Here is a 72089-nt window from a genome sequence, read left to right as displayed (position 1 = left end):
TAGTATAGATTGATCAATTTTGAGTTATAAGTCTGTAGAAAAACAGCAAGAAGCATCTTTCTAACTCTCAAAGAATTATTTTTTTTTCTCAAAAACATGAAATATTTGCAATACCAAAGCTATAATTAAATAATGACAAGGTTAGGATATTTTATTTTGACACAGCAGCAGGCAAGGGAGTCGTCTGCGACAAGGCTTGTGAAAATGTCTGGTGCCTCTAGCACAAAGCCTGATGCTGTCTACTTCTGTTGTGGTCACAATACATAAATTCCACTTTGCTTCGATATAAAACCCACAATATCTGGTTTATACCATAGCCAGCCAGAAACGTGCTCTCCCCACTATTGTGAAAGCAAAAAGACCCACGTTTTTCTGCTAGCACATAGCTAACAAAAGTCCTCCAACCTGTTCTGTACTGCAACTCCCATAATGGTCAGCCAGCCGATTAATTATCATGGCAATCTGGATAGTTGTAGTTCAGCTGTATGTATTTCTGTGATACTCATTGTAATCTGTTCTTTTGCTTTGGAAAATTAAAGACTTTTAAAACAATGACACATTATCCCCCTCTCAATATAATGTTTAACCTAACCTTATGTTAAAAATGGTAAAATGTTGTCTGTCAGTACAGCCAGATGTAATGGACATTTATCTGAAATGACTAAACATCTACTACTTTTAGTAAGGTCTGATTAAGTGTTTCAATTGATAGAAAAGATATTTATTGTCTTATCTTTTAAGGACCAGATGTATTTTTTAAGCATGGGTGCCGAGACCCTTGTGCTTACAACCTAAATTATTAAGTGTCTGGGCTCCGCACTCTGCTACCATGCAATAACAAGAGGTCACTTCAAGACAATACTTTTCAATAAAAGGTGTAAATCTGGGAGGGAAATTGGAAATTATTTTTGGACCAGGAATTTAACATCTGGAAATTCCTACAGACTTACTTTATACACACTGGTAATTATATGTTTCTAGGTTTTCTTCCTTGTTTTTGCAACCTGTTTTTGTACCTATATTTTGACTCATTAGTCATCTGGTCTCAGTGCATCAGTATTCTAGAAAGGTATATCGCGGCAGTACAATATATTAGGATTATGGGAGCCCTACGGCCCCTTTAGAAGGCTGGGCTTTGTACAGCTGTGCAGACTGGAACTCCCTGATGGAAGCCACGCAAACTATGTTACATACCACATGCATGGCATGTAAGTAGTTACACTTTATATAAATGGTTTCATTATCTATAGATAAAGGGACAGGTTCCCCTTTAGTAACTGCACTCTCCAATACTTCCCTCCATTGGTCACAGTGTAGGCGACTTCCCCCAGTGGCAGTAACTGCAAAAGGAATGCATGGAAAATACACCAAGCCGGAAAGGGCTCAGTGATTCAATTAATGGATGAAGCTTTTAAAATAAATACTTTAAAGACCCTGGTATCCAGTGGCATAACTACAGGGGTTGGCACATGTCTCTAGGGGGCCCGGTGCAACCCCTGCGAGCCCTTGTTCCTGTGTCCTCGTACTGGTTCAAAATTTTGACCTGAACCGCACCAGTCACAGGTTGGAAGGACCCTTTCTAAACTATTTTGGACCGGCACAGGGAGACAGGAGCGTATCGTGTATCATGTATGTGTAAATGGGGTGACATGGAGTGTGTGTTAGAATGAATGTGTACATGTGTGTGTAGTGAGTACGAGTAAGTGTGTCTAGTTTGTGTGTTTAAATATGTGTGCCAGAGTGTATGTTGGAAGGGGGGCAAGGGGCCAAGAAGGTCCAGACAAGTTGTTTGGGGGCAATGAAGGCACAGACCAGCTGTTGAAGTTGGGAGGCCCCGTATTTGTGTATGCATCTCCCATACACAAATTCAAAGTTAAGGCAGAAAGGGGAAGAAGATAGGGAGAAAGGATATACAGGCCCTGGAGGATGAAAAGAAGACTATGCTAGTAGCGTCCAATAGAAACTGCTCTCTCGTAGGAATAAGGGGCCGTGGAGGAGTGACTTGGTGGCTGTGAGGGCTGGAAATTTGGTGTCTGTGGAGTTTTTAATTCTCTTTATATTTATTCAAATGATATCACAAATTTAGGAGAACGTTGGCCAGGGTACGCAGGAAGAGATGGGTTTTTCACAATTTTGTTTTAAAAAAAAAACGTCAGTACCGGCAAATAGATACTTTAATTATGTACATTTTTTAACATTTTGAAACACACACACAGATTAATGACCTGTTTTTCTCTCACTTGATACATCTTGAATATGGTATCACCTTCCTACTGCCTTCTGCTTGTCCACATCGTGTAGCTATGGAGACAGAGCAGGGTGGCAGATTCTGTTTACTTGGAGCTCCAGCACGATCTTGTTTGCTGGCATCTGTCCAGACTCAGAATGCAAGCTGGTATTCTGTAGCTATGTGCTGCCTTCGTCAACAAGAGTAGTGTCTAAAATTACCAGTACTCCAGCATTAACCTCAAAACAGCACACGGTATCCCCGATCTATTGTATTATAATGTAATTCTTTGCTATTGTCACCAATAGATTGGAATTTCATAACAAAATGTTTGTTATTATAGGTAAAATATTTTATTTCTACTTGCACCAACCTTTAAACTGCCTTCAATTCTGTTAACATAAACAGGCCACTAAATTATCTGTGAGTGATGTCGAACATGTCAATAACTTGGTAATTCCTGAAAATTAATAGTCATGCTAAAACATTTATGCTCACATAACATTTGTGTTTGGTGATCACCTAATTAAAACTATACTTCCTGTTTTCTGCACTAAATATAGAATTTTGCAAATATGAAAACATCAGAACATGACACATTTAGCAACAAAGTTCTGATTAGAGATCCACTATTGTATGTGTATTCTACCCTACCACTGTTTCCTAACTTGTTTTGTGTTTTATGTTCACCATCAGACTTACTTAAATGACAAGCACTTTTTGTGCTTCTGGCACTTATTTGTATTGGGTTTGTCCTTGGTCACAAACTGTGATAACACTGTGGCTATCACCTTTTGAGTTGGCAGACAGCCAAGAAAGCATCAGAATCGGCTAACACAATATAGCTCTTTTTTGCTACAGTATTGAAAAGATAAAGTTCTACTTTCAATGATATTGAAACTTGGACAAATGGTTGAGAACACCTGCAGGGTTTAGAAATGCACTTGTAGAAATGTGTCCGTTTTCTAAAACATCAAAACCAGGGTTTAAATGTCGTTGTTCAATACCCTCATTTGACGTTATGTTAACATTTATGTCTGAAATAATGTTTTTGCCAAAAGCATGATGTGATCTATAGCACGTGTTCCATTCATGTTTGTCCTTACAAATCTCCATGGATCAAAAGGAATTTTTACTTCTAAGAAAGGACCAAAGATTGGTCCGGTGCAGTCCATGCCACAGCCCAGTCCAGAATCACAAATAGTTCAATAACCACCCTAGCACAATTTTCTACGTAAGCCATCAATACACCCTACAGTTTAAATAACTAGTTGTTATCATATTTATCTAAACCTTACTGCAATTTTAGGATTGTGTTGCAGAGCCAGCCCTAGGGTTTCTAGTGCCCAAGGGGAACAATGTCCCCAACCCTCTGCATTGACTTCCTAACATAAGGCAGAACCACAAAGCAGTGCCACTTAGTAACTTGGCTCCCTCGGCACCTGCTGTGTTTGCTTGTTATCAATAACCACTAAAATATGCATTGAGTAATTGGGGGTAAAGTGTAAGGAGGAGTCCAAATGTGTCTTGAACCGACATTCCTGGACCATTTACATTATAGTAATATGATTATCGTGGCTCAATCTTTAACTTGTCCCAGTTAAATAATTGAACTACTTCTTGTAAGTGCATCAATTGCACACTCCTTAAGTACAGGAATCATTCACTTTCCACTTCTGTGCTGTTCTACATGATTGTGTTTAGACAGATACCCACAGACAGGAAAGTGCCGCCTCAGCATATAGAAATATAAAACGTTCCACATACACAAGCATATTATTAGAACATTTCATTCTGTTTCCTTGTAAGGATTTCAAAATAGGTCAATCTGTATATTACAAAGTGCGCTATGAGGGAGTTAAGTCTGCATTGACTTTACTTTCCCCAGTGGTCAGGTGTAGGAGTAGTTTATTGACATGGTGCTTTCTATGTGGGTTTTTTGGGGGTTTCATGCAGTTTCCTGTTTTTCACAGTGTTTATAATTCCAGCACTGTGATCGCCATTGTCAAAATCAGGGCCGATTCAAGAGTCTGGTAGGCCCTGTGCAAAAATTATAATAGCGGGCCCCCTCTCACCTATATAGATAGAGATTTCTTTAGGGGTTTTACGTATGCTAGTGAAGTCGCAATGACATCACTGAGCTAACTGTATTGTTTGTTTATTATTCATTTATATTTGTTTGCATATATTTTTCCCTTTCTTGGAAGAGGAAGATACATTGTTTTTTACTTTGTTCCCTCTGATGCTCCCTGCATTGATCAACCTACTGGTAGACGTCATTAATGATGTTTCCCTGAAGGGAATGCCCGATCATGCAATTGGGCATTCTTTATGTAACTGTTTACCAGTGCTCACACCACCAGCTAACAAAGGGGAGAACACAGGCAGTCAAAACAGTGGAAACTGTATAAAAGAACCCATAACTACTCAAACAAATATCCCCCCAGAGTGGGCCCCCTGTTGCCGGTTATCAAAATGTATGTGAAAGTTTCCTTTGATTTAAAATTAAAATTACTGTTGCCATTGACCATTATTTGAGAGACATACAGTATATACATTTCATGTGTTGGTGACCAGCACCATTTTGGCAATACTTATGCCTTAGATGCATAGGTGTTTTTTTAACGGGATTTGCTTCTTGCTTTGTTTTGTGTACCTATTAGTCATTATTATTCAAGCAGAAACCCCATAATCTGAATGTGTATGTCTTTTATGTTTTCTATTTCTTTTCGGTATATTTTTTGCACTGTGTATATTTGTAGGTTCAGACCAAACCTTAGGGTTGAGCACCCCACCTACCACACAGGTGACTGTTTAATGGATAGCATGAGTGTCTCATTGGGTTCAAAATGCAATGCAGTCCCACGGATTTTGTTCCTTTTTAAGCAATATTGCCATGAAAGTTAGACTCGCCAATATTTATGCCTTAGGTGTTTTGTAAATGGTATCCACTGAGTATGCGCTCAGTTCTTGCTTTGTTTTATTTATACATTTCACGTTGGTGACCAGCACACATAAAGTGATGCCCTGAATTATTTGGGATATTTAACTGTAGGTAATCTACAGGTATTGGTCTGAGAAAATGGTCAATGTAGTCACGTTAGGCTAGCGTGCATCTCCCCATTATGTAATCTAGCACATTAGCGTAAGGAGACACGGCAGGCTACAAGGAAAAAAGGTGAGAAAACTATTCCTTTGTCTGGCACATTCCACACCATGTCCAAGTGGTTAAAGTAAAGTGAATGTATGTGCCATGGCACATTGGATAGTACTTAATCAGGGTACTAAATGTCAGACGGGATTCTGCGTGAACAATGTGTTTGTGTCAGAGCAGGATGTATAGGGTGACTATTGTGTGACTAGTGTATGAGTGAGGTCTGTATCGTGCTTGCACGCCTTGTGTTTGTGGTTTATAGGATATATTTGCATGATAAGCCAAATATTATGAGCATACTTAGTTGGTTAACCATGTGTTAAATGTAGCGAAGCCACCAGGCTTTTATGTTGTGCATTCATAGCTTTCTGATGTGCCCAATCGGGAGGCCATATCCACAAACATCCTATACTGACCAGTTATGGACAACTACAGTCTGGAGCTCTTGCCAAGGTTTTTGTTACATTGTACTGCGTGAAACCAGTATACTTTATATAATTTGTTGATCACAATATGTGACACTAATCATGATCATACTACTTTTTTGGAATGTTCTTCTTTTTTCTTTACATCCATTCCTTCATACTCTTACTACTTTGCAGACATACAGTTTTATTATTGTTATTATTTATTGTTTTATTGTAAGCTCCTATGAGCAGGGCCCTCATCACCTGTTCTTTCTGTAAGTCAAATTGTTATGTTATATACTTCTTGTCCTGTCTACCTATTGTACAGCGCTACGGAATTTGATGGTGCTATATAAAATGCAAATGCTAGCTGATTACTTATTTATTGCTTGGTTTATTTATTTATTTGTAGTAAAATATGTTGAGAAAAAGACACCCGGAGAGACCTGTTTGAAATGTGTAAATACTTTAGTAAGATTATTAACACAAATGTCCCAAGTGTTACACAGCGGTATAAACACAGAGGCACTCTTCATTACTCAGAGCCTGACTGGTATAGATGACATTTCTCGGTTGCTATTTTTAGAGGAGATAGCTTGTCATGTATTCTGCACAACAAGCGTATTGAAGCTAAGGCATTCAGATACCAAGTCTATGAGGGTAAATTCTAGGGACAATGAAGGATGCTGGGAGTGACAGTGCAGGAGAACAAGGAGATGGTGGGAGAGATGTTGGGAGAGATGTTGGGAGAGATGTTGGGGGAGAAGGGAAAACACTAAATGAGAAATGTCAGGCAGTATTGTTAGAATAGGATGCTAACAGCCTGTTTATAATCAAGATTCATGCGATTCTAAATAATGAGGACATAGGTGACCATTTAGCTCCGGTCAGTTTTAGTAGTAATGAAACAGCACAAAATTAAGTGAGAAGAAAGTTAATGTGTGGCACGAAGAGTACAGCCAAGAATGGCTTTTGAGTAAGGGTTGGTAGAGCTGGTGGGTCTGGATTTGTACAGTGCCGTTAAGTTGGGGAAAATATGGAGCATTATGAAGTGTCCTTGTTTTCCATGAAAACAGCCAAGTGCCCCCAAACCTTTGAATGGTTGCGTAATATTACCAGGTTATTTATACAAATCTTGAAATCGCCAGGAATCAGTAAGCACTAATAAAACATAATTAAGTTAATAGATATTTTCAGACACTGCATGTAGTTGTAAGGGGAATATCAACACTTAAACACACAACACACACATATATATATATATATATATATATATATATATAAATATACCTATGAATAAATAAAGAAACAAACAACTTTCATTGTATCAACCAAACAAACTTACTATAAAAATCCAATACTTTGTTACCATATCATAACACTCTTGGCACAAACCCAGAGTGCTACCATACTTAAAATATATAGTTACAGGACATCCGCCCTAAAGCCAGAAGGCCCACTAAACCACCAGTTCACCCTTTCTCATTCTTATTTATTTATTGTAAATAAAAAAGGGCAATCTTAACCCAATAAAAGCCACGACAATTAAAATAAAAAATTTGACCTAACCTGCTCGACCTGACTGACCTTTGCATGACCCCTTATCCCCACAACCACATGCCGCCCTGATTGCTCAATTGAGCCAGGGCTATCCAGGCATTGACTTTTAACGTCCATTTCAACTTTTTAAAGTTTAAAGTATAGGAGCACTGCTGCCATCTCGTGGCCATTACTTTTATTAACCTGCACGTGACATTGCGAAAATAAAGTGCAGAATGATAAATGGGCATGGTGCTGTGCTGGCTCTGTAACTTCAATAGCAGTCATAGAAAGCAAATCTAACCTACGACTGTAAGCAGGCAATGCAATAAGTTCACAACATCCCCATGGCACAATGATGCAGCCAAAAGCAGAATATGTGTTTTCAGAGATTGCTTTACTGGCCCATGCCCCATGTGGGGCAGTTTAGCAATCCCCACCAATTATAATTTGAGCTACCCTGGGGCCACGTCAGGAATGTGCATCTTATTTAAATATTCCATTGCCGACATTGTTATAAAATTGAAAGTTTAATTTAAGTTAGATGATCTTTTATGGGTGAATCCGTGTATCCGACATTGTATGGAATCCTATATGGAAAATCAGATATATTCCTGCTAAAGAGTCAATAAAAGTGCCATAAAAAGTGCCAACTGAGTTCTAAATCTCAAAGTATAACAATTTCTTATTTAATTATAGGTTGACTAGTACTCCCGGGGTCATTGAAAAGCTAATCTATACGTATAAGAGGATTAGTAGGATAAACAAAGCTGTACAGTTATTTTGAGTCTGTGTGGACAGGTTGAGCCATATATACAGCACTTCAGGCAGAAAGACACTTGCTTATGATAACCATGGAACCTATAATACTAAATAAAATACATAACCATTCAAATCACTTAGAAGCGATCACAGTGCATGGACATGAAAAATATTACTACCAGGAATCAGTTTACTGTCAATATTCTTACAGATTTCTCCAGCGGTGGATTAGTCACCAGAGACATTTGGTTGTTTGATAAGGACCAAAGATGTAAACAACAAATGGACTCCTGGCCTTACCATGTCTAAAAATGAAGGACCCTCTACAAAGTCTCCATATCCTTTTCTCACATATGGCACAGCTTCAGAAAGCATGTTTTGGCAGACGAATATTGGTCAGACCACCGATGACTAGCCAGGGGGGCAATTCCTAACACATGTTTATTATTATTATTTATTGTTTTATATGGCACCATCAAATTCTGTAGCGCTGTACAATGGGTAGACAGGACATAACAAGTAGTATGTAACATAACAAATTGACTTACAGAGACAACAGGTGAGGAGGGCCCTGCTCAGACGAGCTTCATCAGATTGTGTGATATTTGTATGAACCCTGTTACCCCTGGGCTCTTTATATATTTTTTAGTGTTTTTGAAGCATTGGTTGAACTTCTTTTCCTGTGGTTTGAGCTCTTGGATTGGCTTTGTTCTTATTTTTTGTATTTTTATTTTGGAATATTTGTCCATTCTCTGTTGTTTGCGTCTGACAAATCATAGCTATGTAAATATTAGCCTTAGTCTATTTGCTACAATTGTATAACCACTGAAAACTTTTTTTTTAACCCAAGCAATGAAAAACAGTATTGCAAAAAGCTTCCTACATCAGAACAAGTCGTTCTGTACACAGAATGCACGGAGCTTATCCACTTACATGGTAACACCGCCACCGACGGCAGTCCTCGAACATATCCTGCCCAACAATAGATATAGCATTGGATGGAGTATAAACATCCAGTCCTGACTCATTTTGATGCTGTAATAAATTGACACTTTGTTTTTTTTTATTTTATTATTATCTAAATTGTGACACTTTGTAATTGTAGCTTTCAAAGTAGCTTTGTCCTTCTGAATTTTTACTATTTACACCAAGGTCTTGACAGATAAATGCTTGCTCCTATAGTACGTCATGTCAGTATTTTCCCTTCAGTATTTTTATGATTATTTTATGTTTTGGAGAGGTATATGCACACGTTTAGAATAATCAGTTGTTCATAAAAACATAGACCACACTGAAGGCAGATAGGAAAGGTTCCTATTTCTTCCAGCTGTAGAAACCTCAACGTTTATCCGACCCTTGGTCTTGCCTTAAATTCCAGATAGCCTTATGCCTATATCATGCACGTTTAAATTCCTTTAATTTAATGCTTTAACCACTACCACTTATATATATATGCAGATATTTACAACAGACATGGTAATACATTTCTCTGATGTGAGCCTATGGTTATTGGTGCTTAGGTGCAGTGTTTCTCAAGCATGCCCCAGGCACCAGACCCACTGTAACTAACACGGAGACTAACTTGTTCTAACACATACAAACCATACACTTACTCCGACACCATACACTTACACATACTCTCTCTAACCCATACACTAACACACACAAACATTTTAACATGTGACCCTGCTGAGAGTCTCAGTTACGGGGATACCTGGGTCCTGAGCCCCTGATGCACCAGCATTAGCATGCCCCAATATAACTATATTATATATATATATATATGGTATATATATATATATATACCGTATATATATATATATATATATATATATATATATATACACTGGTAGAAATACAAAAATGGATAGCAATTTTTGAAATAAGGAGAACAAAATAGATATCCTTCAGCTGCATTTATGTTGTTTCCATTACAGTTACTAGGCCTATTTATCTTGTGCCACACCATAATATCATGCCAAATTAATTCCTCTCCATGCAGTGAAATGGATTATACAGTAAAGAAACTTAGTTCAGAATAACAAATGATTGATTTATTTTGATTGCTTTTATAAGGATAGAATGAGAAGGAGATATGGGCATGAATAATATAGAATAATTTTGCCAAAACATGCCACACCTTCCAGATAGTAGCGTTCCTAAGGAGGGGTGGTCCGCCCCAGGTGCCATTCATGGGGGGTGCCCGGTGGGCATGCCAAGCAGATGTCTATGAGGTTCGACAGTGGGCCCGCAGCTTACCACTGTGGAGCTCATAAACTCTTTTCCTGCCCAGGTTCCTGCTGCTCCATGGCGGGAAAAGAGAGTTTCCACACACCGCGTGCGGCTGCCACAGACGTAAGCTGCTTCCCCGCATTAGGGCCCAAAAGACATCTGCTTGGCCGGCCCACCAGCCACCTCCCTGACAAGTGGCAAACATTTTAGGGGCAGATGCCTACCACGTCAATGTCTGGTTTAGTGTATAGTGATGGGAGTTACACTGTACCACCATCAATGTGCTGTACCATATCTGTTCAGTAAATGTTATTGGACATCTAGCAGGACCTGCCCCTGAGCTGAATGTTGCCAGCCAACCATGGTGAAAGCAATTCTGGGCATGTTTTAATACAGCTTTCCCTAATTTATTTTAGAATTGATGTATTAAGGTATACAAAGAAAACAACATGGTATGCGTACAAATCCAGGTAACGGAGTGGACGGATTTATGATTTGATGATGGTGCAGGTACATGTGAGTGAGTAAGTGATATTGTGTTAGGGAGGTCATTGCAGTACAGAGAGAAAAAGTGCATTGGGTGTGAGGGTGTAGCAGACGTTAGCTCATCAGATTCCACAATGGTGATTTTCTGCTTTCTAGGCGTTTGTCCAAAGAGGGTTCATAACGGCCAATTCAAATAATTTGATTACTTTTATATGACATTGCTACTGTGCAAAAAACTTACTTATGCACAATATTTCCTCATAGCATGTTATATATATATATATATATATATATATATATATATATACATACATACACACAATTTTATATCTAAAACAAATGTATATGTCTGTTGTTTTATACTGATTTGTATGTGTACCTTACCCTTTTTTAAGCTATCCTCAGGGTTTACTCATGATAAAGGAATAATTGAATACCATGATTCTTACCTATACGTTCTATTGAAAACACAACACACATTATGTGGCCCTTTATGGCAATGACAAATCTGGTTAGGCATGTCCAATGCTAACATAATTATATTAACTGCCATGAAGCTGATCTGCAGAAAATACTTTTAAACCAATGGAGACCAAAGAACATATTTAACACTGGAGTATAATATGTCCAAGCAAAACCAGTAGTCAGCTTTTAGGTTTTAATGCAGGGGAATGCACCCCTGGAGGAATTCCTGAACGTGAGATTGTTATAGAGTCTATAAAATGTGTCCTAATGACCCTTTGGACGTAGTTAGTACTTTCTGTGGGGTCTGTATCTATGGACAATTAATATCACCAGCTCTGGCCTAACAGTGTTTGGGTACTGATAGCACTGACCAGGGTTGTAGAGAACATGAATGGTATAAAAAAAAAAGACGCACTCGTAGGAATTGATTCCACAAAAAAAAGTGCCAGATGGACAGTCAGGGCCTGCATTGAAGTAAACAAAACACAGGCAACTGTGCAAATTGCCATATTACTTTGTGGTATCACAAAAAAAGTAGAACCAATCCTGCTTAGGCACCACCTATCAATCATCTGCTAATTATCTTCCTGGCTTTTTTAAGCATGTGGGTGTGATGGGGGGGGGTTCTAATAATAATAATAATAATAATAATAACACATAGAAAACGTAGATTTTGGATTTTATTATTTTTTTATTACAAAACAACTTGCAATAAAATTTACTCTTATTCACAATCCTTTATGGTTGCAATATTTACCAGTACATAATAACACAGTTACACATATTTACATTATAATTCTATGTATAATAAAAAATACTGTAGCCATGTTGTATTACTGACTAACATTTCTAAGTAACAGCCATAAAATGGTTTCATTTTCCCAATCCGAGACTATATCTTAGGGGAACAGTATGATAAAAAAAAATCAAGAAAATTAGTGCTTTTAATCAGCTTAATCCCTTTAATAACAACATAAATGCATTTCTCATCCTTCTACTTTATGAAGAGATATAAAGTGCATTAGGGTACACGGTGGGAAAATATATGTATAAAACAGATGAATGACAATATGATATTAACATTTGGCATATTTATGCAACACTACACAGACAAATAATGTGCTGATTATAATAAAAATGTTAAATTCACCAACCGAATGTGAAGAAGATGTAAAAGTGTAAAGAATGTATGAAAATTACAAGATTACAACATAAAGCAAGTTTATTTGTGAATCATTCAGAATTAAAGAGACCAGACAGACACTGCTTGTCTGGTACAGTGATTTAAAGAGCATCTGAACATTTAAAAGACTAACAGTTTCCAGTAATAGCGCTTTAAAAGCTACTAGCTAGCCCTGATCAATGAATAGAAACATGTCTCTAAAATAACACACTACACGCCCATAATGTGAATTGACTAAAGAACACTACAAAGTGATGGGTTTTTGTTCATGTTTTTTTGTGAAATACAAACAAGCTAATGTATAAAAAAGGGTTTAAAATGTATTTTCTCATCATTTCACATTATCATTGGTGTCTGCTGGTAATGACCTGTGATTACAAACTTCATGCAAGTGAAATACCTAAGCGTAGCAGTAGTTTTGTTTTTTAAGAAACAGTTGGAATGTATACAGTTCGTTTAGATACAAAATGATTCTAGCGATGGTTATTCAGTGTTGGTCTAGCACTATAAAATGTAACAGGCCCTGATCAACACCACTGTACCTTGCTTAGTCACCGAAAATCAAGATGGGTAAGAAATAAATGAGCTATACTTACTAACAGTATGTGCATCTAGATTAAATGGGTTTTAAAGGACATTCCAGCTCCAACTCCCTTTCATGGACTCTAGGGCACTCTGGTAACATTTCTATGTGTCCTGGGACCACAAGGCCCTGACGGAATCTCTCTAGTAATATAAGCTTATCTTGGGGAAAATGAACATTGGCAAACTTTCCTTTCGCATCAGGGAACAGGGGGGGCAACTGTCTTTTGTAGTTTACTTTTAGTTTCACATATAGCCACCAGGATTAAAGGGGGTTTAGCATTTACACCCTGGTTAGATCCTTTCTTTGCTCCATTTCATGCCATCCATTTGTCAATTTTCTATTGTACAGGAATGTTTAGTGTGCACTGAGCCCTTGCTGTCATTAGCCAAATATTTCTGGACACTGTGTTATTAGGCCTCCTGCTTGGGCTTGTCCCCAGGGCTGAATAGTATCAGCAATCCATGATGTTCAGGAAGAGTTCTGGTGTATACTCCCTTCTACAGATGGTTCGGAAAGGGGGGGTGGGGACAAAATGAGTGCGACATTGTCTAAACTTAATGACACTGTTATAATGCATTTACTGGAGGAAAGCAAGGAGGACCTTGATATGCATTTAAAAGACGTCTTGGGACCAGCATGTGGCTTTGCCCTTGAGTTTAAAGGAATAAGAATGTATAAACATATAAAAAGGTTTGTAACAGAATGGTGACACTTCCTGGCAGTGGGATGCTTGGGGAATATTCCTCCTAGCAACCACATTCACTCGCTTCAGGAAAACTGACTGAAATGTTACCAACTCAGCCCTTTCCTAGTGGCCATTCTGGGCCTAGGAACACTGCCTCAGGCCCCCCAAATAGACCTGTTCTCTGGAAGAGTCAGAATTCAATCAATAACAGAAATATTTATCCATTGTGTTGCTTCCTTGACAATGGTTTTGGTGTTTCTATTTAGGGCTTCTTCCCAAATGGGAATTACACAACCTACAAACTGTTTTTCTACAAAAAATGAAAACACTACCGAAACCAATCAATTCATTTTTTAAAACATTAATATTCCTTTAAAAGCGTGCAAGCAAACCATCTTGTTGACATCCTAAAAAAAAAAAGCTATGAATAAATGTAAAATATCGAATGCCAGCTATAGTTTTCTTACATTAAAAAGTAATCAGGTCTGGCAACTGGGTGATTGAAAGTCATACTGATGATGAATGAACATCCAGTATTACCAGCTACAGTCCTTGCCAGATTTATAGGAATCCCAATAACATTTTATTATTTTGTGCCTGCCTTTTTTCAAACCGTGTATTAGATTTTATTACCTGTGATACATGTTATCACCAATTCTCCAAATGCTTCAGTTTCTGGGGATAGTTTTTCAAAGAGGGGCAAAGTTGGAGAGTTAAAGCTCCTGTTGCCTTTTCACATGCTAACAGATCATCTCTCAACCTACTGAATAATTTGGAGAAGGACCCAGAGATAAGAATACCACAAATAATAGTATCAACCATAGAAAATATACTATCGTTTTGTGTGTGATTGTGAATGAATGAAATTGTTGCCCGTGTGGTGGTCAACAGTTCATAAGGGTTTTTGTATGGCCTCTTTCTGTATGTGACCCTCCACAATACAAAAGTTAGACACCGAGATTGATTAAGTATATCTATACAAAAACATTTACAATGTGTCTGCAAAACAAAATAATCTCTTTGGCCTGTTGCTAAAGGACAAACACAATATTTGCAAACGTTAAAGTGTCCCTGATACACGCCATCAGGATAGGAAACATCTATTTACCTTCCTTTTATATCCATGCAATGGAAATAACCCAGATGGCTTCAGAGTTTAATGTTCCACTTGATAGATTGTTGTCCAGAGAAAACTGTCACCAGCTACACATTCACGGGATGTTTTATGCATGAATTTCTACAGCCTGGCAAACCGCCTTACTAAGAACCGTTTGGTGGCATGCATGATGACATTACTTTGTTGGCATGATTCTGGATATGAGTCTATTGGTTAAATAATAATGTTAGGCTCCAGGGGTCAGCAGCCACAGGTCGTATGGCAGACATTGCAATAAATACCTGCTAAGCACCAATGACTTCCACAAGCCTTGTCGCATATCAACTGGCGTCTGCATACCCTTAGCTCCAAACTGTGCAACTAGCCCTTTAACAAGTAGGAGAATGCAGGAAAAAAAAAGAGCAGGAACTGTTGTGTAAATAAAAATAAATTTGATAACTCCATAGGTTTATGAATGTGTACAAATCATCTAAGGTATCTGTTTTTACTATTTTGTAGATTATAAAAACTTTTTTAAATATTATTTTTAAATCAGGGCCTGCACTCCTTTCCACACAGGTCTCATCCTGCCCTGAGAACACACAACTTTCATGATCAGCATTTAAGGCACCCTTCCCCTTCCTTCCCCCTTCCCAAAACACAACTTGCAGATTTGTGCCATTTGAGTTGTTGATACAAGGTTGCTCACCGCTACAAGTCTCCAATGGTCTACAACCCTACCTTTTAGGCTACTCATGAGCTGGTAAAACTTTAAAAGCTCACTTGAATTAAATTCACATAAACAGCTAAAAATTCTTAGAGATACTTTTTAAACAGTTTTCATGGTTTGTGACCCCTAAAACCTGGTGTTAATTTGAAAGCACAATACAATACATTTTAGAATATATTTAAAAGTATTTTTTCCTGGTGTAGAATCATTAAAGCCTGAGGCAAGCCACAGGCCACAAGGGGGTGCATGCACACCACCAATACATGTAATAACCACACAATGATGGTTAACGCACTTAACTGCATGGAAAAAAAATAATAACCAGCCCTGAAAATCAGCATTAGCATCTTGGTCAGATCTCTATGGAAGTATTATTTTGTGCTGCAAAAAATGTTTGTATAAAATGATATTCCTATATTCCTTGGGAAAGTAATACGTGTGCGATGGGGGTATGTATATAAAGCGGTCCTACATATAGAGAGAAGAAAGCGCTAGGGGATCCTACCTGGGATTAAGCCCAACATGTGGCCCAGACCAATTCTATGAGCTTGACCTCAACTGGTTTAAATGCCCACTTCCCTTCCTTGTGAACATTTGGTAGATGATTCCAGCTTGGCTCATGCTTAGCTTCCTGGGCCTGGGCTCTGGTTTGGTTTCAGTATGACTGGTACCACTAGCTAGCTCACCCTAGCATGAGCTTAATTTACACCCAAAGTTTGAAAAGGTACATGTGTAAAAACACTCCCACTGTTCTGACAGAGTGGAAAAAAGTGTTAGACGCAAGATTTTTCAATAATAATTTTGGTGTCATTGTGAGATGAAGTGCCAAAATTTTAACAAATTTGCTAGTAAAAAAGTAATTCTAAAAAGTACACATTCATCAAGTTACATGCATTTGAAAACAAGCAGAGCAGCCTGTTACCCATTAAGAATAAATGAATGCAACCAGGGCTGGAGTGTCAGCTCTTGGCCAAGCAACTACGGGTGTGGCAGAAAATCTCTGTACTAATTGTGACCGCACAGCATACAGCCATCTCCTGCAAAGTTAGCATGACTAATTCATTTTTAGGGAAATTTGTGTTTTATGCTGCACCAACATAGACATACATTTGGAAACAATAATCATGGTTAAATAGGATAAATACTACAAAAGAAAAAATATGATGATAAAAAGCACTACCTTCCATTTTCCCACAAAGTAAAATATATTATTCCGTGTGAGCATGTTCCCGCAGACAGTACAGAGAGAACAGACAGAACGGTGACTGCCGGAAGTTCTCAATCACTGATGTGCTTCCAAGAATAGAACATGCTGTTTCTGGAGTGTCTTGCACTGGCTGAGCGAATCTCGGGTGATATCGGCTGCTCTGATTAAATATGTACCTGTTCTTCTTACTATTAGTCTGTGTTGCATCGCCTAGAAGCACTGCTAGACCACATTAAGGGTTGACTTTCCATGGGGCAAAACAGCAACTGTCCAAGCATATAAAGGGAGTCAAAGTAACCTTCGCATTTCACCCTCTGGAATGCAAAATAATGTGGACATGGCTGGGTTTGTCTGTATACAATTGGGGTAATGAGATAATATCGGAAGCCCCATACCAATATTCCTAATGGCCCCATACCAATATTCCTAATGGAAGTACTGCAATAGTATCCCTTGCTTTATTTAGTCTACTGGTCATCATCAGAATCCAAGCATGAATTTGAAGATTTCCTCCGAGACGCCATATTATTACATTTCTATGATAAAGCGCAAACTTTGGAACGTTTCCCATGGAATTGCACTAAATAGATGAGTTGCATTTCCCAGGGCCAACTCTGCCATACGCTCAAGAGAAACTCCAGGGCTGTGAGGTGGGAGGGATATTTCCATTCATCTTGTCTACACAAGTAAACAACCTTTCCTTATATAGTTTTTCCATATATAATATATATACATATATATAGTCCTATTATTACCAATGTAAATAAAATGTGACTATTCAATATTACCTACAATCTTTGGTTTTTACTAATGATTCTGAGGACTATGCATGAAAATTAAAATTTATCTATGAGGGCACCAATTTCTTTGCATTGTACAATTTGACATTCTCTATGGCAGGCATTTGTGTGTGTGTGTGCATATATTATATATATATATATATATATATATATATATATATATACATATACACATACACATATCTATACCATACCACTACTAAAATGTGATGCAAATGGTACACTAAGCAATAGCCAAAAGCTGATTGCTCGTACTTAGCATTTTAGGCTAATCATACTTTTATCTGATGGTGATGAGTTGTAGGGTCCAGCTTACCCACCCTTATTATAGAACATAATCCTAACAATCTTAACCACTTACTGCATTGCACTAGACTCCAGCATTGCTGTGCTAGAATTTATGCATTTATCTAGAATCTAGAAATGATATCAGCGAGATGTTACATGTTCTCTATCACACAGCTTCACAGTATGGCAAGCAACTTGTGGAAAAACACATGGAAAAAGGCCACATTTTCTATTAAAGGTAATCAGCCTTTAGCAGAATCATCATCACCAGCCCTCAGCACAATGTGATCACCCGCAGTCAGTTCCCTGATGGACGGGATGGCGAGACACAATTTTGCTTTTCTACCAGACCACAAAGAGAAGCAGGGCCTGCAATGCTGACACACGTAAACTTGGAGATCACTGATCTCGGTTAAATTCTTACTTTCTTTAATAGTAAAGTAGAGGTATAAATTTTTTGCTTTTCCAGAAATATCAAAAGTTTTTTGTAATGATGAATTTTGTGTAATCTTAGGCGCAGCCTGCCAGAAAAGCAATATATATTCTTTTTTACGGACAACATATATTTGCAACTCTTCACATGAAAAAGGCTGATAGCACATTTTGTTTCCCCAAAAGTTATCGTGCCTCGGTGGATTTTGGGGTATAACTGTCAACAAAGCCTTGAGTGTCTTTAAACACAACAACCCTGATCTTTGATCTTTCCGTGTATGACACCATCCTGTTTATTCTTGTTAACAGCAGCCTTTTAAGTCTGTAAACCCCTCTGACCAACAGTTTTTACCATTGGATAAGTGTCCCTGGCCCAAGATTTTTGTCTGTTCTATCCTATGTTAGTGACATCATTATAATGCTTACACCCCACCCGAGCACCTATTGTGGTCATCAGCACACATCCTTGGCTGTGTTCCATGCCACGAGCCAGGCTCATCAAAAGCTGTTCTCTCTAGTCTTTATATAGGAACTTAGTCTCTGGAGTACAATTAAACCTAGATAATGATCCTGCTTCTCTACTACTTTAAATTAACGCCGAAGAAAAACAAACAAACAAAAAATACACATATCTGGCAATAGTCTGGGCAGATATGATGTATGAACAAATTCTTAGAGATAGTATAATATCACTACACATGGACATTTCTTTTGAAGGCCGCTGTAAAACGGCAAAGGCCTTTACTAAGCTCACACCAACGTGCCGCTTCCTTCCTGAGACCTTTTCTCAGCTAATTAACAACAAAACATGGCACTCCCTTCTTTCCCAGGTGATCATATCAATCAAATGCTTATGAATGCTGGAGTTTGCCTTTGTCAAAGCAATATAGCAATATCTCCACCACAGGCTTACTGGTACAGATCACTGGTACACAGGGAATCACAGGAATATTGGTTAAAACAACAAAGAAAAAAAACAATTTGTCAGAATGATCAGAAGCAATATACATTAGTCTTCAAGCCAGAAGAGAAGATATCAATGAGGGAAGGAGGAAGTCCCTTTAATATACTGATGGCATGAGGGGTGAGAGGGGCGCAATCTTATGCAAGGGTTAAATCCTTCCTCCTCCACTATCCATGTCGCCACTTCAATGATGTCCCATTTCTGTAGAATTATGGGGCTTGCAAACTGTGCTGTACACGTCAATTAAAAGGTTATGAGTAGTGAATTTTGTATCTGTGATCCATACATATATCATCTAATTATTTTGACATTATACATGTGAAAATCCCATGTGACAAAGTCAGTGATGTACTGTGTTCAAAATGTGACACAAGAACTTGAAGCATTCCGCAGCACCCAAAACACCTCTGCTATTACCAACAAACTTAGTGGCTGAATTTTCTTATTTCTAGGAAAATATATTTATTTTTTTGTTCGGAGACCTTTCTAACATTGTAATGTTCTAACCACAAATGCTGCAGGAAGATTTCAAAGATGCTGCCAAGATACATTTCTCTAAATTATAGAACAAATGTGCTGTTCAACGCTTTAACCCGTTGAATGTATGAGAAGACAGCAGTGCTCAATCTATTGGAACTCACTTGGTTAAATGACACCATTGCTTATACCACAACCAAGATGGCTGGACCACACAATTAGGAGCCATGACCTGTCAGTAGTTTTCTTTTTCTGTTTCATGGTCCCCATTTGTTTTCTTCAACAAAATGAAATTTGTTATGCAATTGTTATGCAAGGCCATGAAGAATGTTAAATCACATGCAGACGGCAAAGGCCCCTTCATTTGCTTCTGGGTGCGTCTGGAATGTTGTCCTTCCTGTAACCACGGCTTTCTCATCAAATGCAAGCTGACCATCGACTCCCAAACGCCACGACACTGTCCTGTTTAGTTGGCAAAGCAGCCAAAGAAAACTCCCAAAATACCTGAGACAATGCTCTGTCCATCGTAAATATAAGTGTGACATACATGGATTAAAACTAGGTTAACAAATAAAAGAACCAATGCTTTTTAATCTCTATTTTTGTTTCGTATTCCTTTTTTATGAAACAGCATCAGATTTCAGTTTTAGTTTCCAGGTCCGCTATCCACAACAGGGGAAGCCTGCAGTTTGAAGCCTTGCACGTGAGAGGGAAGGAGGAAACCTCTGCTCCCAAAATCAACCCAACTGAAAATCCAACGGGAAGAAACTGTGCTGAACACAGCAGGCATCTGGCGCTATTGCTTTCCATGGTCATCCTGGAATGGAGAGCACTGGAGATTTTATGGTGGTGGAGATTTGTTTATGCTTTATTTTTTGGAACAGTCCAAACTCCAGGAGAGCCATCTCTTCCCATCTTCTATGACCATCCTTCTATTTGCAGCAATGTTCCTGCTCAGGATTTCACCTCCTCACAGTCCTGGTCAGTGGAGAGATCCACATCTGAAAGTCCCACTTCCACCGCCATAATGAGAGAAATATCAGAATCACTGCTGAGTGCTGGCTCCTGTTCACCTGAAACATTTAAAGACACAATGAGTAAGCCAATAGATACACACAGTATGTTGATAACATTTGCACATATGCACACTTGGCATGTAACAAAAAATGGTACTCATGAAACTGGTTGAGAGTCGCTTAATAAGGTGTAGCTTGTCATGATTTCACTACCACTAGTAAGAGTTCTCTAACCAAGTGATGCTTCCATCACCTTTTCCAATGAGTGAACAGAGCCATCATCAAGGAGGTATGCTTGGTACTGTTCCAGGCAGGGAGGCACTTGCTTATGCTGAGACGGCCGCCCGATAACTGAACCACCAAGCGGGGTCATGTAACATGAGTTACATGACTCCGTAGTAGTAGTACAAACTATGGTGTAAGGGAGGTGGCCGTGGTCCCCCAACACCAGCTGCACCCGTTCAGCATACCACTAGGCCGGTGCTTCGGGCTGTGTTTTGTTAGGTCGATGAGTAGACGATGAGTGAGTGCCAGGATATGACGTAATTTCCTAGAACTCAACGCGATGACCTGTGTGTGGTCGTAGGTTACTGCATGTATGTGCTAAAAAAAAGGAACTTTCTAAATGACCCTAAAGATATGAACAGTACTATTATATATATATATATATATACTATTTGAAGCATTTAAAGCGAGTTTGCGTGTTAGCAGCATGTATGCATGCTAGTTATGCTAGAAGAAGTACTGCACCCAGGTGCCACTAGCCTTAGGCTTGCCCCTTTCTCATAAGGTGTGCTTATGGGAGGATTTTAAGACTGGGTGACGGGAGGAGGAATGGGTGGGACAATGCGATGGACATGGGGCAAGGTGATGGAAGACGCATGGGGGCCCAGGCATTCGGCTTGTACTGGGCCCCAAGATGTTTGATAGGGGCCGTACGAGTGAATACAAGGAATATGGCTCACAGCACATTATTTAATGGAAATATACATTCACAGATATAGGATAAAAGGGACTATATATGCATCTCATGGCACAATGAAGAAACATACAAGTGTGGTGACAAAATAAAAGGGATTTTATAAGCACATATTGACAGCATTAAGAAGGAATATATAGAGGAATATTAATTTACAAACAAAATAAATAGGATTAAATATGCACCCCTCTTACACACACTGGTCAGCCTGTTTGCCAAAATCTCCTTACTTGTTGTTTGGATGAAACCTTATGAGATTAATGTTAAAATGTTTCCTTTAAGTACAATGAATTTCCCCATTTAGATCGGAAAACTTCTAAAGGTGCAAACTACTGTATCGTTGAACCACATCTGGAGCACATTAAGGCCATTAATTCCCACAAACTCCCAGACAAAATTCTCAGAAATATGTGAAAGCCTTTAACAACATGAAGTACGTCATGGAGGAAACATTTCCAGCTCGCTCCCTAACAAAGGGTCTTCTCAAAATAATTACACAACAGTAGTATTTTAGTTTTAAAATCCTCAGCAGGGGATGTTTGCGAGTTTCTTGTCGATTTCGAAGCCAATCAAAATGCAAAATTGACACTGATGGCCAAAACTTCAGAAACTCTGCTTTTCTGTGTAACCAGCTCAGAGCCTTCGATCATTCAGACTTGAGCCAGACGGGACTCCAGCGCATCGGTGATGTAATAAGGCATGTTTCTGGATTTTACAGTAACGATTGGCTGGACAAAAACTTTAGATTCTATTTATTTAATGACCGAATCCACTTTATTATTAAAGATGGCATAAAATGGAAAATTACTCAATAAGGAAATCACATGAAATCACAATAAATTTACACATCCCCCATAATGAAGGGAAGCAGCTTACAGGTGGTGGTCAGCAACACTTAAAAATTGAATGCATCTTGGAAAAAATGGCCAATAGGACAAACCTATGGTTGTCTGACAATGAATGTAGCAGGTATTGCGTGTTGAGAGAATCACATTTATAAAATAAGTAAGAGGTGAAAGCTATGATTAACAGCCACATTTTATTGAAGGCAGATGTGGGTAGGAGTGCACTGGAAAAAGCAACAATGACATGTTCAGGATAGGGAGACCCGACTGTGTGTAGACACTCGTAGCTGGCTGTCTGCTCATCTGGAAACTTAATAGGATCTCATATGCTGAGGCAAATCACGATTTCTATTTTCATTCTGGTATGCAAATCAAACTGGGACTTTCCATCTCCGCCTCCATTACCAGATCAAATGAATAATATAGGGAAGGAATGGGTTGGGTATCATCAGAGTTGTAATTCATCAACATAGTGTTGTATGGAGGTAGCCATGGAAAGAAGAGGAGTAAACTAACTGAAGCACAATAGATTTCAAGCTTTAGAGACTAGATAGGCATATTACATGCCACGTAGTAAATATTATTGTGCTTTAGTTCCATTACTTTTGATTAAAACACTGGGGAAAAAACAACCTCTAAAAATGGTAGAAATAATACTTAGTTTAATGGATGAAATGCCTACTTATTAAATCTATACCCTTATTATGGATTAGATTAGGGAATACATTTTTACGCAACGTGGAGGAGCCTTGCAGTAAAGTAGGAGATGACCAATGCTGCCAATGTGGCTGGGTTTTAAGCACTACTGACGCACAGTGAATAAATAAATAAAACCCCCACTTGTTAAATGGTGAATGAGCAGCTTTTCTTTAAAACCAATGTTTTTACTCTTTATATAGATTTAGTCCATTGATTCAATGCAGCCTTCAAAAATTGCAGAATGTCCCAGATATGTATTAAGAGCCAAATATCCAATCTCCATTCTTTTTCTGCATATATAACAATATACCCATATACACAGTCTCAATGTTTGGGTCCCACTTGGGGACTTTTATCATTGGACTTAACTTTGATGCCTGCATTTTTGCATTAAAACCTGCATGACTTTTCAACGTCCTCGGAGCGCTCCCATTTTTGTTTGTATGAAGTAAGATGAGCCAAGCTAATATATATATATACAGTACATTTGTAGTATATATGTATGAATCATGTTTGGTTTCCATGAAACGTCTTATCTTCCTTTACTTCTCGGCACACTGGTTATACGCACTATACAACCAGGCTAAACTTTGGGAAGCTAAACTAGGGGTCTGGCAACAGAATAACATTTTTAACATTTTCAAAGGAATGGTTTTGTAATCTGAAGTTATGTTGAGGGTTGAACAGAAGTTGACTGAATGGGTGGAGGGGGAGAGGGGTTCCAAGAGGAAGCTAGCACTTGTAATAAAGAAGGCAGGCAGAATGAATTTGTCTTACAAGTGAATACTTCAGTACAAATTCACACCGTTCATTCTTTCTAATAGATGGATATCAAAATCTAGTCCTCCAGTGTCTCATGGTCTGTAGAGACATCTTTTGATGATCTTCTGCACATGCAGTGAAATGCTCCTAATTCTATGTTTCCAGTAATAAGTAAACATTTATAGCTTTGATAAAGAGATTATCTGTACAGCACCAAAAAAATATGTAGAATCTAAACAAACACCAGCGCAAAATGTCTGTCTTTCCCTTTAAAGAGCATACTGTAAATAAACCCCCACCAGTATATTTATATATTAACGTTGTACATTTGTTGTAGGTAAAAGTGTTATTGAGACACACTGGTAAAAACTCTGAAAATGTTGCGTTAATAAACACGGACTTGAATGCTGTTCAGATATTATTATAAAGGTTTGACAAAGTTTCAATGTAATTATTATTACGTGTTATTATTTGGATACAGGTCACCTTGTACACTTCACTAGAAGCCTCATTCTGTTAATTCATTTTAACAGAAAGACCTGATGATGAGCGTAGGTAATATCTATAGCATTATTTCCAGTGCCTGTTATTTATATATTCTATTTTTGTATATTGTGTAAATACTGAATTTCACATTTTTCCTGTTACTTGTCACACTCTGCTTATCATGCTCAATTTATCAGACCGCATATGCTCGTAAGCCTCTTATTAGGAGAATGAACTACAATAATATTGCATTCAGTGAACAGCTTATCATTTTAAGTGTAAAATTATATTGTTTGGGAAGTTCTTAGTAAACCTGAAGCAATATGAGTATATGAGATTAGAGATAAAGTATAGAGATATTGGTTAATTTTTTTAATTAATAATAATTTTTTACTGAATATGATTGGTGGCGACATGCGTGTGTGTGTTAATGGGTTAATTTATTTTTTATACAATGGTTTTTTTTTCACTTCACTCAAACTGTGTATAGCATTCTTTCTTTTTTAAAACGTTTTTTAAACTGCATTGGGAAATGGTAAATGATCCCAAAGCTGGCTATGCAAAGCACTGAGCGGAGACATGTACCCATGCAGCTTGGGTATACACTCTTCTCTGTTACTAAGATAACGAAAGGATGTTTAATCCAAAAGAAGCTCGGTTTTCTATTTCTAAAGCCAGCGTAAGGTGACTTCGTGGAAAAACACCCAAATATGATGAAAAAAAAACATTGCCAGTAATTAAGTGTTGCCTAAATAATCTTCTTGATAATAATAATCTTTTTAATAACGCTGTGCGTATGCTGCATTGTTAATTTGTGCATATATCTCCTCTTTTATAATGGTGCCACTGAACCTGATGGTGCTCTATAAAAAAAATGTCATAGCTAGTGGGTCGGTTGAAGGCTGTCAATAGAAAGAAAAAAGGTCTCCGTGGAGACGTAGAATCAACACTCCTTACTACCAATGATTCGAATTGCTCTTTTTATTATAAACCAGCATTTTAATCAAATGGCAATACTGGATGGAGGCTTACTCCAAAGTCAATAGACAGGCTGATCTCCCATGCCGCAGCAGGAATATGTCCCTGCCGCTGTGAAGAACGCATGGCGTACAGGTACGTCCTAGGGGCAATCTTGCCACAACTTTTGTGGGCGTACCTATGCGTCTATAGCAGTGGTTCTCAACTCATGTTCCTAGTGGGAGCTGAATAAAGTTTTTCTCTGATTGCTCCTCCCCTCTTCCTGCTGCAGCCCGCGGACAGCCTTTCCACTCCCTCATCTTTTCTGAGGTTATTTTTGGGATGCGACTTAATGACCAAAGACAAATGTGGGTCCTGAGGATACACAGGTTGAGAACCACTGGTCTATAGCATAATAAAAGGGTTAACATGATTGGAGAACACCTGTCTGATTATTCATTCACACATCCCTGTGCATCTACAGAGTTGTTGTGCTCATGAAGAAAAAGCTATGTATGCAGCAATACTATATACTGCAAAAACCTAAGGCCCAAAATGTATGTCAAGATACGCAAACATGTTTCACTGATAGCTCTTTCTACAAAAGCTGGTATATGTGGGCTAAAATGCAATCATATTCATATTAGTCACTTCTTCACGCACCAATCAGGTTAACATTGCTGAACTACCACTTCCAAGCTGGAGGAGGATCATAGTTCAGTAAGCGGAAGAATTTGCTTTGCTTTTCCAACCTTTGCTGTACTACAAGTGAATACTATAAAACGCTATAAAATGTAATAAAACAAACAACTTACTGCTTGCAGTAAGGCTAATGTCCCCGACCTGCGGAAGTACTTCTGCATCTTGGATCACTTGTAATACACCCACTGTACGAACAGGAGGGTCAGCTCCTACAGAACTCTCGTTCACAGTTACATCGCTAGCTCCTGTTATTTGATTGGTGGGTGGCCCCACGGAACCTTCAAAGTCCGGAGGGATATCATCTAGGCAATCTGCATTTGGCTGTTGGAAAGAAGGGAGTCATTCTATTTTCACATTGTGCATGCTATTTGAGAATACAGCAATTTCCAAATAATCCTAGTAATGGTTGAGTTGCAGTCTTGTCACTTTCCAACATTATATATATACATACATACAGCATATATTATACATTTATAAACATACAGTATACATCACTTGCTGTTTTTTAACTTACTTATTAGTCAATAGGATTTATCACTTTTCTCCTGAGACTTGTAAATGGTCTATACATTTTGTGCACACACAGATATCCAGATGCTAATATGGCCCCGCTATACATTAAAAACAAAAATTCTAGCAGTTTCTAGGTGACTCAGAGACCGTTCAGATCTTTTGTTAGAAGTGCCGAAGTTGGTTCAATCTGCAAAATGCAATTTTTCAGATACGCCGCTGCTACTGTTGCACATCCAGCTTCCAGTTTATTATCTATAACCTCCGTGGGGTAGACCGCTGAGCCGAATGACCATGAGCAATAAAGGTTGTCTTTGGTTGAGCCGTGAACCTTATCTGTACTTACTATAGAAGCTGAAGTTATCAGTCTTCTGTAATAAGTATTTCCTTTGTGCCTTACTATTATTTTCGTTTTATTTTGCTTCTGATGATGTCATCACTTAGGATGAACTTGTCCAATGCTCATTCATGTGACCCATTACGCTAAATCTAAGAATCTGGGAAGAAATGAACAAGCCGCAGGCGATACCTGTACATGGTGTGTTAACCCGCTCCAACCTGCTAACCCTGTACACTCTTAAGCTGTGGTTATTCTCATTAATTAAAATGCATGAATGTGATGTTATGTGTGAATTTTCTATTCTTAAATATGTCACACTTGATACGCTTCAAATATAGATAATTAGGAGGATGCAGTTCCAGAAAATACTGTATTCTGTCACACCGCCATCTTGTAAACGGGAAGGCATTGCATGTAAGCATACGACTGTGTTGGATGTTCTATAGAGTGTTATATTGCAGGCCCCTGTAGGCTTGGCATGGCTTACAGCTCTGCCAGTATTTAATGCTGTCTGGATCATTCTCCATCTGGCACCATGCCCAGCTCTAATCTAATGGACTGAAGTAGGAGTGATGGACGTTTTTGTGGCAGCTGGTTCCTGCCGCCGCTTGGTGCCCAAATTCAATAATTCATGACTTGACTTATCTGCCAGATGAATTCTATATGACCTGCCTGATGCAAACACTGATAGAACAATGTCACATAACCTTTTTATATTGTGCTAGATGAAGCCACAGGCCTTTAATGTTGTTAAAAAAAGAAGATATTTCACGGGGCTTAAGCATGTGATTGTTCTCTTGGACACTGTACCACTGTAATAACCATTTCATAAGTAACATTTCTGTGAGAAGGTTACGCCAACACAATTTACCGTACATATGCATTGCACGAAAGGAGAAAAAGTAATTTTGGCTGCATTACTCCCAATTTAACCAATAATGCCCTACAAAAAATTACAATAGAAAATAAGCCCCATAAAAGTAATTTGCTGTAGTAGGCAGAGTGTCCTAATTCAGCTAATACCATCACTGCATTATAATACTTGCAATTATGTGATTCTTCCAAAATGTAGAGCATAATGTTCAAAAGGCACACCTTATAAGGGAACAAGAAAAAAAACAACTAATAAATAAGCTTTTGTTTTAGACGCCTTTCACAGCCTTTAACGCAGTGTAGCGAAAGACCTCTAAAATATTCTTTGCTTTAGAGAACATATTCAATAAATGTTATTTGAATAGCTGTCAACTCGGGCTCTTACCGGTATCCCCAGAGCTTTCAGAATATTCATTTTACACATTGGACATGTACGATGATCTAATAGCCAAGGATCCACACACGATTTGTGGAAAAGGTGCCTATATTGAGAGAGAAAAAAAGACAGTTCACATTGTAGCCCACTTTATTTTTTACGTCAAGCATTACGTCAGCCACCGCATAAAGGCAGGAATGGATATCAGCCTAGATCTAAGCTCTGACAAAGAAAGGGTTAACAGAGCAGTTCTGCTTTGGATGCCAATATTGGTATAATAGTTCTTAAGCCTTTTGAGCTTAATCTGAGTGTTCCAAAATGATTAATGTAATTAAACAGCTGAAATCTAGAAGTCAGAGACGCGGTTCTGGGAAGCTCTTAAGGCGTTTAAATCCATTCAGAAACTCGACTGGCCTAGAATAATGATACAAAAAAAGTATCCCTGGAGTTTCCACGTTTGCTGTACTAGAGTGAGAGATGAAATTTAAACAAGGGCAGGCAAAAATACTAATCATCGGCTTCATGCAAAGTTCAAAGGCAAAGACGTTTTATCGTACCTATTGCTGGCTTGGGTTATTTTGGAACGTAAAAGAAGGTGTGGCACTGATGGGAATACCGTAAATAGGTGGTATGGATGATATACTGTATATACTGCATTGGCCCGATTATAGGCCGCACCCGATTATAGGCCCCACCCTTATAGTTTGGTGCTATTTTAAAGAAAAAAACATTTTTAAAGAAAAAAATAGTAAAGAAAGAATGGTAAAACAGTATTTTATCAAATGAATACATGTATTTTAACATTTTAGGTATCTAATGCAGTTAGTCCTGCTTTTGACATCATATGATATATATAAACAGAAATTTGGAAAACCAATAGCCATTTTAAGGTGTCCCCTTAATTCATAATGCACCTTACTTATAGATATGCCACTCTGCCCCACTCCCAGACTAGTGGGGGCAGCCAGTGGACGTCTGATCCAGGTCCCCTGCAGCGCTGGAACTGCATATCCTGGGCATCGGGCAATACGAATTGGGTAAGGAAGATAAGCCTGGCAGCAGCATTCAATTAAAACAGCTCAAGACGACTTGAAGTAATACTGACTTGAAGCAGTCAAGGCAGGATATGATGAGTGAATAAACAAGAACTTTAGTTGCATCTTGTGATAGGAATGGACAACTATAAGCTATGTTTTTTAAGTTGAAGGTAGCAGTTTTTGGAAATAGACAAATGTCTATGTTGAATGAGAGAAGTCAATAATGATACCAATGAAGCGAGTATGGGGGGGGCTATGGCTGCATTACTGACACGGAGGGAGACTGTCAAAAGATGCCAGCATTGGAGGCCGGTTGAAGTTCAGTTGTGGAGACATTGAGTTTTAGGAATTGTGCAAATATCTAATTAGTAACATGATCAAAGAGGAAAGGTATATAAGTGTCATCACCCTACAGGTGGTACTGTAAGCCAAAGAATGAAATCAATTTGTCAAGAGGTAACAAAGTGAGAACAGAAGGGGCACTAGAACTGAACCTTTGGGTACACCAACTAAGAGGGGAAGGGAAGAGCAAGAGTTACTACAGAAGGAGTCCCTCAAAGTGTAGAAAGGATTTGAACCAGGAAAAAAAGTGACACACAGGCCAAGGGTCCAGAAAGACTATCAAAGACTAGCCTATCTGTGGATTTAACAGTGAATATGTAACTTTAGCAAAAGCGGTCTCAGTAGCGTGAAATCCAGGTTGATGAGGGCCAAGTAAAGAGCCGGAATCAAGAAGGTTAATTTTATCGCCTGGTTGGACTTTTGGGAGTTGTGCAGGCACGCTTGAAGGGCAATGGGAAATAACTAGAAGAGATAGAAACAGCGAAGATGTCAGGGTAGGAACAAGATTTGACAAGACAGACTGGGTAAGACGAGAGAGCATAGCATTAAGAAGATAGGTGGTTTGGTGAGAAGAAATAAGAAGAGAAAAGACGCCCTCTTTGGTGGCTTGAGAAAACTAGCTAATGGTAAAGCCAGTCAAAGATATAAAAAAAAAGAATTTCCTAAATCTGTAATAATATATATAGGAGACAGAAAAGGAGACAGCTTGCCGGCATCCAGGGTCCAAAATGATACATGTCTCAGAGTATCTTATTTAACATCTGACGTGAAACTGTAATGCAGCTCATATAATAAGGTTACATCACTGTAATATATTTTATTTCAGCCTAAACATGACCATATGTGTCGTGTTCCCTAATTTCTCCATAATCAAATTAATTGGTTGTGTCAGATTTATTCTCATATGGTAACTAACATCATAAGGCTTGGACACGGAGAGTTAAAAGAGCAGCAAAGCTGAAATGATGAGTAGGTAAGAGAAATGTATTTTTATAAATACAAATCGTTGCATTCCGTGCCAGTGCTGCGTCGTATCTTTCCATTTGGGCTGTGAATGCATGTGGAGGTGGTCCCGGCGCGTCCTCCATTTGGGATGTGTTTTTAATTTACAAACTACGTGGGACTGCAGTGGAAACGGAGGAAAGGAAATTATGACTTTGTTCGTATTCACTATTTAACAGCTGACTGTTGGCTTGTAGAAAACTACTAAAAACCCTGGCCAACATTTCGAGGCGCTTCCGTTTCTCACATCTTTTATTTGTCTGTGGTAAATAAAATCAAATTCAAACACTTCGCAGAATAACCCCATGCAAATCTACATACACTATAAGACTATATATATATATATATATATATATATATATATATATATATATATACACACACACACACACACACACACATTGAAATCAATAGGGCCTCTTTCTGTGCATGCACACAGCAATCTCATTAGACCCTCTGGAAATAGCGTGCGAGTCAGCATTGCAGATGGCTGAACGTCTCTTCTGCAATGCAAATAGCTGGGGGACAGAGTAAGAGAAATCCATAGAGGAAATTCATGTGAATCCCTATATGCATTTACTGGGGGGGGGGGCATTTAAAAGTGACTCTCTGCTTCCCTTTTTCTGAGAAATGATACTTCTAAAATGCTTGTTGTAAAAGCTCACTGTAAGTAGGTAATTACCCAATAAATGTAGGTAAGAACCCAAACAAGCTGTTTTCAATTTATAGATTGGGAAGGGAATGTGTTGGAAATCGGAGTAGATGCTCTGGATAATAATTTGGGTCACTGGTGTCAACCCTGATGATACTTCATTGACGCCATGTACTTAAACGGTGATGTGTACATGCTGGGGTGGATTTAAATTCAGAAGAGTACTTGGGAACCCCAGTGACATTTTCCTGCCACGGTGACTAAACAATGCATTATACATACTTAATATGGATAGAATTCTTAAACATCACCTGAACTATGCATTATAAGGGCCAGCTCAACTCTTCTTGGTAGGAAGCCCTCCATAATGCATAACGACATCAGGAACTTAAAATTCCAACTATTCTGCAATTCCAGTTTAGTAAATACATAAACATTATTATTTTGGGTTATATGCATGTGATTGCAGGAATTATTACACATGGCTTAGACAGATGCACACACACCTCAACTTTGACTCTGAATCTTAACTTTTCAATGTTTTAATTTCATATATCTTCCCTAATACATTCCTCGGAGCATTGTTTGTAATGGGAAATGATGAAATAACAGGAAACAATGAAAATAATGAAAATCTTTGCTTAGGTTCTGGGCAATTATTCCTTCCTGACAAACAGCCTGTTTAGTGAAGTCAGACACTCCAGGTCTTCTGCTTGTACATGCGTGTATCAGAGTGCAAGCGTGTGCAAAGGCGTGACATGGTGCATACAGAATACGAAAGGTGGGCCACAGAGACACCCCCAGTGTATTCATAGACTATTCAGGAACGGTCAAAAAGGAAAACAAGATGAGATGACTGTCCATCTTTGCTGGCGGACAGTTTGTTTTGGCAGGGTGAGAATAGGGAGATATTAGGACAGGAAATTAATTAGTGTGCTATTTCTGCCACCTTTTGCCCCAAATATGTGCATGTATTATGTAATTTTGCGATTCGTTAATTTAGTTCAGCTAAAAGCTGTTTCCGTGGCAGTTTCCCTAAAGCATTTTAGGACTGATCTGTTCTTGTGATCATGCATCTATTAACGGCAGCAAATGGTGCTTAAATTAGAGGTGCTACTGGAAGTAATTTACAGAACAAACCCAAATAGTATATAAACAGTAAATGGCCCTATGATTTTCATGTCACTTCAAAGCAATCATTTAGTTAGCCATTTTTTACTGATGATGAACAGAAGCTCCTACAGTTAAGTGCAAGATCCCAGTAAACAGACTATAGCCTAAATACAATCAAATGTATTTAAAGGGATTCTGTCTGTTAAAAATGTTAACATGATAAATGGACAGATTTTTTAGGGTCTGAGGACTAATGACTAGTTGTTTTAGGTGACAAAGCCATTGTTGCATCTCAGATCTAGTTAGTGAAGTAGTAGTGAAGTTTACGGCTGAGTAGAGTACGTAAATGAACATTTGTTCCATCTGGGGTTCCTGTTTTCCCAAAAAGTCTTTTACCACAATTGTTGACTTTTACCAACATTCTCCTGGAACTCGAAGGACTATGTAACATGTTACCCGTTACAGATACCTGACCTGGAAAACCAGCATGATTGGCGATGGCCTGTTCTGCATGGATGAATTTGAAGTTTCTAGTCCTAACGCAGGAAATTCTGTGATCACAATTAAATATCCGCACTGTGGTTCTGCAGTTCCGGCAAGCAATGCACATACCAATGATCTGTCCTTCCCTGAAACGCGCACAGAGTGCCACAAACTCTGCCAACATTTTATTTAACTTACCGGCACGGCAAGATTCGGACAACATCATTAGGTTTATATCCTTCAATACAAACAGCACAGTTATCAAAATCTGGTTCTGTTTCCTGTAAAAGAAAGAAACATTTTCTAAATAAGCCGTTTGTTATGTGGAGGTGCGACAATGATAATGATTCGCTGTCTTTCATGTGTAATGCCGTGACTTACAGTCTTAAATCTTTGACATGCTTATCATTGCTGCGCACATGCAAACAACGTATTTCAAATGAAATCAGTGTTAAGACTTATATTTGTATACTTTCAGATTTCTAGTTTGTAATTATTTTTTTATATGGGAAAATTTGGGATTTGCAGAAAAATAACTATTAAAATGCATATGCTAACCAGAGAGGCACATAACAGTGAGCTTGCTGCCACGGGTTTACTTGAATAACCCCTGGAGCAAGTCAACACATTGGTTTGAGTCCTAAACTGTAGGAGATGTTATATTACGATCACTCCATTCCTGGAAGTCACAGACAGAAATATGCACAGGTGTTAATTATTCCTCAGGTTACTTTGAAATACCTACTTCACAAAAATAACGTATTCCTAAAAGCACGTAAACTCTTTGAGACAAAATGATCAGTTTCAAAATGTCTACTTTGTTCCAAAATGCTGCTTCTCCAAACCACGGACTAGTATGCAAGGCTTTCTTCACCAAAGACAAGACTCAATACAACATAAGTAAAAATAAACTAAAAAGACCAAATGGATCATTTTAGACAGGGCTTAGAGTAAAGTAAGTAAAATAAAGTTTATGTTACCTTGTCACCTTTTTTGATAGTTCTGACCTGCAGTTTACTGATGGCCTTCTTTGCTGCATCCCCAAGCCGCCTCTGTAAAAAGCACAAAACAAGACATATTGACTATGTACCGGTAAGTGTCTTACTCCTGATATTATTAAAACAATGATTCATTATTCATCAGTTTTATTACAGGCACACAGCGTCAAAGGGTCTGAAGAGGAGGCGAGGAAAGACTCTACTGGACTGCAGGAGCTTTCCTCAACCTGTTTGTAATGGCATACTCAACCTGTATGTAAAAAAATCCCGATAAAAATGACTGTATAAATAATGTACTTAAGGTTTGGCTATTCCTGGTGGCCAGAAAACAAAATACATGTTGACATCTTGAGGACCAGACCTTTGGGTTGTACCACAAAGATGCCTCATTAATGGAGTCCATGGAGGGCTATAAACCCTCAGTGGGTTAAAAAGTAACTCTGTGCTCCATGGCAAGCAATACAGACATGTTATGATCAGACATGCCGGGTTAAGCAATACATGCCATATAGTATGATAAAAAATATTATACATAAATGAAGGAAAATAATAATTGTGCCTCCAAGTTTGATTTTTTTTTTTTTAAAGATAGATTTGATCCTCGCTCCTCACATCCTCTCAGGCAGCTTGGTTGGTGCCCTAAGCACCTGCTTATACGCCACCTCTGCTGGTAGAGTTTTGTGTGTGATAAGTGGTGCATGACTAAGTTTTATTCAATTTTGTAACCACCTAGCGATCCTCACATACAAAGATGCCCCATTATGAAAAGAACCTTAGAATAATAACTAGAGGCAACAGAGCAGCAAGCTTCTTCCTCCTAACGGCAGCTGTAATTGTGAAAAGGCCCAGCTCTTCAACGTGTTAAAGACAAGACTGACGACATTGTGTTCAGAAGCTGTACTTCCCCAGCTGTGATGCTAGGTAATCCAAACAGCTTTGTTAATAGCCCTCAGCATTCGCAGCATTAACCTGAATAACATACTGTGTGTATACGCAAATAAAAACAAACAATTATAATACAATAATAATACCCAAAGCCTACTGTACCCTGATCGTGTTTCTTTACTGTATTTTGTAGATTACTGAACTGATTGAACTTCCCCTTCATTATATTGTTAACTGTAAAGAACTAAGTACATCTGGTACACATACATACATATATATATAATCAAGTTGTTAAACCAGAGGGTCAAGAGTTCCAACGTCAGGCAGATTTATTGAGACAAAGAACAACGTTTCGACCTCACAATGAGTTATTTTTCAAGTTAACCACATATTCAAAAGTAAGAGCTTAAGTAACACATATCAATATAAGGACAGGCAATCAAAAGACCAATCCAATATAGTAACACATGTAACATAATTAATGATCATGTATTAACATAAATAAATATTCAAACGTGTACATCCCATAATACATAAAGAAGATACTTATAGATGTTAAAAGAAACCAGTAAGAAATATATAATCATTTGCACTGTATACTTGCACAATTTATGATGACCTTTCCACTCTTGGTCTCTGTAAATATTCAAGCCCTTTATCCATATTATAAGAACCAGTGAGCATGGATGTCTATGTGTAAGTGTGTGAGCAGGAATGTTTATGTATAAGTATGTGTGAGCATAGATGTGTATGTGTAAGTGTTTGTGTGTGAGAGTGTGTTAGAGTGGCTAAATTTGTGTAAGTATATTTACATATGTGTGCCAGAGTGTACGTTGGAGGGGGAAGGGGCAATGATGGCACAGACAAGCTGTTTGGGGGAACTGACAAGCTGGGGCAAAGATGGCAAAGGCAAGCTGTTTGGGGGTTAGAATGGCACTGATAAGCTGTTTGGTGGTTAGAATGGCACTGATAAGCTGTTTGGGGTTTAGAATGGCACTGATAAGCTGCTTGGGGGCAAAGGTGGTACACATATTGCTTGGTGAAGTTGGGGGGCCCCGGGGCAATTCTCACACCGGGGCCCTGTGGTTTCTAGTTAGGCCCCTGCTGTCAGCTGCTTAGCTAAGCTTCTCTGCTCCATTAATACATAGCCTATAGGAATGTTTAACAAAAAATAAAAAAGAAAACTAAAGGACAATTAAGAAAAAATCATAAAACACATCAATGAGAAGAAGCTGCTTTGAGTAACAAGAGGAGGTCAAAATACAATGCTATATCTTAGTAAATGTCAGGAAATACCAGTAAGTCAATAACATGCCTCAATGTACTGTGTTTATAAAATGAAAAAAGAACACAGCCAACAGTCACTCACAAACTAATGAAAGCTTGCTGTATGCCAAATCATTACATGACAAAAAGCAGCCCCCATTAGCACATAGTGGACGTTGATGAGATATCAGGAGGAATGTGTGAGAGGGAAGACAGAAGCGGATAGAGGGTGGGAAACAGGATGGAACCGAATGTAACAGGAAGTAGCAGTAATAATTAGGACAGGAAAAGAGCTTGTAAAAGATAGGTCATTATGAACCGACTCAATGATACTATTTCAATCAGAAATATTTTAGATTGTAAAATCTTGTGATCTGTGTCCTCACCATATATGCCAGTATTCACTTGTAATAAGTGCTTATTGACTATAGCCCAGGCTGCAGCAGACAATATTCCAATTAATAAGTGCATGGTGATGATAATTATAAAAATCAGGATCACCATCACAAGTTTCCTGACAGAGGATGAATTTTGGACAGGGCTCCAGTATCAATTTACGTACAGGACCCCATCCTGTGACAGTCAATCATGTTTACCCCATAACACTCCATGTTAAAATAAGTCATGCATCCCTTCCCTTAGATTTCCTCCCTAGTTTAAAAAGCCTGTCTGTCTTCCCTCAGGGCCCCCTTTTTAAAGAAGTACAGCCCCATGACATCCATGTGACAAGTCTAGGCATGGGTGTGGAAGGAGTAAAACAAAGTGTGGGACTACGGGGGCCCCAGAACCCCAACAGAGGCTGGGCCACATACAGCTGTTCTGGCCATATAAAATCAAGGAAAACAATAGCTAGGCCATGATCGGAGCTTAAAGACAGGACATAGTTGTGAATTCTAGCAGAATGTAGGGACCATGGGCAGATGATTTATATTGGTATGAATGGGCATGCAAACGAATTGCAAAACAATCTTCAGGGGGCATAACCTTTAAATTTCTCTATGAAATTCACACCGATAAGTCTTATCAGTTTAATCTGGTAGGGTTGCCAGCTCCATATTCTGAGCATCTCTTTAGTTAAAGTTTTTTAGCATGGAGAAGGCTGTATCCTGAGAGCCTGGTGTGAGTGCCTTGCTGACCGACTCACAACGCGATGAGTGTTCGCACAGAGCCCTGTTACTTTGAAAGGGAATGTAGGGAGCATGCAGCTTCTCCTCTGTCAGCAGGTATATACAAAGTCGCTGATACATTGTAACTAACCCTTGTAGTATAGCTAAACAGTCTGTCAGGGTGTACATGTATATGTGTGTAGTTAACCTTTTCAATGCTGGAGTGCAATTCTAAGAGAGTGTGATGGGTGGGTATATGCCACAGTGGCTGCAATGCAGAAGGCACTTTTACTAATATGCTGTGTTGAGGCCATTTGTTGAGGCAACCCTCATACCAAGCTACCACTATATAATATGGGTTTCATTTACATGTTAGGGGCTCAATTTGAATTAAATGTTATTTTCTGTCCAATGCTTTAAGTTGTACATATAAAATTAAATGTGTCAGTGGGGTTGCTTTAAAGTGTTAATCTTTTTGACACTGTCAGGTTATCCAATTATTTTTTGTGTTCACCTGAAAAATATGTTTTCTACAGAAGCCCAACTGGGCAAGTCTACACACAGACATTCTATATTCTATATATGACATATCTAATACGAGATGTTACATTATACAGTATAGCAAAGGGGTTCACAGAGAGGGCATGTCTTCTCATTCAGAGTCATCAGAGTAACATGAATGACACAGTACACAGGGTTGGCAACACTCAGTAAGGTCGCCACATAAACATTTTTTTCTAAACATAAAAATATGAATAGCCCATGTTAAGTACAACCATATTGAACTATTGAGAAACAACCTTTTACAGGCACAATCCCATAACCATGACATTCATACTCCATACTTAATCTTGTATTTTCTGCTCACCTTCCCCTGCTATAAACACCATCCAACCATAACCCCCCCTGTAATAATCCATCCCTCCCCCTTTCCTTAATCTGCCTCTCTTGACATTCCTGAACAGCAAACTGGCTACAACTAAAACAGGCATACAGCACAACAAACATGGGGCAGTAACAGATCTGAGGCACAGGATGCACCATCTCATTCACGCACTCTTAAACTAGGGAAATATAACAAAATAAGGCAGGAAGCTGCTATATATTTGATAGACCTGTTCTTGAACTGTTTATAGATTATTTTTTAATTCTCCATAAAGTAGCCCAGTGGATTATGTGTGATACGTTCACACGGAAAATGTTGCCAGGATTCCCCACTTAGGCAGGCCCAGTAATTCAAAATGTATACTGCGGGAAATTGCATTATTTGTTTACAGTCCAACATTCAGTCTATTCATTTCTAATAAAACTGTATATGTGGGAATGCAAAACTTAAAAGGGATTGTGTAATGTCCCAAGCAGCCTCAACAAAAGGATGAATATTAAAGCATTGTGTGAGTAAAATGTTCATAAAAAAAGAATAACGGATAGAAGCTTTAGCCCCAGGGCTGCAGCTCCCGGGCCTCCTCTTTGATTCGGCAACGATTGAGTGCTTAAAGCAGCCAATCAATGGGAGGGAAGTGCCCCTACTGAAAAAAAAAAAAAAAACGCACATTAAAAACCAATAAGGGGTGTCTCCTTATACCGCCCTGGAGTGTTCGCGGAGCCAGTGCTGGAGCTGACTGGCGGTAAGTATATCACATGTCAGGAGGTATTTACCGCTAAGCACATCTGCTGCATGGCAAATAGCGGAGGGCCGGGGCAAATTCTTATGGGGGGGATTCTTCAGGATCCCTCTATGCATTTGCAAAGGGGACATCATGTAGATTTAAAGTGACTGCTCAGCTATTATATGCCTTAATGTCGCTTTAATGGTCCTGTAGCTGGCGTGCAAACCAACAATATATAGTAGTTAATGGGTAAGCTACATTTACTAAACCATAAAGCTGTTCCCATACATAGATCATCCCTTGTGTAACCAGCCCTATAGAATTACACATTGCTTATACTAAACGCACTATACATTTCACAATAATATGTCCCATGTTAATGACACAAGCAGCGAGGCATGTAGCATGAAACCTGCGTGGGAAAACATTTTACTGCTAACATCTGATTAAGATTTTCATTTTCACGTTTGGCCATAAACAGCATTTTACGCAGAAGAAACAAGTATTGCATAGCGACAAGCGGCCGAGGCATTAAAATCACCAACTTCTCACTGTGACTAAATGGACCAATGAGCATAGAGGGGTGTGTATCTGTGGACCAATGACTGCAATGGCGTGTAAAGTACCAATAGTGAAGTCAAATTACAAATGACTATTTACATTAATTATTTCCTTTTTTCTTTCCCGCGTTTAGCGCAATCACATCATTTTGGATTATTTACATGCTCAGTAATTAGCCCCTTAAAGACAATGGGTGGTCCCTAAACCCATTGAAAACAATGCATTTTGAGCCCGTACATAAGGGGTTACTATGCCATGGAAAGGAGGTCTTCAGGTAGAGTTAAATGTAAAACTTACACATTTCTAATATGCAACATATACACGATACCAGTAGATTTATTATTATTATTTGATGTATATAGCGCCATCCTAATCCACAGAGCTGTATAGTGTTTTAGTAGTTACTTCTTTAAAACCACATATTATTCAGTGTATCACAGTTATACTATAAAATATTTAGAAAATATGTGACTTTTAAAGATTCTAACACCGTATGACAATGTATTTAATTTTACACAATTTCATTTATAAACAGGTTTTCTGTTGTGTATATAAATAAATCCCGGTGTGTGTGTGTGTGTGTGTGTGTGTGTGTGTGTATATATATATATATATATATATATACACACACACACACACACACACACACACACACACACTTGTGACTTTCAATGTAATACAATACTGTGATATACTCATACCCAGAAACATCTCAGATCCTAGAAAAGAGGGACATCGGGGATTTGGGAGACTGCCTCTCCTAAAAAGGGAGACTTGAGAGGTATTGTGGAGCAAGAATGTTTTGAATCAAAGATGACATCTGGGTATTGTTCTTTTTGAGTTGGTGAGGGTCATTGGTGGTAAGACTAATTGGAGAATGGGGTGGAGAAAGACACAGGATTATTAGTGCTGCCTTTTTAGTTTAAGGTACAGGTGATGAGGTGATGGGTAATCAGTTGTTGATTAACTGGGACATGATAAGAGTTAATAGGTAGGTTTAGATCTTGTCAGTATACAAGTGGTACAAGAAGGTGGGAACCAATAGTGTCACATCTAGTGCATACAACTAGGAAAATTAGGCCTCATGTTTAGCTGACCGCATGTCTCTAGATACTGTTGTTGGAGCTGATCCAGTAGATTGGCAGACTATAAAATCAGATTGGAGAAAGGTAGTATAGGAGGTTACTGGAATAGACAACGTAAAACACACAACCTTCATTGATAACAGCAAAATCCCTTTAAATGCATCTAACAAAAAATACAATCCATAATCAGTGGACGTAAAATAAAGTTTGTTCGCTAAACTCTGAAAATGATGTCAGATTAAAGGAAAGGAAACAGAGAAATGTCAACATGCCACTCACCTGGTTCCTGTCCCGAGCGTTTGCGTATCTAAATCTCTGGATGTAGTAGAAAACGAGCCATGCAAGGGAAATGATCATCAGGACAATGAAGGATATGGACACAAACACCACCGATGTGCGGCTGACAAATTTTTGTAAGTTCCTTGTGCCGATTGTAATATATATTGTCACATTAATGTTCCTTTCAATCAGGCTTGCTATCTCTTTTCCTTTCGGCTCTGGGATCATTATTGCTACAATATCTTCAATTCCTGTCAAAAGGAGGAAACTATGTTAAGGACATACAGACATTACTTTAATATAGTAAAAACTAGCGATTGTAACTAATAAAAGTCATTCTGACAGTGACTAGTTTGCCTGATGTTTTGGTGTTCAGACCACTTTATTTTTACATAAATCTACTAGGGAAACCTAGAGAATAACTGAAAAAGGTAATTACAAATAAAGGGCACTTTTCCCTTTCAGATATAGAACAAGATTGGTTAAACATTATTATTCATAGCAAATGTAGTTCTAGTATGCCTTTATTGAAAGTGGAAAAATATGTGGATCATAAAACACGGTGGATTGGTTGACTGCCCCTTTGAAGTATATTTTATTACTTAGACACAAACTGATTATAGCTTCAGTCTCATTGTTTGCACATAAGAAATGGAGAACTCTGAGAACCATAAAAGACTGGAGTATAAAGCCTGGGCAGTCCAAGGTTTAGCAGAATAACCTTAGAAAAGATGTAGGCGTTGGAGAAGGAAATACGGGAAGCCCCATTGGAATGGCAGGTATCCCCCCATTTGCCTTTGCAGCAAAGGTGAGACCTACAATGATCTCTACCATTACAGATCTTTGGAACTAGGAGTACCAAGTCATCAGAACCCCGATAATGTCAGAGTTATGTTTCTCAAGCATTCCAGTAGTAAACAATATTTTCAAGCAGTATACTTTTCGGGCTAGGACTAAACATGTCCATATCAGTGAATCGCTTAACCGTGTCATCATCTTTTCAACCGACTCATCCTGATCAAACATATTGTGCTGGTTAAAGATTAGTATGCTTCACCGAGACAAATAAATTGCGGTCTATGTAAAGGCAATTATGACAAAGAAAATAACAAACAAAACCACAAGCTGCGTTAAACCTTATTCAGCTACAAGAAAGGGTTGACCTCAGAAAAATGGTGAAACCAGCAAGCTGTTATCAAAAGGATTGTCAAATACAAACGTTCTATTCTGCAGTCCTTATCAGACAGCCTTGAGGCAGTGTTTACATGAGATAACCTAATGAGCTCACCACCGCAGAACTGGAGAGAGCTAAACAATGATAACCAATGAAGTCAACAATGTATTAATGGTAACCAGGCATCATAAACAGTCTTTCAGTGTTCCCCACAACTTTTACACCAGTATCTACTAAAGCACTATAGAAACCCATTGGTTGCACTTTCATTCCCATGTACAATATACAATCAGCCAAAACTACCGGGCCACTATTACCTCCACTAGGATCTTTATCGCCACCCCTGGAAATGACTTGTTTGATCCGACACCTGATTGTTTGCATTCCAGTGGGTGGCCATCTTTATCAGGAGTTGTAAATGTTGTAAATATGTGTTGCTCCCACAGCTAGTTCTGGTTCAACCCATGATACATGTCTTCAGTATGATCGTTACTGTTTAAGCCCATTAACGTTTAATGATCGTTACTTATTAAGCTAAAATTTGGTACTAAAATTCTATTGATCATTTCTGCTCAGTCCAGTAACTATTTTATGAGGCTTATGCTGCAACATTGAAAAGCCCTTAACTTCACGTGAATGTCAGAGTTCCACCCATATACTTCAAAGCGGATTCGGAGTCATTATAAGATACTGTATCTACTATGCACAGTGTTTTTATGTAAGGAAAAAAGACAATATTTTTCTTTTTTGCACAAAAAGGTGCTTAATGCAAAGACAGATGCCATATTTTTCAGCTGCTTAAATGTAGATCTTTATAACGCACTATACTGGATATTGAGTATCATCTAATTGCACCCAATTAAAACAGTAATGAGGAATAGGTATCACAAGAGTGGTACTGATCAGCAAGATAGTTTTGAAACATGACATGATTGTCATGGTAAATTCAAGCCAGTTGGCAGCAATGGATGACTGCAAGGGCTATGTTTGTCGTGGAGGATAATTGCGGTGGACACTTCACCACGTGGTCTGCGTGGCAGGCTGCACGACCACGTACCAGAATAGCTGTCATTAGGGAATGCAGGCTGGTAAATTTGGCAGATCACGTCCACACCGCACGCTACACTAGTGCAGTACGGCTACAGTTACAATGAAAATGTCAACAACCTAATCATTCGAAGCTTTCTGGGATGCCAGCCAACCCAATTGGGCAGACACGTCTGTGTGAGTTTGCCCATTGTTACTCCAGGTCTGTTTGAGCTTCTTTGCAAAACGATGATACTCCTACTAATAAAATTAAACATTGTAATTATAAAATCTGAATCTCTCAAGCATTCTTAAAAGTTGAAAAAACACATATGGGTTATGTATAAAGTCATTTTGGTGGAAAGTTTTAAAAGTAGTGGTATCATCATAGCAACCAATGAAACATCCCTGCTTATTAAATTATACCAAGCTACCGATTGCTATGGTGATAACACCACTTTTAAAAATAGGAGCACTTATTACGCTGTGCGAGACCCCATTGCTGGTACATGGCTCATCGAGGCAAGGGTTACTGGTTTCCAATATCGGGAATGGGAGGTATAGAATAATATATCCCTTGGGGATGGCAGACAAGAGGGCAGAGGGGCAAGGAGGATGTCTGCCAAATGTGTTTTGGGCCCCTGCATGGAGGCAAGGGCTGCTGGTTTCCAATATTGGGAATGTTAAGTACCTCTGAATGAAGGGTGACCACATTGGCCTTTTTTTCTCCCTGGAATGTATATATTTTTCATCTCACATACTGCTGGTCAGCAACATTTAAAACATGAATGTCCTAAAAAAAAATGGCCAGTACACCATAGGCAGCCCATTGCGTGGGTAGGACAAATAATAAAATATATCAGTATACTAGCAACTGCATAGCCAGTTGTTTAATTAGAAGGTTTCATAATTCTACATCAGAGTTGACATGCGGGGCCAATGAGAATATTTTTTGTGGCTGCTCCTAATCCACTCGGCTGAGTATTTTTCCATATTTAATGCTGTCACTAAAATACTAATGCCGTTCCCACTCAATGGCTTGGTTTAGAAAACTCGGGCTGCTATTTGCCCGTGATTGTCCCGTGGCACCAATCCCATACCACACACTGTCTACGTGAGAAGTCTTTTTATTTTAAACATCAATTATATTTAAAAACATACAGTTAAGTATGGCAAGTTTCATATCTTGGAATAAATGTTTATTAAGAAAACAAATGTCTCAATTAGATCAAGTTCCGAAATGCTAGAGAACGGAAAGATTAATTCACTTAGCATTTGCACCCTGATGGTTAGTTAAACCGCCAACACCCGTGCCATGAGTAAACAGCTTTTATTAGCCAAATTATCTGTAGTTTAGGATTACGCCGCCGCAGCTTCTAATTACGCAAACGCATGTTTAATTTAAATGTACCATTATTATCCTATGAGGAGTTTTATTATTACAGATAAATGGTTTTATTGAATTCTGAGATGAGCTACACCTGTTGCATCACAATAGGTCATTCAAATCTAATTACTTCACATAAATGCATGACTAAATATCTGCAAATATACAGTTACTTATTAAGTAACCTGTACTTAAGTCATGATGCTAATCTATTAAATCGGAGAACACCATATTAAATGTACTCGTGGAAGAGAACCAACTCCGCAATCATCCCACATCAGTGATACGTGAAATGTATGTTTGTCCTCCAAAAAAAAAAAGCCACCAATGTGACCACCCTTGATTATTTGCGTGACCAAGAGTTTGTTTGGTGAGTTAAAACACCTCAGGTCACAAATATTATTACAATGATCACATCTTATTAACAGTCAACCCAGTTGGCCCCAGTGCAATTCATATATATTAACACACAGAGAATGTTTAAATCCATCGCGTTGATTTAGCTAGATCTAAGGCCAAGCTCCATCCATTCTGCAGGAGAAGCGGGTTACTTATGTGATCTGTTATGATCAGCAACATCTCATAAGAGGTGTAAATTACTCTGTACATGTATTGTGGTCAGATTTTGTATTAATCATGTTCTGCAGTGAAATTTGATTCATTGCGGCGCCAAACATTCTTCTATAAACGTTAGGTGGCAACTACAAGATCAAACAAGGAGAATCCATCGGAAAACCACAAGGACTGAAGAGGATACCGTTCACAGACGAGAAAAGGGTCATTGGTGGTTTGGACTGTTTCAATGATTCAAAAATCTAAAGGTCGTGTCAATTGCAATACTGTTATGGCACGCAAAATAAAAAACCTCACACGTGTATGATCTCATGTTCTATCGACACTGATCATTTCTGTGGTTTCTTTGGATTCCAAGCAGTGAGATAGCAGAATATCACCATCCCTGGGAGTGCTCAAACACCCCCTCGCAAAACAACTCTTTTCCTTGAGCCGTTTACTGGCACATTGACAAACATCATTGTATTTCCCCTTCCGTAAATTCCCACAAGATTGTGAGGTTCAGCGTGTGCAGATAATATTTTACAGACTACTATATAAAACTCAAGAAAGCAGTAGAAGATCTAACATTGTAAAAGGAATATTATTACCATAGTTTTTTTGAAAATGTGTCAGATTCTGTGAAACTATCCAGTTTATTGCGACGTTATGACAGATGGTGTGGGGACCCTTAGTCATTAATATATAATATAAATTATACTAGATTTCCTAACGCAGACAGCGCCATGATGGATTTTTCTTCTACGTTTGTAAATAGGGTATAATAAGTGTAATATGCGTTGAATATGCAATGCTAGCCACCTCCTGCGTTGCCTGCACTCCTCAGTCTCTGCTTTCATATATAGCGTGCAAAGGGCAGCAATCAATACCTTTATTTAATTAAGAAAAGACAATATGGGTCATGTCCCTTCTTAAGAAGGATAATAACGGGAGCTATAGAATAATATATCACTCGGGGACTGCAGACGAGAGGGCAGAGAGAGGATGTGTGCCAGATGTGTTTTGGGCTCCTGCATTACTGGCCATTTGGCTCTGCTTGCCACCAAGGGCAAACTCTGAAATGCCTCACCTAACAATAATTGCATGTTAGGCATTGTGTGTAATTAATCTAAAATGACAGAGATTTTCAGTTGAATCACCATTTGTATGTACATACCCTCCATACCCTGCCGTCCCAACTGCCATGCTGCCGATTCAACTAAGTGCTGATAAGGCAACTCGAGACTAGCATGGCGCTAACAATGAGGGATTCTGGAGAAAACACTTTAAAAAAAAATGATTACACTGAAACTTTGTACTTGTCTGACATCTAATGGCTAATTAGCTTAATTAAGATAAGATTTTATTTTATTTCTTTACAAATAACTTTTCGGCCTCCTTATCTCCTTATCTCGTTCACCTTGCTGAGAAAAACCCTCCATGTCTTATCTGTCTAAATTGATGTAAATACTAACAAATTTGAGTGTGTACAATGAAAGGCCACTTAAACTATGAGGTAATAGACAAATAAGGTGGGACGCCTAATCATTAAAGGCAGATTTGCTTTTTGATCAAATGCATTGAACAATACCAAAACGAAGCAAGAATTCATAGCATACTCAGGAAATACTATTCAAAAAACACCTATCGATGGCATAAATATTGGGGATTCCATCAAACTATATGACCATATATTGCTTAGCCTGCCACAACATGAAAGTACCCCAAGTTTGGGAGCAATTTGAGAGTCTCTTTTGGGTTAAACGCGAAGCATACTCACTGAATCAGCTCCTTGGTAAGCAATATAGCCACGAAAAATTAAACCGGACTCGCCACACCTGGGGTACTTTGCCGAAGTGGTGGGCTAAGCATTATAGGGCCATATAGTGTGATGGAATCCCCCCAATATTTATGAGAAAGGAAGCATTGACATAGCATTGATTTGGATGTAGCGTTCGTCAGTCAGTGCTGCTGGTCCACTGTGTATTCAAACTTATACATACAGAAGACACACAATACAAAGTTGCTTACAAAGCCACAGAACGTTATGTGTATAAGTCACTACCGGATGACGTTCACATAGAGACCGTGGAAAGGACTGTGACATCCACCTTTGTCATTTGTCACTCCATAAAAACTACTGTTAAGTCCATAAAAACTTTTTCATGGTTTATTTAAAAGGTCCATGCTATTAGATGCAAAAAAAATTCTGCTCCCACATTCTGCATTGCTTATGTCCTGTATTTATGCTATTAAGTCCTATTTTAAATTAGTAATCAACAGTTATTGTTTTTGATTTGATGGAAGCTGCTTAGAAAGTATACTTTAAATAATTATAATTCAAGTAATTCAAATAAATTCTCTATTTAACTCATAAAATCCATTTTGAAGTCATGTCAGTGGGGTTTTTTTTCTAATTTCTCAATCGGCAAACGCTTTGCTTGTTTACTTTATGAGCAGAATTGGTCCTTTAAATGTCTTGGAAGATTCAGCACTGATTAACAATCTATGATGTAATGGGTTCTGCAAACATTTATCTAGCAATTGTTGTTTTCTAGGCTTTCGAAGTAGTCCCTGGCCTTAGACACAGAAGATGAGTTGGGCTGTGACGGGCTTGTTAAACTGTCTGCCTTTGTACATCACATGCACTTCAGTCTCTGCGTGCCCGTGATAAAAGAAGCTCTAACAACCAACCTTCACTCCTGGTCCACTTACTACTTGTCAACAGGAGAATGGACAGCGCAGAATGAGCCGTAATTTCATTAACGCCAAAGTGCTAATGTCCCAAATGGAATCAGCAAGCGGGTTTTCTTTTAATAACATAATTTCATATGTATAGGTCTGTACATGGACGCTGACTGTTAACGCTTTGGCTCAGGCTATACGTAGCATACATGAATGTGAATCTAGGAAGCTGTCCAACTATCCTGGCAGTAACCGACAGGTAGTCCCCAGAAATTTAACTACAACTCCTATGACTCTCATTTTTGAGGACTGAGAATCACAGGTGATGCAGTTTAACACCAACTATAGAAAGGTAGCCAGTTTCAACTCCAATATAACACAAAGCAGTTAGCAGTTTGATTTTTAGAACCAATTAACAGAATAAATTCAGTGGGTAACTTATCATTCACAAGACATGGATTTAAGTATATGTAACCCAACAAAACATATAGTATGTTTAGGTTTTTTGCTTTTAAATATAGCACTATGATTGCGGGAGCCGAATAGATGTCCGGGAGCACTATGTAACCATTTTATATGGGGTTTCAGATGATGGAGTTCATAGAAGTAATATGCAAAACTAAATAAAACGATACAGGAACGGCAGAACAAAATATCACCGAATAAGAAAACATTTGTTCAAGTCACATACAGTCATTTAAAAATAAACAGCGAAATAACCGGGACCATATCTTCCCTTGATTTGTCGCACAAAAATCAGGCTGGCAGCAGTTACATAAGCATGTGTCGTTGGAATGGCAGGCCAGATGTGTGTTACCCCCACATTGCCCCCCCAGCCTACTGCAACAACAACATTCCAGTCTCCAGCGGCGTTCATACTGTAACATTCTGTACCTCCACGGGCATCGGAAGTACAGCTACGCAGACGTCACCCGCCGCTCTACATTAAACACAAACGCAGAATACTCTCCAAGTAAACAGATATGGAATCAATTACATGTTATTTTGGGGGTGGGATGAGAGGTTGAAGATAAACAGAAGACAAAGTGGTTGTTTGTGCTTCTGCAGCAAACTGATTCACCTTAATGTGAAATAAAATGGTTTGTTTGGCTAATATGATGTAACATGACATCAGCAAATTAAATAAAAATTGTATAATGCAGCTAATTCCATTGTCGCTTTCCTAAAATATAGCAATATGCGCATTAGTGCAACTGATCTAATGCTTTCTGGTAAATAAGCAATTTATGAGAGAATTTACGTTTTCTCATAAAATGATGGTTGTTTTACTGTTAAATGCTTTGTGCCTGTGTATTATTTTGCTTCCCTTCGTCTCTGATTCTAATTTCAAAATATGTCTTATTGAGAAAATAATTAACAGGCTTTCTATCGTATTTTTTTTTTTTTTTGCCGTAACCATCTTAACTGAATATATTAAATCTACTTCTTTGAATTATTAAACTCATGAAAAAGTTAAAATTTGGAGTTTTTTATTTTTGTGAAAACAATTATATATATATATATTTGTTTTAAAATAAGAGGAATGATATCTTATTTATGTAACTTCATCTGGGTATACAAAGATGCATTAGTTCTTTAACATAACTACCACAATAAAACAGCGTGAACTGCACTGCTAACAAATGTTTCTTATAAAAAGAATAAATGTTATTTGACACCTATGAAGAAACCTTTGATAGTTGTAAGAAATGACTTCATGTGAGAGCAACTTGTATTATAGCCGCAAATTTCAATTCAATTGCAATAAAAGAAAAAAAACAAACCCTCTGTATGAATTCCCTTTTCTGTATTTTAATAAAACCAATGAATAAGGTTAGCTATAAAAAACAATGTTGTACAATTTGATAAAGCATTTTTGGACTTGGGATGGGGACAATGTGTAGGTTGTTAAGTAAAAAAGTCAGCAGGTATTAAGCTAGCATTTGATTCTTCAAAGACATTTCATACCGAACAAACCCAACCAATTGCACAGTAAAGTATCAAAGACAATATACATGACTATGTATAATTAAGTGTCTAGTATGCCACACTGGATATCCAACTTAATTAGAGAAGTGAAGAACTATGAAAGCCCTTGGTTGGTTTCCCAACATATCCAGTGTTGACGTAGCTGGCAAAGATTACCAAAGAGGTCTAATTGATAGCAAAGCAAAACAATATTACCCTCAACTGATGTCCTTCCAACAGACCTCAGGAGATGTCTACATCGTGAAAAGACACATACATTTGGAAGTCATTAAAGTGTAGTTTGCTGCAGTTACTGTGTTGCTGCTGTTGGCTACCTGAATGGTAAATCTCCGTCACTGAATGGATATAGAAGCGGAACTAATTTTTAGACCTCCTAAGCAACAAATGAGTTATTATGTCCTGATATCTTAGCTACACTAGTAGTATGCACTAGTTTCTCAATTCACCATTTATTACTACATTGTTTCAAACTAAATGATGGGTGAAATAAATAGTCATTTTCATACTGAAAAAAAAAAATATAATTTTTCCAAAAACAGCAACTATGGGCCAGTCATGTATATAATAACTTTTTAAATAAACGTCTTTCTACCCTGGATTGGAGTTGATTGAGGCTGCAATTCTTGTTCACACAGTGAGGAACAGTTTCTAGGCCAGGTCCACTGAGGCTCAGGGCTTGGTCACCTCCACACCATTTATCACACTAACCCTATAGATTCCTGTTGAAACCCACAGCGTTTGTGTGCACTTTTGTCTTTTTCATATATAAGCAATGGGCTGAGTGCTTGTTGCTTTAAATCTACTGTCAAAATCTAAGCTCTTCTGCTTGTGAAAGACGCTGGTTTTTACACTGAAGACAAACAAAGAATCTCATGGACAGAAACAGAGGTGATATCACAATTAACTTAGTTGAAAGATATTTCTGTTATTGAAAATGACAGGGAGTGTAATTGATTTTGCAGATCTGCTTTATCTTCACATGATCTATCAAACTTCATTCATCCCTTTCCATTTAGCTACCATAAAAAGGTACTGAGCTTTTTGTGATTTTTTTTGTACATGGTTGCAGTTAGAATGAGGATTTCTCAAACGGTGGTATGGAAGTAGTTATAATAGCAGTATAGTAATCTGTCCTATATTCATGTGTTCAGGTATTCAAGCCAAAGCCAAGAATCTCTCTCTGCCAGAATAAAGGGTCTTTAGATGTTTCTTGGAGGTTTCCAAGAAATGTTTCTTGCGAATATATGTTGCCATGTCTTTCTTGAAGTATGATAGCCTTAACTGCATCTTTCAGAATCAATCCAAAATGTTCAGGAATATTCAAAAGAGGTGAATCTCCGGACCATTCAGAGTTTGAAAAAAAAGGTATAATTTTTTTTGGTGTAAAAAATCTAGAAGGAATCTTGTTGTGGAAAAAAAGAAATCATACTTCGTAAGGATCGAGTATGATGTTAGGGTCTCACAGAAACATTAGCTTCCAGGATACCTCTAACGCTACAGACCCCTAACAAAAGGGTATCCTGCATCTGTACATCCAGAACTAGTTTGTGGAAACTCTTTTCTAACCATCACCGCATCACACTACCAAATACAGGTACTGGCGCATATTATTATCATTATTGGTTAAATTCATTTTAAAGTTGGAGTGTTAAAAATGTAACGTTTACAGAACGGGAAGCACAGAGCACATGAAGGACCCTGCCACAATGTCCATATTGTTCTAGACACCCTATATGTTGAAATGCAAGTAAAATCCAAGTAGTGGCCTAAAAGTCATGGCAGCCCACCAGTGGTATTGACCCCTACTACCCATTGCAAGCTCTCTCCGGTTACTATAGTGTCTTTTTCATTTTTTGTGTTATGTGACATCCATGTGCATCCCCTTCTAAAACACAGCCAACTAAATTATGTAATTTCATTTGTTATAATGAAAATAATTAAGTGTTAAATGTTAAAATGTGCATTTCATATCCTGTTTTAATCCCCAGTCAAGACATTTTATTGCTATGCGTAGGAAGCTTTGGACCTCCCAAAAATGAACAAAAAATGTTTCCGAATGATTTTCTATGGATAACCATAAATCCAAAATATACAAATATCTCTGTGGTTACTACATGACGTTAAAGAAATTCCCAAAGCTTCACGAAACAGACGAGCAGCATGTGCTAATCACACATTTTTGGAAATGGTCGTTAGGAATATACACACACACTGTAATAAATCCAGCAAGAAATCCCTCTCATCTGTATTTCATCGGTAGAGTATCAGATAAGAGATGTATTACAAGCCTCCTTTTTTCAACATTCTAGTAGGATTATCAAGAATTAACAAGCAGTTCTAAGAATACCAAGTGGCTACTTGCCTGCAGGCCAAGACTTTAAACAGGGTGAACTAATGTTCTAAACTGTGTAGGAAAGTCATGGAGTATTCCATCTCTTGGCCATCTTTCAATGCATTTTCCATTGAATTCTTCAAGTTGCAAGTTTGACGGAGAGGCTTTTGGGTTAAGGTTAGAGGGATGTGTTTTGTGATTATCCAGTAATGAAAAAAAGATCATTTTCTGTCCAGAAAAAAAACCCAAGATTGGAGGGAATAGCATAAACCACACAGTGTATGGAAAAAGGAAAGTAATATGGGGACAGGGTTTTATGGAATTTAGTAAATACAGCATTATCCGAAAGTTTCACTAAATTATTTCTTCATTTGTAGTATCATAATATTAAAGATAACTAAACAGTGGACACACACAGTTGAACTAAGGATCTTTAGAAAAAAAAAATTAGGAGACCCAGTGACATACCCATTGACCACCTATAAAATAAGATGTGGTCAACTATCAAGACCTTAGACTCGCCCTCTTCAAATATGACTCTAGGAATAACATCTACATACCTATTTGTCTATGTGACTAATAAAGCATTATCTTCCTTTGTCCAAGGAGCTTGATACATTCAAGATTGAGATCCCAAGAGATAGCTCTAGTCATCATTTATGTACTCACCACACATAAGTAAGTTGTGCTTACAACATGCTTACAAGTGTACGCCTTAGTTTCTTGTAAAATCCGATTTTGGTGAAAACTACATATGATTTTGTTATTTTTGAGTGAACCAACTATAAACTTCTGTCATGTGAAACAAAAAAAATCATGGTCATTCCTTTTGGGTTTATTCACTAAAGGGAGAGTTGCAATTTTAACTCTCTCACTTCACCATTCATTAAGACGGACCAATACCAGCAGGTCACCGTGTAGAGTCTTCCTACACTTGCTGTAAACATGCTACTCACATAATTCAGAGAGACAAAGGCTCATAGATTAAAAACAAATGATTTATTATGTAATCCACTACATCATGGTTAGATATTTCCTTTACCAAGAAATTGCATAAACATACATATGTTTAGAATAATATTTTGGATTTTTTTTAAGTGGGTAATCTATTACGTTCATGAAACTACTTAAATCCATATGTAGAATAAAAAGTAGCGGTGAAAGTATCCAGTTTCCTGCATGTAAACTATGTAGCTCCACATAGGAAAATATACTTACAAATCCGTATTTACAAAATTATGTTATTTCCTAATCCCAGTCAGTTTTACATTATTTTTTTTTGTAGAGCGTCAGTAGATCGAGTGATGCTATTACAATATGGGTGTGGGGAGGGAACATTGCCAATATTAGTCCAAATTACCGACTGTGCGAGAGATTCCTCATACCCAGCTCTTTGCATGTATTGTTTTAGAATTACAGCCCTTAGTGACGTGGACACATATAATACTTCCCAGTTTATTCATCCAGGGTACCTGCTAGAATAATAATGACCAATAAGTACAAAAAACAAAGCAAGAATTCAGCGCATACTCCTATCTAAGGCATAAATATTGGGGATTCCATCGCACCACATGGCTTAGCCCACCACCATGTCAAAGTTACACGATGCAACGTGACTCCAATACATTCCTGTTTCCCTGTGCTGGTTCAAATTAGTTTAGAAAGGGCCCTTCCAACCTGGACTGATAAGGCACCTCCGACCTGGACCACTTCTAAACTATTTTTAATTGGCATGAAGAGACGTGAATAAGGAGTTGAAGGGGTCGCCTCGAGCCCCCTAGAGGCATGGGCCCAGTCACAGCTGCGACCGCTGTGACCCCTGTAGTTACTCCAGTGGCATCAGTGGAACCGCCTTATACCCTTATCAGAAACTGAGAGGATAGCAACATTTTAAATTAAGTGGTCTATTCACTATTCTCATTGATGCCCCTTTAGATCATGAAGGTCGAGCCACAGTGAGCTACTGTATAATGCACAGTTAAATCGGTAAGCTTCCTCCTTACACATTGAATTATGCATTATGCAGGGCCGTCTAAACTCTTTTTGGTGGAAAGAAGCGGGAGAGCTGAAACCACAATTGTGTTTTTTTATGAAAATGGTCTACTCAATGTCTTAAATTGTTCCTACTTATCCAGCCCTGTACGGATTGCTCAGGGTTCTGGATCGTCTGTATCCTCTGACCTGCAGAGAGCACACAGACTAATGACTCCGTATCATGTCTTCTCATCACAAATTTTCCAGAAAATAAACTCCAAAGGCATATGTTTATAGGAACGGACCACACATCATATAGTCACAGGCAAATATGGAACTGCAAGAAAAATGTATACCGGATGATGGACCTAAATCATCAAAGCCTGACAGCCCAGGCAGCACAGCTAATATAATAGATAGATAATGGATTTAGCAAAACATTTGATGTTACAAAGAGCCTGTAATCCCATTTACCTTACGAAATGTTCATTTAACTTTTGAAAGCCTTAATTACTATTATTTGGATAGCTCTTAATTCATATAAATTTTATGTGATACATTTCTGAAAACATATATAAGTAAAGTACTGGGAACCACAATTATAAGCTTTCCCAGGGCCCACCCATGGCTTAAAAGGTCCTTCAAATATATTAGGTATAGTCACCAAAGAAATAAAAAAATAAATAAAGTGCATTACACAGATACCTCGCATTGAATCAAAGATGAAAAAAATTATACTGCCAAAGTGTTGTTAACTATATACAAGAAGGGCCGGCATATTAAATCAATTGAGAGAAAGCGTGAAAGGGGCAATGCTCTCCCAACTAGCCCACTAAACAGTGGTGCACCTGAGAGCCTGACATCCCATCAGCATACCTGGGAACTTTCCAGGTTTGACCCGAATCTTGACACGCCCCGCTCCCCGCCCATTTTTCCCTGAAATAGCAGCGTTTCCTGACAGCAGGGGACCACCCACTGACCTCAGCGGGACCTCCCCTTGAGGTCAGTGGGACCGCCCACCGACATCAGTGGGTAGTCCTGGCCGCGTCCCCCAAGGGAAGGCTCCGGATAGCCGGAGGCCAAAAGTTCCCAGGTATGTGCATCAGGCCTACCTGCGCTTGGTTTTGAGCAGCGGACAATCGCTTTGCACTTTACACCAGAGTTTCACAACTTTTGCTCTCATCCCAACAGCACTGTGTGTCAATCACTGCATCCATGTTCTATGTAAAGAATGCGTTTAGACATAAACAGAGTTAAAATTACTTGATTGAATTATTTGAGATAAAATCTGAATATTCTGGCTTTCACATTGGGGTTTCCCAGCTCTGATATCATGTTCGCTTCTGCCGTAAATTGTCCATGACCTCTAATGAATGCTAGTGACTCCAAGCATCAGCCCAAAAATCTATAAGTCAAATTGTTATGTTATAGACCACTTGTGATGTCCTGTCTACCCATTGTACAGCGCTACGGAATATGATGGTGCTATATAAAAACAGGTACCTAGGTTAGAACAGCAAATTTGATGCAGCAGCAAGATGTCTGCTGTCATATACAGAACAGAAAATAATATCTAAAAGCTATATTTAGAAATTTAAAATGACATCCAACGGTGATAATAAACAGTATAAAAAAGGATTTAATGTAAGTAAAACAGCAGAAAATTACATTTTATATAAATGTAGGAATTTATATAAAAAGACGTTTCCAGGTGTTATACGACTGTATAAACAACGTCAATAACATTTTCTAGAGCTCACATATAAAATTAGAACGGACACACATTGTTCTTAATGGTAACAAGTCCTAAAAACCGGGTCCATTAGTAATGTGTTTACTCATTGTTTACATCATTAAATTGTTATTTTTGGAATAAGACTTGCATCGAGCTTGTGGTACTCATAACCGAAACGGCAGTAACGGTAACTCTCCCATGACTTCCGAGATAATCTCAACGCTGCCGAGTGGCAGATCAGTCTGGCAGGATGCCTGGCAGGGAAAGCACTAACAGCTGCTGTACTTTGAGAATTGAGTTACCTTCTTCAAGAAGCACCAAGGTCTTAGGTTACAGACACACAAAACAGTGGGATTCTCACTAGAAAATCAGGAAAATACCCGCGGTTATCTTAGTAAAAAGATAACAGTTTTATGCGAGACACAGCACATAGGGAATGATCAATATGTGGCTAGGGCCAGGTATATGCCGTTAGCCAATATTTAATATTATTATTGTATATTATTATTATTTGTCTGTTCTATAGCACCAGCATATTCTGCAGTACCATGATGCATGGACCCCTGCACACATAATACTTAATACTTATATATGTTTACAGGGGAACCTACATTTTTTTTATTGTTGTAATGATTCTCACACTTTATTTTAAAGAACTTTCGGAACACGTATTTTCCAAATTTTGGCCCATGGCATGGATTTCCGTGAGAATCCAGATGGTAAATCAGAAAGACTCATTTCATGTGAATTTCCAAGTGAATGCATTTTTGACGATCACAACACTTCTCTTCATCGTGAAAAATAAGTAATGAGAACTAACATCACAATCACATAAAACCATAAAATATTTACACAATAGCGCACACTACTAACATGATATTCAGACACAGCACTAAGAATATGGTGTATATGTGGGTTATCCCACAAAAAGATCTTTAGAAAAAAAAAAAAAAAACTAAATTTTTTTTAAAAAGAGAAACGCTTGCAAAATAACATGTTAGAGTTATTAGTGCTAGGAGACATGGTCGTATAAAAGCTCATGCCGTGGTTAGAATGCAGCATGGCCCCTGGGGAACATGAGTACGCTCTGCACCCCCCTCATTGTTCCATCAGTGGTGTTTTGTTGAAAAGAGGTCCCAGCCCATGCCCAATTCTGGTAAGAAAAACATAAAAGTAGCATTTTTTTCCCCAATCACATAGAAGTGAAATGACATCCATTGCAGGATGTGTTATGCAAAACACGGGATTATACAACATTTTCACCAATGTTTTCCTTTAGAAAACCTCAAGTTATATATAACTGCCAGCTAGAATCCCAGGGTGAATAACGCTATTCACAAACCGAGCATTCACATACCAGAAGCAAATCAAAGGACCGTAACAGCTGTGCCCTTTGCTCATATGATGCCTGCCCTTGTGAATGATACTCTTAAGAATCATGCTGCCTTGGTGCGCTAAATAGGATTGATTAATCTGAAATGTATACCTAGTTTTATGTTGTTTTTTTTTTTAAATATTCCTACTATAAACTTGGATGTGGAAAAGTCATGAATTAACTCAGTCTGCCTAAGGATCCATGTTTACTTCCAGCTCCATTGGTAAATTCTATGTAACCCTTCTTTGTTATTAAAAAATAAAAAGACGATCATTTAAGGGCTAAATAATTTTGAGAAAACATGAGCCAAGAAAATTTTGATATAGCCGTCATATAAAAACTGAAAATTCCTTATCCTCTGTTCACTGCCGCCATGTTGTTGGTGGGACCTGTACTGTACATATACAAATTATTTTAGAATAATGTTTTGAAAATTAATATAAAATTTCCCTTTTCATCTTTTTGTTTGCTTGACTAAAGTTCCATAAAACCTGCTTGTGACTTGCTGTTCTTCTATAGTTTTACCATGCCTTATATAAAATCTTGTTGGATCGCTAAATAATTTCCAGACCTCTGCGGAACAAATAAGATTACTGATAGATGAATCATTGGCAAGAATACAAAGACAATAATCAAAGTCATACAATCATATATTTCTTTTCGAGAAAAGTTAATACTAATTAAAATATTGTAAAAATTGGAATAGTTGAGTGCAGGGCAGCCACTGGTTCTGCAAATGGGGATATTATTCTAGCTCTGATTTAGTAACTAGGGGCTTGATTCAATGACTCATCTAAAATGTAGAATTTTCAAGAATGGAAGACTAAAGTCACATTACATGTCAAAAATCGGTGTCTAACAATTTTAGAGCATCTGATGAAAAATATTAAAATAAGTTTACTAATGTATTGATAAACGTTAAATATGTTGATACCTGAGATCCAAGTTAGTCTTGTTTTAACTATATTGTGTATAGATTACCGGTGGGTTATTCTATAGCAGGGCTGCATAACTCTAATCTGTGTATGTCTTTCCCTGAAAACAAGTAGTTTCGTTAATACTCCTTGGCAAAAATATCATGGCCTATCTGACGCCTTAAGGGGTGGACTTGAGCAGCCCTGCTCTATAGTCTTATATTTATAGAGATCTTCTTACAGTTTTGTAGGTTCAATCATAAAACGTAAAATATAAATTTAATTAAAGCTATAATAATTGGTGATGTTTAGGTGGAGCAGATATAGGGTGTTACCTATTTTATAAAATTGTAGTTTTCTTTAATTTTTACTTCTCTGCACATGTTCGGGGCATTTGTCTAACCTTTCTACTGTAGGTTAAATTTAGACATGCCTAAACATTTCTGGAAAGAAAGAAAAAAACAATTATGGTCTGTAATGCATGCGCCATTACATTGCTGAAAAATGTATTTTAGCAGTCTGAGAATTTCCTTTATTAAAAGTCACTAAATCTGAATTGGGAAATCTGTTGACTGCAGACACTGAAGCCAACTGTATGGGTCATTCTTCCCTTGGAATGTTTGGGATTAATTCATGTAAACAGCGACCTGAAGACGTGTGGATGAAAGGTCACACTGTTCATGGATCTTGGCAGTGTGACAGGTGTGTGTACACAGGAAACTTCACGCGGGAATGTCTGCTTGCATCCGTTCCTCTGTTCATTGTGTTTACAAGCAATGTGTACACTGTATACATACAGCTCTTCCTCAATAAAGCAAACAATCTGAACATTAGCTTAAACGTGCCATGGGATTTGACTGGGCACAGGTGGTAAGCACAATGTTCACTATATTAATGCAACCATTAATGCTACAGAGCGTAAGTGGGATGGGAGATGATCACTGGTTTTTATTGTCACATCTGAAAGAGAAAGTATAGCTTAATCTAAATAGCAGTCTTAGCCCAAGATTTTGTCTATTTAGTTACAAAACCAATTTAGGTGGTTATGCATGAAATTCTTATCTTGAGCATGGGCATCTGCGGGATTTTTCTCAGGAGGGGGATATCCTCTCCATCTTTCTACTTTTCCACCTCAATACCTCCTTACCTTATCTTTGTTGGCTCAGGAGAGGGTTTCCTGGTAGGAAGTAAATGTAAGTTACCCTTTAATAGGAAAAATTATATGACTGGTAGTAGCTACAGACCATGATGAACTTGCACAACATGAGAACTTTACAATAGCTAGGGTGATAAAGATTACTCGCAACTTCCCCAGTCTAGATTGCAAATTCTCAAAACCAGGGCCCTCTTCTCCGTTTGTACCAGTTAGTTATTGTGTGTGATTTTATATCGTTTTATTGACTCTGTTGTAACAGCGCTATGGAACCTGCTGGAACTATATAAATAAATGTAATGTAATGGTGTTCAGCTAGTAATGGCTGACTGGATATCATGGGAGCTACAGTTAGTGTGTAGCGTAGGCCACCACAACCCCAGTCTAGAACTACACTTCCCATGAAGTTCGGCCAACAATAATTGGGGTATTATGACAAGGACTGAGCATCTATAAACCACCAACACACACTGGGAGCTTGATTCTGAGAACGTAAGTAAAGACATGGCATTGTGCCCTATATGAAACAGAAGCTTACATTACTTAAATATGGCAACAGTTCTTTAAATTATCTGCTGCTTCATGTACTCTGTTCCACTGACTACCCTTTATGCCATCGCTATGCAGTGAACTAGAAAAGCTTTATCTTGAGTGCTTGCACTTGCATTAACCCAATAACATTCCTTTCAGTAACAGCTTTACAGGTTCTCAAGTCTAATACTATCTCCAAAAATATGTAACAAAGCTGAGGAGCTGAAGTAATGGAAGACAGGGGAGGGTGTTTTACCCAGACATTTGTTGGTGCAATTCATATTTAAACACATGTGCATGCATTCTAATTTATTTTAATCTAGAAAGAAAAACTACTATAACCTTAGTAGCAAGAGGTACCCCTTGATAAAGGCTCGGGCCCTGTTCTGCTCATGGAAGAATAACGTGTTGCTTCTGCTACAGGCTGCTTGTACATTCCTACATTCAATGCAAAGCTATGAAGCTACACAAATGATACTGAGCCCCGACAGGGGAGATGCTATCAATAAACTCTGTTTTCCTGTTTAAGGAACATTATATTGTTCAGCCAGCGCATGGATGTTTGTTTCTGTGGGAGAAGAAGCGATGCTAGCATCAAGACAAAGAAAGGGTCAATTTACTACAAAACATTTGCCAGGTTTCTAAACTGTCTCTGGTTATTTATAATTTTAAGGGAAAGCACCTCAATATAAAAAATAACAAACATTATTGAGGGGGGTGGGAAGCTTGCCAGATGTTTAGACAAAGAACATTCCAAAGGCACATGGGAGAAGCAAAATTATGTAGGTGTGAAGGAAATCAGATTAGGACGACATGGAAAACAAACACTAATGAAGATGAAAATTTGAAAAAAAGAACAGCAGCGAAATGTGCTCAATGATACTCTGCAATTCAGAGCATGCTAAGGCTCATCCTTGTCTGGGGTGATATCTTTCATCCAAATACACTTACATTTACTGTGTAAGCCAGTATGAAGTCCAAAGAACCTAAATGGTATGAGTGACAGAGACAGCCCTAGGTATTCTAGTGGTTCCCCCACCAATCCAGGAAAAATGCTTGCCTTCACTGGAAAGAACCCCCTACCGGCTCATAGTCCTAGACAACCTTTGAATTTGCCCATATGACAGGGCTAATTATTCTCATGTTAACAAGTGAAGTCTTCATGCATAAGAACTTCACTCCAACACCTCCCATAGCGCTACCTCTGTTGAGACAATGAGCCATGGACCAGTGACCATTGTTGTAGCAGACTTATAACGAGCAGGATCCATTTGAATGAACCATTTGAGATAACCAGCATATTAAATACGTTGCTATTCTTGGCAGGATCAGAACAGGAACAGGCCTGCTGCTTGTTCAAGCCCAACTGATTAGTCAACAAATGGAGGGGTTTATAAAATGCTAGATCTATGATATTCAGCAAAACATACTTAATAGGTATAATATTTTTCACTTTACATATATAACATACGTAGAATTTATACATAACTGTTCGCAGAGTGTGATGACCTCACAGAAAAGTGAGTACTGTAGTGTATTTAATGCATTGATTGCAGATCGTCTTTACTGCTTTCTCAACTTCTGAAAGAGCAATAACCACCATAGGTTATTGATCACATGTCACGTCTGGTTTATACTAGTATCTGGCAAAGTAGACTGCATGTCACAAGGTTATCCAAACACAACAGTGAATCAACTTGCAGTTTGCACATTCTAGTTTTACTTGTCCAAAAAAACACACGCATTTTGATGCATGAAGCCACATCTCTCTAGAACTCTTATTATTATAGTTATTAGTTTTATAGATTACTTTGTGGGTTATTCACAGCTTTTTATGTACTTAGAGAAACAATCATCTCAAATTTTCTGTTTTATTTTACTTAATAATTGGACGCCTCTAGGCTCGCTGTGAGCTGCAGTCCTACTAAGGACCTTCCCTTTGCTCCCTCGTTGCCCGTCAGGCTTTGTCCATAGCAGAGATCCACTAAAACCATCTGTAAGGTAAAAAGCACTGGGAGTGCACATGCTTACCATTCCAGTGCCTGCGTGTGCATTCGCAGACACACTGAACTACTGCAATCAAGGCTGTCAGGAAGCAACCATCTGTGGATTGTTTCACAGATGAGCTATAAACTTTCAGACCCTGGAGCAAACTACATTGAGAAGCTTAAAGTACTTTTGGCAAAATGCATGCTATCCAGTCCTGTATAACATACATTCACTGCAGAAAATGAATGAGCACATAAGGGATTCAGTTATAGTGCAGTTAATGGTTTGTTACTCCAGACTTTAGTAGCTATGTGTGAAATCAAAAGTAAAATACCTTATTTTTATATATATATATATCTCGCATGCACTTTAAAAGAGATAACTCCAGGAAAGATAGACTGAGGGATTTTGGTGTCCTTCCTAGTGGGAAGAAGGAGTTGTTACTCTGTACTTCATGGACATGCTAAAATCATGTTCTAATAATCCTTCCATTTTAGGTTTAGGCCCCAAATCGCACAATATTTCAGGAAAACTGTTGTTTTCATGTATTAAATGTTTGTAGACAAGAAGGGGAAAAGACATAACTAGAATAAAGCATCTACCATGTAGGAAAAAGTTACCACACACAAAAAGTCTTTGCTGGTAGATAAAATGTGTAAACACTTTATTTATTGACTGGTACTTAGAATACCCGATGGGCCAAGGCCTGAAGCGACCTTTTGGCCTGTTTATCAACCATGGCCATTGATTGTCCTTAAGCATACCTTGCATCTGTTGACCCAGTGAAGCCATGGTGGATTGGACAACCTAGAAGCTCTACTTCTGGTGACACTTGGCTGTTGCTGGTAAAAGTTATTTCTATTACTGACTACTTTGCTTTTGCATCCAGCCTACAACACAGGACATAACTGATTTTCTAATGACTAGTCTCAAAACAGATATTTTTCCGCTTGGTACTGCAGATGTCCTTTGTGAAAAAGGTGTTTCTGGGCATCCCCCATCACTTCTGGTTTGTAATATGATTTGTAATGCTGTAGCCCATTTATCAAGAGACAAGAAAAGCCTTGCATGATATAAACGGTTCAGAAATCATATAGCGAGTATTCTAAATCATGATGTCAACGAAGTTAACAGATCCATTTTGAACGATCAAAAAAGCACAATTGCTTTGTCAGAAAAATAACAAAAGCAAGTCACCACTCTGTAACAACTAAAGAGGGATTAATGTGCATGGGATAGACATAAAGCTATCCTGAATCTAAAACAAAACCAAGGACTGATTAAGGCCCGAGTCTTCCATCAGGAATAATGAGCAGACTAGATGGGCCGAAAGGTTCTTATGTGCAGTCAAATTCTATTATTTTTATGCAATATGGGTTAGAAATAAAAATGATTCAGGAAAGCTACGCTGATTTTATTTTGCTAGTACTTCTAGTTAACAATAAAGAATCTTAGATAATGAAATGAAACATACGTCTGGGTATAACTTTTTTGCCTGATTCTGTAAATGTATTAAAGTGGTGCACATTGTGCGTTTTGACAGATGATTGTGTTTCTCCAGGCATAGCTGCCATGGAAACACAACGGACTTCAGAATCTTAATTGAAGCAATGATACAGCTATAGCTAGGAAATACAACTTGGAGAGCTGGTGTTCATTATTCAAAAGTAAAAGAGGCATTTCAGACTCAGTTTTAGCTGTATAACCAAACACACACCATTCATGGAAATTCAGGTAGGCTGCTTAACCAGGGGCCGAACAATGAAACAAATAAAACAACACTAACTGCCAAAGCCCTAAAACGCTCAGGGGTTGGATCCTTTTCCAATGGCTCTGCAGAACCAGCTTGAGACAAAACTTAAGTATTCATTATTAAAACGATGCAAACTACCTAGCCAAGTTTTATAGTATCCTCATCCTCGAAAGCAAAGGTCTACACATTACATTTTTATATGCAGGTATGTATGGGGCCAATTGACATTCCAAGGAAACAAGAACTTAAAAAATGATTGTAGGGCATAAGTACAAACATGTCACTCTAGGGCTAGGGTTCCTTTAATTTTAACCACAGAGAATGGTATTTTTTATTGTTAAAGAGTCCACGTCTCCAAACAGATGAAAACAAGACTATGACACAGAGCATGTTCATATTACTTTCACAGGTTACAGTACATCACATTTGCTGCAAAATCCAATGGAGACTGCTGAGCGATATCTTTGGAGGAAATTGGTGGACATACAATAAAATGCCTCCGATGCATACACTTGTGTAAGAGGTGTGAAAATTGCAAATATATAATGAAGCTCAGCAAGATCTACCTTGTAACGATATAACGATAAACCCATATAGACCTTTTTGAGGCTGGAGTGATGTGAAGCCATCTTCTTTGTCGACCATGAAGAAAAGGAATGCAATTTTATTATGTTGAAGTGGTCTCTTGGACTGCCAAGAAACACGGTGAAGCCCTTAAACTCCCCTGAAGCATACCTCTGAGTAGTGTTTCAAGCTGATCCTTCAGAGCTATTGTTTTTAAGAAATTTTTTTTGTGAAACAACCGCATCATGGCGGTGACCATGATGGACTTTAGCTGAACCTCAACATGCTCACAACAGTTGTGGGTGACTGTAATGAAGGACAGAAAATCCAACAGAGTTGTAGGCTACATTTACACACCCATGTGAAGGCAGGGGTAAGGAAAGCAAACTTATCATCCCCAAAGAGCTTTGTTAATTGACTATGAACATCAATTTATTAAGATTCATTTAGATAAAAGGGGTTTTTATTCGCCAAGGAGAGTGTTGACAGGAGAGTTTGAAAAAGAGTTTAGCGCCTTGACATTTCTATACTTTATGAAGAGCTAACTCAAGTGACCTTCTGCTGCAGGAAGAGCTTGGCTGGCCCTGTATAATGTATAGCTGAAATCAGTGAGATTTCCTCAAAGTAATTACACAAAGCCAGCTCAGCCTTATTTGCTAGAGAAACTTCCTTGTCATGGCCCTTCATAATGAATAGTGAAGTGAGCGAGCAAAAACCACCACTCTCCTGTAAAACACTTATGCCAAATAAAAATTAATAACTGTTTGCATGTCTTTAGAACTTTTAAGAATGGCTGGGTATATCTGCTACATCATTTTCGGAATCTACCAATATAATCAAGAAAATAAATCACAACACAGTTTGGTATTAAAGGGATGTAAGTATTCAGTGGCTAGTTTAGAAGACTCTTCACTGTTCCTTTAGGAAGCATGTTGATGGGATAGCATATGTCACGACTTTGTGACAGGTTGAGACACGACCTCCCAATAGCAACAGTGTTTACAAAAATGTTTGCAAAATGTCTGTAAATTTGGATATGTGCTACGTCCAAATGCACACAGTACAAGGAGCTGAACATGATGGTGCTATATAAAACAATAAATAACAATAATAATTAGTGTTTGCCGATGCATTCTTATTACAATAGTATTGACATACATTAAGACGTGCTGGTATAGAAGGAGAAGGTGGCTGAACTTTACAATTTACAATCAAACACCCTTTTTGTCTCGGCGATGCCCATGGTCTGAATATATTTGAAACAAGTGATTTTTTTCACGTAGGATGCAATATGTAATTGCATTTAGCCAGGGAAGAAACAGGGAGGGATGGGAGAAATGTATAAAATGTGGCATTAGCTACTTTATAGATAACATTTGAAATATTCTTACTACATCAATAAAAGTTAGACTTCAGTGGGTCTCCTCTAGGGGAGATCATAGAAGATCTGGCCCTCCCAAAGCTTAGGTCCGGGATGGAAGGAAGGGGCTGCATATCACCTTGGGGAGTGCAGCCTCAGAAGATGGACATTGAGGACTTGGTTTTCACTGTGACCTTACCATTTCTGGATCACTAAACCCCCTTTTGTTGTTCTTCATATCGCACAGAAGTAGATGACGAAGAGCACAATTCCTCGGGCTCTCAAAAACAGAGAAAGAACACATCTTGAAACCCAGTCACAAGGTGTGCCCGAAGTGATGCATTAAGCATTAAAAAGTTGTGTGGTTTGGTTTTTTATAGAGACTGCTCTTTAATGTTAACTCTTACAGTACCCCAAGCCTTTACATGCACTGCAATGTCTATGTGAAACAGTCTCCGGTGGTGCGTGAAGCTGGAAAGCCCCTATCAGCTGTAATGGCAAGTCTAAATGGGTAGCAGAGGAACATGCCATTGGCACAGATGTGTGGGAGAAATGAGAGAATGCAAGCACCATCATTTAATGTGCCATGTCCCCTCATTCATGTACCATTTAAATCCCCGTTTTAAATCCCCATGTAAACAGCGTGCTAATCTTATTTTGAACACCAAGCTACTGAATATGCTAAACATTTCAGAGAAAGAAAACAAGTTTATTACTATGCGTTTGTGTGCTTCTCTGTCCTGGAATGTCTGACCCAGAAAAAAATAAAGAATAATAATTTACGGGCTTTTTTGTTAATTTGGTATATTTGCATATGACCTAATGAAACACATTATATTTATATTTTTAAATTAGTTTTATTGCTTCACTCCTAAGCTGCAGAACTTCCAGCAAGCACATGAGATGTAAGAGAAATGAGGATCTCAGAAGTGTTTACGCTGCAAATTTTAAATAAAGCAATGTGTCTCAGAGTTCATAGCTTGAGACCGAGGAACAAGGCAGGGGTAAGAATGTAAAGTGAAAAGATACATGCCTGAACTCATGTCTGTGAATGTGAACTCAAATGGCACATTACAGTATAATGCAAGGGACACTCTACCCATCTCTTGCACTTAAAGGCCTCTGATAGCTGGGTGGGCCCTTTAAATTTCCATGGTGTTCTGCAGTCTCCTATATGCATTTTCCCTTTTGCTCTACCCCACATCTATTCAGCCAAACACATGTCCAAGTCATATACTTACCTCCAATCATCTCCAGCCCAGAAAGTGCATCCAATGATTTCAATGACAGCTCTTTACTGAACCCAGCAGCGAGGGAAGAATACATTAGGAGTTCAAACACTGGTGGAAAGGTGTAGGACCTTAGGTCACCAATAAAATTTGAAGATCAAAGGTAAAACCTAGTGGAAGGTGGCTACTATGAATGGCTAGGCTTATAAAGTGCTTAGGTCATAAAAGTTGTGACATTACATCATTATTGCGGTTTGTACCCCCTTAAAAAGAGAACGTTTTTGCCAATGTAATTGCATTGGAGAAATTAGGTTTAGAAGGGACTAATTTTCCTGCAGTAGCCAAGATCTGTGGCAAGAAGCGGTGTATTCTGGCCTAGGCCGACTAGGCCAAGAGCAGCAGGTCTGGGGGGGGGGCACAGCCCCTCTGCTGCATAACAGGGAGTCAGTCGGCATATTGGACGATCAGGCGCCAGTGAAAAGGAAATCAGTCCTTCATAGTTTGCTTCCACCAGGCATTGCGCATCCTTACAACGTGGAGCTTGGGATACAACGTTATAAACCGACACCCAACTTCCAGGACAGAGATATGGAGGGACTGCTACCCTGAGTTAGGCCTATGTCAGCTCTGAAGATAAATACACCACTGAGAACAAGTATACCTAATTCATTTGCTGTCCTGAGCTGACCTTCCTTTATCCGACCTCTTTAAAATACCAATCGGCAAATTAATAAGAGGGAAACAATAACGTAGGGAGGAGGAATAAATTACCCGAGAGAAGGAATCAAACATGGCTGTCCGGTCATATGCATATGGATTTCTGCCATAAACACGGTTTTGTTAACCTGTTAACAGCGTTGCATGGATTTCGCGTAAATAATTTCTTATCTCTTGTTTCTATAAGTCAAATCGTTATGCGATGTACTACATGATATGTGATGTTTACTGACTGTACAGCGCTGCGGAATATGATGGCGCTATATAAAACAACTAATAGTAATAACTGTAAAACTAAAAAACATTGGAAATGTTCGACTTTAGGTGGCATTATTATACAAATAAATAAACTGCAACGTTTATGGTGCAATTACAATACCATGTGATCTAGGAATTAGTTACTATAAATATTAAACGCCAGACTTAATAGTAAATTTATTGCCACCATTAGATCCGCACTGCTGAATTCATAGCATGTCCCAGCCAGCAAACATTCAGAAAGCCTGGTGTCTATTTTTAAAATGCACTGTGACCTCTACATTGCTTTCAACGGAAACATGTACTGTACAACGTCTTGCGTACAGAGATTTAACCTCTTAGCTGACAGCCACTAGTGCTCCTCGGAACGTTAACAGTGCTCCTCGGGGTGATAGCATGGAATGTAGTTTTGGAGAATATCATACATGACATACAGGTCAAGAGGGAATAGTTTCTTCATTTTTCAATAAAAATACACAATGATATTTTCCCATTATTCTGCGGTGACTAAGTCTAATACCAACTCTCACGCCGTTAAAGAAGACAGAACGCTAACCAGCACTCCAAGTACCTATATGAGACCCAAAACCCCAGTTTCGATTGGGCTTTATGGGTGAGAACCCCTAGAAGAACCTGGTTAGTAGACATTGGTTGTGTTTAAATGTAACTGATGTGTAAATGTAACTATTTTAAAACAGAGAGATCACATTGAGCAGGGAGATCAGTTATTGATGCACATACAAAGCACTAAGTAACATATTAAAGGGACAGTCAAGTGTCTCTGTCATCCCTTTTAAAGAAGAATGAAGATGAAAGTCCTCTGGAGCTGGCTGGCTGTAAGTACATCAAATGCCCTGGACGCAGAGTAAGGGGGCATTCTGCAGAATCCTCACCATGCATTTGCAAAACAGACACCACAAGAGTGTAAAGGGGTGATAACATAGTTATCACATCCATTAAAGTGAATATGATGGCTGGAATGTTCCTTTAAAAATGTTGTAATGGGCTGGCATTTGCCCCTCGTCATTTCTACTTGATTTTCTAGAATCACCGAGGTTGCAATAATCCGCATAATATAGTTTTGGAGCCACTGGTTATAAAACTTTACCGTTTTGGACTACATGCATTAGTTACATACCATAAACAATAAGATATACAAAGCGTACTTTGCAGGTCCACTTTGCATACTTTAGGAATTATTACTAGTGTATATATATATATATATATATATATATGATTAAATCAAGGTGGGCTTTCAAAGGAACCCCCTTTTAAACGAATGAGATACTATTATTTTGGGATATGAAAGGTATTTTTAAATATAGCATCAGACATCACATGTTTTAAAGGGGTCCACTGGATACTTTCTATAAATAACTCCTTCACTGCTTCTCACATACTTTCTAAATATAACTCTTTTGTAGGAAATATAACAAATTGCCTACGGAAATAATCACTAAAATAATTCTTGCACTTTTTTTTAACGTACAATAAATAATTCTATGAATTTAAAAAAAAACACATGACATCGAGTTTTAAGTAAATTAACTAATCTACATAAGGACCTGTTGGGTGTCCAGTTTCCAAACCTAAAAAGTACATCAGTACATTAGGGAAAGGCTGTGTTATGACACACAAAACGGTGGATTAACAGGACACAAATCATGTGTACTGTTTGCTGGATTAAGATACCACTCAGTTGGAAAACGTTTACATGAGCCTTCTAATGTTCTTGACCAAAAACTGTTGATACATCTCTCCTTGGATTACTCCTAATAACTTTTAGTGACCCTGCATCCCATATTCAACAAGTACCATCCAAGACTATCCAGCAAACACATATATGCATTTACTGCTATCCTCCACATTTGACATGCACAATAACATGTGTATCATGCATGACCAATGCTCATGTCAAGCCATGGACATGAGAAAGACCATCAAACTTTCTGCTCGGTAGGCCTTCTTTTCTGAACCCAAACGCAAGTGGAGTTAAGATGCCATCACGTATGTCCTTATTTCTTGAGAAATGAGAGTAGTCCACCTCAACTATATGAAGTCCCAGACCAGACACAGCCATCCAGCCAGCAGTAAGGAACATAAACTTCTAGCACAAAGTACACTGATGTCCTACAAAATAAATCCATTAAACACACTGTAACTGAAATACCATTCAAAAGGCATACAAATGTAATTTATGGGCAGAAGTGTCCATACACCATACGGAACATGTGAAACACATGTATGTGAAAGGGATCCATTATATCATGGGGTTATTTTCTGGAGTCTATGAACCAATAACCTGAATGCAACACCTGGGCAGGTCTACACTACAGTCTCACAACAAATCGATGGGCTTATTGCAAAAAGATGGTCTTATCAACAGAGCAACCTAATCAATGGCCCACTAGACAGGAACATTACACTGGTTGCCATGGTGATAAGAACACTTTTAAAAGTTTGCACCAGAATGAGAGGGGGGGGCATTTCTGAGTTTGCTCCATATTTCCGTTATAAATATAAAATAGGTCAGCCTCCTGATCGCAAAATCCTACACCCCGTACTAGCAGGTCACTGATGCAGTGTGACACCGGAGTGCAGGCACCGGCGCGGGCTGTCACCCGGGACCTGCACGCTGGAGGCAGAGCACTCACCTGCATGGGCCATGGTGATGGTGTCATTGGCATTGCTGGAGCCCACGTTATAAATGAGTACAGCCGAGGCGTTGTGCATGGCTGCGTGCCGTATCTTATCCCTGAATGTGCAGTTCCCCTTGGGGATCAGAGCCACCCATCTCACTGCATGGGCAGGTACATGGAACTTGGTGGCCGGGTCGCAGGCCAGTCTATCCGGCTGGGAGGAGGGCATCACCGCCAAGCCCCAGGCATCCTGCTTGAGGGAGTGCTCGCCGTACCTCCCGCACTCGGTCTTCTCCGTCCGGTTCGCACCGCTCACCGGGTCGTAGAAGGTGATGTTGACGAAGGCCGTGTACCATTCCTCCTTCTCGGCCACCGTGAAGTCCAGGCAGAGCAGATGCACGAAGCAGAAGGACAGCAGCCAGGTGGACAGAGACAGGCTGCGGCACGCTTGAATGAGAGACATTGCCATTTTTATTTTGCCTGCTCTCTCTCTCTCTCCAGCAACTCTGCCTGCCGCATATGTCACAGCCAGAGACCTGCCTTTCATTGGCTAGAGCGGGATCTGCTCTCTCCCCCCACCCTCTCCTCTCTAGACCGTTTCCCCCCCACTTTCTCCCACTCCGGAGCGATGCTTTCTCCGGGCTTCCTCTCTCCGGAGTGACTTCTCGGGGTAGTTGTTCATTCATTACATGCTGATGACGCGCTCCTAGAATGCCGATCTGGGATAGAATGTCGGTGGGATCCGGGAGGCTGGGCAGCCCTGTAGCTTTTGTTTGGGTCCGGCTTGTCTGCCCTCCTCCACTTCCATAGGAGGGGCTTGTGGGATGATCCAGGGTTTAGCTACCCAGAGGCCGGCTGGCAGCTTTCTCATTGAGAGGGAGTCTGTGGCGGGGATGTCATGCACAGCCATGTGGTCTATTTATCGCTAACCAAAATAAATGGAAATTACATATCCACCTACCTACCTATCCGTCTATCTACCCATCTATATATATACCCACCTACCTACCAATCTACCTACCCATCCATATATCTACCCATCTACCTACCTATCTACCTACCTATCCGTCTATCTACCCATCTATATATATACCCACCTACCTACCTACCTATCTATCTACCCATCTACCTACCTATCCGTCTATCTACCCATCTATCCACCTACCCATCCATATATCTACCCATCTACCTACCTATCCGTCTAACTTCCTACCTACCTATACATCTATCTACCCATATATCTACCTACCTATCTGTCTATCTACCCATTTACCTACCTACCTACCTACCCATCCACCTACCTACCTATACATCTATCTACCTATTATCCATCTATCTATCTACCTATCATCTATCTATCTATAGCTCCATTTTCCATTAATTTACTGTTTAGTATTTTACAGAAAACTACATACTACCGTTATAGAAACATGACACACTGAAGAGAGCCATCAACTAACAGACATATAATTTGTTCTGTCATGTTCCCTAAATAACCAGGGCTGATTTTCTGAAATAAAAGTTACCAGGTCAGCTAACTTTGGGCTGTTACTCAATATTTCTATAGGTTATGCTTTCACCTCTCTTAACCCACATTTGGGTTATCTTGAAGAAGACTGTATCTTTTTTTATGCTTCACGAAACGCTTATGCAAAACTTAGATATATAAATACAGTTTTGCTCAACCCTGGCAGAAATTGTGAAATGTTGGCATTGATTTTGAAAATATGACTGATCATGCAAAAAAGCAGTCTTTTATTTAAGGCTAGTGATCATATGAAGCCATTTATGATCACATAGGTGTTTGGCTACTTTTTAAATTATAATGATAACAGATATCACCCAAATGGCCCTGATCAAAAGTTTACATACTCTTCAATGTTTGTTACAGACAGAAAGAATCCTTTACTGTTCCAGTGACACAAAAAAGCCCGGTTACAATATACCTGACAACACCTTGGCACACCTCACAGGTCTGGCACACTGTAATTTTGTGTAATGAGACCAAAATAGAGCTTAATGGTCACAACCATAAGTGCTTTGTTTGGAGAGGGGTCAACAATAGCGAA

General features: G+C 38.6%; 1 protein-coding gene across 1 annotated transcript; it reads right to left on the bottom strand.

The window, feature by feature from the left end:
• Positions 1-20306: 20306 nt before the first annotated feature.
• Positions 20307-70596, bottom strand: RNF150 (ring finger protein 150). Its single transcript, XM_053461034.1, has 7 exons — positions 70036-70596; positions 40685-40935; positions 33875-33946; positions 33093-33175; positions 28275-28371; positions 26280-26487; positions 20307-20793 (listed from the first exon to the last, which is right to left on the bottom strand). Exons 1-7 carry the CDS (start codon positions 70565-70567, stop codon positions 20675-20677), a joined length of 1362 nt encoding a protein of 453 aa, XP_053317009.1. The 5' UTR covers positions 70568-70596; the 3' UTR covers positions 20307-20674.
• Positions 70597-72089: the final 1493 nt, after the last annotated feature.

This window comes from Spea bombifrons, chromosome 1 (assembly GCF_027358695.1).
Source record: "Spea bombifrons isolate aSpeBom1 chromosome 1, aSpeBom1.2.pri, whole genome shotgun sequence".
Taxonomy (NCBI): Eukaryota; Metazoa; Chordata; class Amphibia; order Anura; family Pelobatidae; genus Spea; species Spea bombifrons.
This window is presented reverse-complemented; position numbering and strand designations above follow the sequence as displayed.

Excerpts from the sequence above, each read along its gene's own strand:
- RNF150 (XM_053461034.1), bottom strand. The coding sequence starts at position 70,567 with ATGAAAGGCAGGTCTCTGGCTGTGACATATGCGGCAGGCAGAGTTGCT. Across the intron at positions 33,947-40,684 it reads ACGCTCGGGACAGGAACCAG|AGGCGGCTTGGGGATGCAGC; the intron begins GTGAGTGGCATG and ends TGCTTTTTACAG. Across the intron at positions 33,176-33,874 it reads CTATCAAAAAAGGTGACAAG|GAAACAGAACCAGATTTTGA; the intron begins GTAACATAAACT and ends TTTCTTTTACAG.